At 32.5% G+C, this 61,706-nt stretch overlaps 5 protein-coding genes across 5 annotated transcripts; all 5 read left to right on the top strand.

Moving 5' to 3' along the window:
* Window positions 1-6,645: 6,645 nt before the first annotated feature.
* LOC127256616 (zinc finger protein JAGGED-like) lies at window positions 6,646-7,338 on the top strand. Its single transcript, XM_051282727.1, has one exon. The coding sequence runs from the start codon at window positions 6,646-6,648 to the stop codon at window positions 7,336-7,338; it is 693 nt and encodes a 230-aa protein (XP_051138684.1).
* A 3,270-nt stretch (window positions 7,339-10,608) lies between these two features.
* On the top strand, window positions 10,609-12,994 carry LOC127256615 (E3 ubiquitin-protein ligase WAV3-like). Its single transcript, XM_051282726.1, has 2 exons — window positions 10,609-10,824; window positions 11,402-12,994. The coding sequence occupies exons 1-2, from the start codon at window positions 10,609-10,611 to the stop codon at window positions 12,992-12,994; spliced, it is 1,809 nt and encodes a 602-aa protein (XP_051138683.1).
* A 6,032-nt stretch (window positions 12,995-19,026) lies between these two features.
* Window positions 19,027-19,962, top strand: LOC127256729 (uncharacterized). The gene is made up of 3 exons (XM_051282878.1): window positions 19,027-19,440; window positions 19,577-19,777; window positions 19,885-19,962. Exons 1-2 carry the CDS (start codon window positions 19,099-19,101, stop codon window positions 19,592-19,594), a joined length of 360 nt encoding a protein of 119 aa, XP_051138835.1. The 5' UTR covers window positions 19,027-19,098; the 3' UTR covers window positions 19,595-19,777; window positions 19,885-19,962.
* A 12,114-nt stretch (window positions 19,963-32,076) lies between these two features.
* LOC127256614 (zinc finger protein JAGGED-like) lies at window positions 32,077-32,746 on the top strand. The gene is made up of 2 exons (XM_051282725.1): window positions 32,077-32,303; window positions 32,404-32,746. Exons 1-2 carry the CDS (start codon window positions 32,077-32,079, stop codon window positions 32,744-32,746), a joined length of 570 nt encoding a protein of 189 aa, XP_051138682.1.
* Window positions 32,747-53,097: 20,351 nt separating this feature from the next.
* Window positions 53,098-53,730, top strand: LOC127256613 (zinc finger protein JAGGED-like). Its single transcript, XM_051282724.1, has one exon. It carries the CDS (start codon window positions 53,098-53,100, stop codon window positions 53,728-53,730), a length of 633 nt encoding a protein of 210 aa, XP_051138681.1.
* Window positions 53,731-61,706: the final 7,976 nt, after the last annotated feature.

Raw genomic sequence — 61,706 nt, 5'->3', positions numbered from 1 at the left:
TTAGATTCTTCTTCGGCTGCTGAAAATCGGGGTTTTGTAAACCCTTAGGATTTCAGAAGTGGATCGGGCGATAGTAGTGCTTTGCAGGGTGGTGGGTTTGCTGCGGTAGCACCCAGGAATGATGCCGAGGATCCCTCTATATTGACGACTCTGGCCTTGACTTATCTGTTAAGTTGTGAATTGATGCCTAATAGTTTGTGGGGTCATAATTACTAATAATTTTGATGATGTGATTGATCCAATGATATGTTTGAAACATCCAATTATTTTATTTGTATTTTAATTGAATAAGTTTTTAATTAGAAAATGAAATGAAAACTCAAAAGGAGAAATTGAAAATGTTTCTTCCAATACAATATGTATTAATTAGTTTGTAAATACATTTTCTTCATCCCATTATCGAATTGTTTTTGTTCTTTGTCTAAGTTTCTTAGTGAAATGGACAATTTAGTTGATAGAGTATGCATGGATATTACTCTTTATTTCATGTATTTTTGAAGTATGATTATAATAGAAAGTTTAGTTTCAGAAGTTCAAATACAAAGCAATTTGAAATTTTAAAACTCATGTTGGCACATAGGGTGTTAAGTGTTGATAATTCTAGTCCGTTAGAGCGAAATTTGCACAGTTTGAATAAAATCTGCACAGTTTATTCAAAGCACGATAAAAAAACCAAACTATCATTGCAAAGAAATGACTACTAACATTTTTCTACTTGTCATTAATTTTTTAACAACTTTGGTACTTAAATTATCATATTGAGATGTTTTTTTTTTTTTTGAAATAAAACTTTGATATTTGATTCGTAGTTATACTGTTTCTTGACTATCTCAATTTGTGGATCGTCGTAAAATAATCTAATTTTATTTTTTTAAAAAAAATAAATCCAAAAATTTATGTAAATATTTTTAGTTTATTTACATAGAAAATGTTGGGGGTGCAAACCAAGTCCCACATTGGAAGCTGTGAAAAAAAATTTCACACCTTATAAGTCCCAACTGAACTCTACTAGAATGAGGGCTTTTGGAGAATATCCAAAAACAAGCCCAAAGCGGACAATATCATACTAATGTTGAGTTGACCCAATCCCAACAGTTGGTATCAGAGCCCAATTAGATGGTGAAGTCGACTGGGTGGCATTGGTTGTGGTGGTGTGTCGAAAGTCTCCTGACGGTGTTGGGTCGGTCTCGATTGAGGTGGTCAGGCAGCGGGTCGGGTGTGAAGAAAGATTTCACACCTTATAAGTCCCAAGTGAACTCCATTCTCCTTTTGGAGAATATTTGAGATTATAAAATTAAACAACTAGAAAAGAAAATAAACGTAGCAATTTATTTGAATATTTTCTAATCGAAAATTAGGAACAAACCACAAATCAAGTTTAATCTTTGCCCAGCAATGCAGCTTATCCCCGACATGGCCCAGCCATTCCTTGCACGGGTTACGCTGCCGCCTCCGCTATCACCACCGCTAGGAATCAATAAGCTCTTTACTGGGTCGGTCACTATTACTTCTTTTTTTTGAACCCTTATGCTTTCGGAAGTGAACCCTGCAGCGGCACCGGGGTTGCTCGTCAGGCTGTCGAGCTATCCGCAGCTGCACCAGGTAATGATGATGCTGCGGATCACTTGGAGAGTATCGATTCTGCATTGGACCCGACTCTCAAGTTATGAGAATAAATCGTCCAATTGTTGTTTGTGTCATTCGAATTGTCTCTATGATGTGTTTGTCTTTCACTTAGGTTGACTTATGGTTGATAATCGAGTAATATTATTTTTATTATCTAACTTGTTCGACTTTTAATTTGTTCTCCATCCATTTTGAGTTTAAATAGATTCATATAAATTGCTGGGCCTTTTCTTTTTAATCTTGTACTATTATTTTTTTTTTCCAAATTTATATAATCTAACAATTTTTTTTACCAAATTTATATAATCTAACAATTTTTTTTAATACATTGAAACTAAGCATTTCATATAATATTTTAAATATAAAACAAGATTCATATGCTATGTTTATAGATTTACAAAAAATATATATAGTTTTTAATCCCTGTTCTCAAACTAAGTATCAATTCTATTTATTTGAAAGAGAAATTCAGGTCAATAGTAAGAGATAATAATAGTAATATCCACTGTAAAGGCATTTCAATTCATTTTTCAACAATTTTTTAAAAATATTTAACAAAGATCGTGAGAATTGATCTTCAATTGCAATTAATTTTATATATTTTAAAATAATTTTATTTATTTAAAATCAATAATCTAATTAAACATGTATGGTATCACCTGTGTATATACTCAACCCAAGTGATAAAAACTCAAACATATAATCTCATAGGTACATAGATTATTATTATTATTATTATTAAGGCACCAACAATAATAACAATAACAACAAATAATATAGTTTAGTAGGATAATATAATTTTGAAAATATTTTATTGTTTTTTTTTATTATTATTATTATTAATTTGACATGCGACAGTGACATGTGAAATATGTAGCTTATTGATAGTATTTATTGATTTTTGAATTTAGCTATACAACTTATTATAAATATGATTCATTACAAACTTCTTTTCTACAAATAAAAAGTTTAGCATCTTCTAACACCTCCTTAAGAAAATTATCTTGAAAATTGTCTCTACCACTGTCCTATCCATAGAATACCCACCACCCAAAACCCTAATCACAATCCTAACCCTGTCCTGCCAGAGGAGGTCGACGGTGATGCGAAGGGTGCCAAATCCCAATATAGTTGCAGCTATTGAGATATAAAGCTTAGAAGCAAGCATGCATCGAAAGGGCACCCTAATGTGCACAAGCTGGAATGAGCTATCCAAAAGAATGCCCGCTACCTTTAGGAAGTTCATTTTGATTATTTTCCCGGGGTTGGCCTACATTACATTCCCGCAATGGGGCCTGCCTTGTCGTTCATTGGGGCTTACCAAAGATCCTTCCAGGGACCATAGATACATTTGCAGCATCCTGAAATTCATTTTGGGTTCAATCCTCGCCACGTAAGGCAGCCGTTCCCCTTGATGGTCGTACTATTTCCCCCTCCTGTGGGGTTGCTGCCTCCCCATGTCCACCCACAGGATTCAATAATCCGTTCTATGTAACAGTCAATGAATTAGTTCGTAATTATAAAATAAAATGAAAACACAAAAGAAGAAATTTCAAGTGTTTAATTTCTTCCAAAACAATATGTATTAATTAGTTTGTAATTACATTTTCTTCTCCTATCAACGAGTTGTTTTAGTTTTTTGTCTAAGCATGGTAATTACACTTTATTTCATGTTCTTTCAAAGTCTGATTATAATAGGAAGTTTGGTTTCATAATTTCAAATCCAAAATTCGAGATTCTAAAAGTTATGTTGGCACTTAGGTGCTAAGTGCTGATGATTCTAGTCCGTCAAATCGAAATTTGTAAGGTTTGAAGAAAACTGGCACGGTTAATTCCAAGCACCATAAAAACCCAACACATCATTGCAAAGAAATGACATCAGGCATTTTTTTACTCATGTATTTTTTAAAGCCTTAAGTACTTATATTATCATTATTGTGCTAACTTGTTTAAATAAAAACTTTGAAATTCGTTTGGTAATTATACATTTCTTTACTATCATCGTAATAAAAAAGATAGAAAATTTGATTAAAAAAAAAAAAAACCCCAGGCGTATGGCTCAAGGGCCAAAACACATACTCCCTCCGACCCGTTGAAAGGTTACTATTTTTTATTTTCGTCCGTCCCAAAACAAGGTTACCATTTCCTAATTTAGTAATTGTACTACCTATTTCACATAATAAATACCCTTTTAACTTACAATATATTACACAAATGCCATTACTTTTATATTACACCGTACTAATAGGGGTATTTTTGCCTTTTTTACTACAATCCAATATAATACTAATATTCAAAAATCTACGTGCAAAAAGCAAACGCCACTCTTTTTGTAGGACGGAGGGAGTACATTTTTTCATATTTTTGGTCCATTCATTTGACAAAGGTTGCCCAATAGAAAATCATAATCTCCAAAGTTGTTCCTATACATTTGTAACACATTGTTAACAAATATAATGCTTAATTTCCTAAACACATACCTGAAGCAGTCACCAAGTTACTACTACGTGAGTTCCTTGAGTCTGCCATAATAAAAATCAAACAAATTAAACACATCTAAAGGAGACAAACATACACCAAGTGATTAAAGTGTATGAAAAACAATTTAAAAGAATAAAAATCAGAATTCATAACTAATTATAATCGATCATTTTGAATTTGATAACTTATATTTTTAGATAGAATATTTACTTTTAATTAGTTGGGTCATTTTAGAAGAGCTCTGCGAATTTCGCTTAGTATTGAGCCACGACACAAAATAAAGAAAAACTCAACAAATTGCCTCCCCCCGTCTCACCTCTACCCGATTATTTTCCAATTGAAATTAAATAAGCACAAATCAGAGTCTAAACCGATTCAAGCTTCTTTTCCGATTATTTTCTTTAAGATGATTATGTACTTCTCCAAAAATTATGTCCCTTTTCACTCGCGATCAACCATGGTTGTTTCTTTATCCTTAGGTTCCTTTTTTAGGGTCTATCTATTCTTTCACCCACTATAAACATGTTTTGTGGGTTCGGGAGGATAGAGCACGGTGAGATGTGTAAAAGCTGTGTGTATCTGAAGGGGCAGACTTCTGCTTCTCTTCACCGGATAAGAAGAGCCACACTATTTGTTGCTACATGGCTGTTGATTTTTTGTTCTACTTTATGTAGCCTTTGTGTGAATCATTCAAGGGTTTTTTTGGGTTATTAAGTGCTAGAAATCTCAACAATTGATACTTCATGGGTCGCCTTATAAGACCATTTGGAGTATTTTAGTGTAGGGGTGGCTGTGAAATGAGCCTAACAAAATGATCGATAAAATTACTACTCCCTTCGTCTTGAAACTTAATGTTCATTTGCTTTTTGCACGTAGTTTTAAAAATATTAGTATGATATTGGGATATAGTAGGAATAAAGTAGAAATGACTAAAATAACCTTATTAGTATGTGTGATATAAAGGTAATGACATTTGTGTAATATATTGTAAGTTGTAAGGGTATTTATAATGTTAGGTAGATAGTACCGTTATTAAAAAAGGAAATGAATACTTTGTTATGAGACGGACTAAAATGAAAAAATGAATACTTTGTTATGGGACGGAGGAAGTACTTTATTTTCTTTTTTTCTTTAATTTGTTGATTTTGATTCTTTTTATATTTTTATCTGCTAATATATTCTTGTGAAGAATTTGTGATTGTAGACAACTAATCAATCCAATCGATCAAAATCGAACAATACCTTGAGTAAATACATATTGTATGCTTAATAATTACATTGGTAAACATCCGATAAAAAAAATTACATTGGTAAACAATTAAAACACAGGGTAACAATTAATATATAGATGCATGTTTGCAAATTGTATTTACTAGGCAACGACAAAAAAAATGTGTTGAAACTAAATAACGACAAGAAACATATGTTGAACGTCTTGTCATTATTCTTGAGTAATAATTGAATGAAATCAAAAGTCAATTATCCCAATTACTTTATTTACGATCACGGCTATTGATCGACTTAACACTACAAGAAAATATCATTTTTGTAACGAGATTTTTTCGTCATTAAATTCACTTTTTCCGTTACTAATGATATTAGAGACGGAATTAATGATGGAATTACGTTAGCTACGTGATCTTTAGTGACGGAATTCCGTTATAAATATACTATTTCTTTTTTGTAGTGTAATAGGGCTGACTTTATTGAGTATTGTATATCTTGAGTGTTCAACACCTAATCCAACACACTAGCTCTCTATGTATGCCAATAAGTTTTTAAAATGTTATGCATTCTACTTGCGGTTCGAGATGATACCAATTTAAAATTATTATGACAAAGACATTCTAAAATTCTCGAAGAAATTCAAATTATTATCTAATATGTTTTAGATTGATTCTCTTAAACTGAAACTAGCCATTTGATATTTTAATTGGCAAATAAGTTTTATATGAGTTATTTATATTTATAATTGATAATATTTAAATATTACAAAAATGAGTATAAAATCTCAAATAAACTAATATTAAAAATAAAAATCAAATAATCTTTCTTTCCATAATGATGCACTAAAGGTCTTCCTAAGATGTGTTGAAAGAGTAAGTGGTTTAATCACATTTTTAATTTCATTATACAAGAAAAGAATTAAGAAACTATTTGAATTTTTATTATTTATTTTTAAACTTTCAAAAGAAAAATTCAGGAATTAGTAAAAGATAACGAACAATTTTTATAGTAAAGGTACAAAATTTATTACTCAACCAATTATTTATTATAATTAAAAAAGATTAGTTGGTCAGTATATTTAATTTTCAGGTAATTTTTTAATAATAATAATAGTAACAATTTAGTGTAATTAGATAATATTATTTTAGAAATATAATTTTAAAAAAAAATTCTTTCTTTAGTTTAAAATTTTAAAATGGACAGGTGATATACATAATATCCAAAAACCCTTTATTCTATAAATATAACAGTTTAGTAACATTACCTAAAAAATCCTAACAAGCTATCCTTGCTGCTACACTACGTCTGCCTATGGAACACCTACCAGCACCAGCACCCCTCCAAAACCCTAACCCTTTCGAGCAGGGAAGGGGCAACAACGAGGCTGAGGCCGAGGGTGGTGAACGTCAATATTCTTGTAATTATTGTGAAAAGAAATTTAAGAGCAAACAAGCGTTGGGAGGGCACCAAAATGCCCACAAACTTGAACGGGCTATAGAGAAGAATGCTCGAAACTTTCAGCAAGCTCCATTTGGGTACTTTTCTTGGTCCGGGCTGCCATACAACGCCGGAATGAGGCCAGTCATGCCAGTTCTTGGAGTTTACAATAGGTCCCACCAGGAACAACAAATACTTTCACAATATCCTGGAAGCCATTTCAGGTTTAATTCCCTCCCGGCAATACAGCTGATCTCTAGCATGGCCCCACCATTCCTTCCCTGCGTGACGCTGCCGCCTCCGCCATCACCATCACTGGGATGCAATAATCCCTTTCCTGAGTCACCCACTGTAGGTAGAAGTATTGTCCCTTTTTTGGGACTGGGCTCTTCTTCTGCTAGTCGAAATCAGGTGTTTATGAACCTTCAGGGTTTTGGCAGTGGACTCAGTAGCAACACAGGTGTGGCTCGTCAAGGCAGTGAGTTTTCCCTTGTTGCACCAGGCAATGATGGTGCAAATTGCTCTGAGAGGAATGATTCTGGCCTAGATTTAACTCTAAAGTTATGAAATAAATGGTCTAACTATTGCTTGTGTCATTCTAGTTGTCTCCATGATGTGATGGTCCTGGCTTAGATTAACTTATATTTGACAATAGACTTATATTTTATGTATTATCTATCTTGTTCGACTTTTGATTTGCTATGTGGAGTTTGAAAGGGTTTATCATATAAATTGTTGGTTCTTTTTTATTTCTTTATTTTTTCATTAATTTTTTTCAGTTTAATACAACATAACAAATTGTTAATAAAAATTGCATTTAATGCACACAAACATATATATAATTTGTAAAAATCAGTTTAAAACTATTCACACAAATTGTTATTCTCTTTGTTCTTTAGTTTTATTATTTTTCTGGTTCTTTAATTTTGTGATAGCTCAACTTTAGTCTATTAACATTACACTGTACGTGTTAATGAAAACTTGTGTTTACTTAGGACTTAATACACGGAAACTAACCATTTCATATAATATTGAACATAAAATATTCTGATCGAAAAAAACATAAAATATGGTTCATATGACATGTATATACGTTAATATATATGTAGTTTTTTAAAACCTAAATTAAGTATAGAAATTCTATAAATTAATGCTCCATCCGTCTCAATACAATAGTCTTATTTATCATTTTTGTCCGTCCCAAAACAATAGTCTTATTTCCATAAATAACCATATCACCGTTAAACTACTTCTACTTTTTCATTTTTATTACTCAATTGCTACTATTTTTTTACCCTAATACATTCACAAGAGCAAAAAAGTCTTTTATCTATACTTTTTACCAACTACCAATATAATATCAATATTCCTTAAATCTCGTGCTCAACCAATTAAGAATATAATTCTGGGACGGAGGGAATATTAAATAAGTAATTTAGATAATGATGTATTAAGAATGGCTAAAAATATATTTAATATATTGGGTTACTGTAATCCTATTCTCAATTTTATTAAACAAAAATGTAATTACCCCACAATTCAAAAAAAATATTTATTTTCAATAATTTAAAGTGAAATTTGTGGTTGAAATATTGGTGAAAAGTTCCTAATTCTAAACCCCTTCTCATCTTACAATTACAATAGTTAATTGTCACATATATGGGAGATCCGCTACCTCACTTTTTTATTTATTTTATTTTTTTTTAAAAAAATCGAAATGGTCTAAGCAAATAGAGAAGAAACTTACCATAAAAAAATCGGCATTAAAAATTAGCAGTTGCTCTTCACTTGCTCATCATTGGTGAAATTGAATGAACAAAGATAGAGTTTGGATTGGCACAGAGTTTCACATTTTTTCTCATCGTTGGTGTCGAGATTGTTATAATATAAAACTGAAATTCTTTATTTCAATCCTAAGAATACACACATATTTATAGTAATATACAAATCGTCAAAATAAGACCAGAATCTTATTAACTATCATAAATATAATAATATTGCTTCTAAATATAAACTTGAGTTTATGACAGAAAAAGATATAGCCGAGATCTTCTACGTACGAATTTGAATTCGTCAAGATTGACCGAAAGTGATCTAGGTAGAACTCTCAACAAAGGTCATCAACTCGATTAGGGCTCTTCAAGTTTGTTGTGGTTCTCGGGTGAGTAAGCGCATTCAGAGGAGTGTGAAATAGTATTTTTGTGTATAAATGATGTGTTTTTGTAATTTGGTGCAATTGGACCAAATTGCAATGATTCTATTTGCAATTTAGACCAATGGTCCTAAATTGGAAAACAAAAGAATTATTTATATTTATTTATTTAGTTATACTGCACATCATCATCGGAAAAAATCGCCATATGGCCTGCACATCAAGTCGGGGTGTGCCCCCATCAGCTCCGGTGTGGTCGGTGATCGCACCTGTCCCTCATGTGATATTTTTCGGCACCGAAGAATAGAAATAATGTTAACATTTTAGTTATTCTCCTTAAATCAAATACTCATACAGTGATGTCAAAAAATGATAATTGAACTCTCAGTTAGGGATAAAAATTACTTATTTTCCAATGTTAAAATATACGCTATCTGTCCCACATAATTTATTCCTATTTTTCATTTTTGTCCGTCTCATCTAACTTTTTTTTTCTATTTTTGGAAATATAATTATATACTTTAATCGCATTTTAAATTTTAAATTTTATAATTTTTTTTTAATTTTAATTAAATTATTTACTTATTTTAATCTTAATCTAGAATTATTTTTACTAATACATTTCTTAATTACTTATTAATTATACTTTACCTTCCGTGTCTACAGTAATACACCAATATTACATGGGACGGAGGGAGTAAAAATTAAGGAACACAACACTTTGTTCTCCCGAACAGATGTGATTCCCAATAAATAATAATAAATAATACTCCCTCCGTCCCGCAGTAAGGTTGCCATTTGATTTTTGCGTCATTATAGTTGACATTAACAATATCCTTATATTTGAATAATTTACTTTAAAAATATTTGTATTGGTATTATAAGAGACTAATAAATATATTCTTGTCTTTTTTTTTTTTTTCCTCGATTTGTACTACGTCTTAATATAATAATTAATATTCAAAGATCAAAATGTAAGAAGCCAATGGCAACCTGGGACAAAGAGAGTACAAAAATCTTTTTAAAAAAAATTAAAAAATTAAAAATTAAAAATTTCAAATACTCAATTGCACAAAGTCAAAAAATTTTAAATATTCAACTGAAAATAATATATTATCGTACCATACAAAAAAATCAATCCATGTGAAAAAAGGCTGCGTGAACTGAGCCTTGACATGATTTAAAAGAATATAATTAATTAATGCAAAATATTATATTTTCGAAACACCAAATTCCTCTAATTCAATTCTATATTGTGCTTTTTTTTTTTTGGTCTATATTTAAAAACTTGAGTTTTGTTTATATTTATTTTCAAATCAGTTTTGTATTATTTGTTAACCGTGTTTAAAAAAAATAATAATAATAATCCATCGAATTAAATAATAATTAAAGTTTGTGAATATTTCAGATAATCAACATTTTAGGGTGTGTTTGTTTGGGGATTGGATTGGATTTATATTATTTATTTAATTTTTTTCCGCAAAAACATCAAATCAAACACCTATTTTTAATTTTTTATATTATACTAAAAATCAATTTTACATTCAAAACATCACGTCAACACTTATTTATATCACATCATACAACTATTCAAATTCAAAATTTTTACTATTCAAATTCCAACTTAAAATCCAAACCCCCAAACAAACACACCCTTATATTAATCCAAAATCGTCAGGAATGAGATGTTTGCTTATAGCAAGTCTGGTGATGATCACTGGGGTTGTTATTCCAAAGAATCTTCCAAACAAACTGAAAGTTCTCTACAAGAAGACAGACACACAAGCAGACAGACTGACTACGCACATCATCGAGATCCATTAATGGCTTCTTCATCAAGCAGACAGACTGACTACGCACATCATGGAGATCCATTAATGGCTTCTTCATCTTATCGTGCCGTAAGTTATCTTCACTTTCGTTACTTCCCACTCTTATCTCCATATCTGTTTCTTTCGATCTTGATAATTTTCAATACATTCTATCCTTCTTCCAACCTGTTCGATCGTTTTCTTAGGTTTTTTGGGGGGTTTGATCTTCAAGTGCTTCTTGATGTGATGTAGTTGCTGAAACTGTAGTTTTCCATGAATATTTTTTCGACATTCTTGATTTGGTTTGCACATTCAGTCTGACTTATCTAGTCTCAATGCAATTCGTTTTCAGTTCCTTTTTTCGATCGGAATTCGTTGTCAGTTTCTTGAGAATATGGTGGAAAGATTGTATGTTGCAATTTTCTTGAAAGCCTGCCAATATGATTACAACAATCTGTTTTTAAGTTCTGTCGAAAATCTTGATTGCATTCGACACAACTCGGCCTGACTATTCTTATTAAAACACAATTTATTTTTTGATTGCCTAAGAATATTGTAGCTTGTTGCAGTTTTCTCACATTTGATTGCATCAAGCATGGCTTTCGTTCGAATGCAGGTTAATTTTAGCCGTATGTATATGCTGATTTCATGTTGCTAAATGTTGTAGCGGAGAAAATATGATACTGAGCCTCCATACATTAAGGACGACGAATTGCTGCCCTCGGCTATTTCCATTCCGTCGTCTTGCTTACCGAAGATCGATGTCTTGGCCATTCCCCAGTACCCGAGTGTCATTGCATCAGATCCTCCAGAAAGGATTTCGATTCTTTTTAGGATAAAGGCGCCTTCAATGTCAGATTATCCAGATTATCATCCCCTGAAGCGTGCTGCTATCGATCTTGTCCTAGTACTGGATTTTAATGGATACATCAACAGGAAATCATTCGACCATGTCAGAAAAGCTGTTGGTTTTGTTATTGATCAGTTGAGTTCATCAGACCGCCTTTCGATAGTGTCGTCTTACCCTAAAAATAAGAAGGTTTTACCCCTCTGTTTAATGACCGATCAAAGAAAGGAAAACGCCAAACAAACTGTTAGTAAACTTGTCTTTACGAAAGGTCCAATTGACGCTGTGAAAGTTCTAAGGATGGCAGCTCGGGTGCTCGAGAAAAGGAGATATAAGAATACAGTCGCATTTGTTATGCTCTTGTCTGATAGGAGAGATCATTGCATCACATGGAATCATGAATCGAGTAACCGAGAAAAGGCTATAGAGTACTTGGATAAGTTACCATATTCGATCTATCCTCTATTCTCAAAAGAGATGAACTCTAATTTCTTCAAATATGACATCTTTCCGGTTTATGCCTTCGGTATTGGTCCATACCACGAGCCAGTTGGGCTGCACGCACTATGTTCGGCAACCGGAGGGACTTACTCATCGTTGGAAACCCCTGAGCTTCTCCCAGACGCAATCGCCTGTTGCCTCGGAGGCCTTCTCAGCGTTGTAACCATAGAATTTAGTCTGACGTTTAAACAAGGAATGGTTGATGTTAAGATTCTGGAACTCGAATCCGGGGACTTCTACAGTATCATTCGCGATACGGAAGGGACTTCAGCCGATATCAAAGTGGGGAACCTATTCGCCGACGAGGTGAAAGAGTTTCTAATCGAAGTATCACTCCCTACACGTGAAATTGATGTCCTTCAAAACGAATCGATCCTAACCTTTCTCTGGGCGTACAAAGATGCAGTGACATACAGCGGTACAGAAGTCCAATATTGTCATATTGTAAACATAGACCGAAAACTACGTTTGCCGTGGCCTATGTCTCACTACGAAAGCAACGAAGTTAAGCGACAGAGTTTATGCCTATTGGCTGCAGAAAGGATTAACGAGGCCTTAAATATTGCCCAAGCTAGTGAAGTGAAAACTGCGAGGGAGTTTCTATCGATTGTAGGATCAGACATAACCGAGATAGGTTCTGTGGACAGCAGCCGTAATTTGTGTCTTTGGATTTTGGATGGAATGCGCGAAGTAGTTCGAAGAATGAAGGGAGGTGAGGTAGCATTTAAAAGAGGCGGGCACGCATATGTTCTATCGATCCTGAGTTCTTACGACACACAAAGGACCACGATTACTGGCAGCCCAGTCCCCGGCACAGTCGATCTCCAGAATCATCCATTCCAGACACCCAATACACTTGAAATGGTGAGGAAGTCGAGATTCGCGCAACAAGTTCACGGCATTCGTAGGTAATGTTAGTTCTTTGTGATAATCGTAGAGTCCTTTTATTCTTTTTTCGAACTCCTTTCTTTAGCATTTCAGTTGATGCTTTTTTGTTAGACACAAAATGAGATGTCTCAGCTAGTTAAGGCATTGAAATAGCATCCAAGTCATGACTTAGATCGTTTCATCTTGTACCTTGTTTCTTGTCTTTGATATATCTCCAAGATCCTTGTGCTTAATTTTTGTTAAAATATATATTATATTTACGGTAGTTATTTTATTTAAGAAATTCATAGGATTCTTATCTTATTCAGACGATTTGTATAAATATATTAGTATTCTTACGATTGAAATACATAATTTTAGTTTTATATTCTAACGATTTTCACTACAAAAATGGATATTGCAATGGATGGGTTCTAGGGCCTATAATCTTTCTTGCGGGACAAGTTCATCTGTGTCAAATCATCCCTACCTTCATAAATATCATTAAAAGGCTCCAAAGTTTTTCAAATCTTTTTATATGTATACATATATAATATTTTATTTCAAGAGCTTTGCAAATATTTTATTCTACTTGTAATTATACGTATAATATAAATTAAAGTCTTAAATTTCCAATGTTTTTGAATATATTTATTTTATTTTCATTTCCAGACCATCTTTCCTCTTTGTCGGCAGGATCTCCTCCTCCTTCAATTCCTTCCACTTTTTCTTCTTGTTCACCGCTTCCACCTTCTTCTTCTTCAGACTGTAAAGCAGAGAATGGCTTAACTAATTGGTGACTAAACCTAATTAATCAATTTTTAAGACGAGAAAACAGCAACAGCCGAGTGAAAATATATAGAGCAGCTGCCCCGCAGTTCTAGCAACCAATGCCGCACATCCAATGGAAACAATCTGTTTTGTGTCATCTAGAGAGACCGTTGCAATAATTTTATTGGACTGATTGTCGCGAATAATGGAGAATACATTGTCAAACACAATATATTACCCACTTGAGATCAATTGTCCGAGACTTAGCAGATTATGGGCTAAGGTTGTGGAGATGTCTAACATCACCTTGTATTGTATTGATGCAAATTGTTCCTTTTCCTTCCAAGTGCATTTCTTTTCCTTCTCCAAGTCGAACCACTCCCTTTTTGCATTTCATCACGTTCTTTGAATAGAGATTTGACACCCGACAAGTGGTTCGAGCAGGAATCAACCATAAATAAGTTGCTCGGATCCTTAGCTTCTGTTAGAATTTTGAGGAAAAATATGAAAATTGTATTATGACAACAATAAGAGCTTACAAGACTACATATATATAGTGGACTCGTGCCTAAACTAAGATAAATAATATCAAGAAATATCTAAATCTAACAGCTTCTTTAGTAAAATTTGCTTGTTTTTGTTCATCCCTCGTTTCAATCCAACAATCAATATTTTTGTGCCTCATCTTGTTGCAGTCTGTGCACTGAATGTTGTTTCTAAATTGGTGTGGTTCAAATTACTTACCTCTACCTCCGCTATGTCTTCGTCCTCGAAACCCAAATATCTTTGTTCCCAGCATCACAAATTACTTCTGATAGGTATTCTTGCAAAGATTGCTTGTCTTTCATTGCCAAAGCTTCGAAATCACGACGAAGGGTCTGCAGTTTGATAGTGATTATATATCAACACTTGATTAACACATGAAACATAATTTGATTAAATAATGTCAAAGTAGGAAATTCAAATAAACTAATATTAAAATAAGTAAAATAAACTTGTCAACACTTGATTAACACATGGAACATAATTTGACATACTAATTGTTTATATGAGACATAACACTTTGGTAACTAATTATAGTCTGCATAGTAACAATAATTACCCAAAAAATAACTAAAAACTCGGACTAAGAATTTATTTATTGCATTGGTCATTGTAATCCAATTCTCAATTTCTTTATACCAAAAAATAATTACCCAACAATTTGAAGTAATTATTTATTTCCAATAATTCAAAGAGAATTTATACCAAGTAGAATGATGCTTTGTTGCAAAACATGATACACTTGTCATGAACAAAATCAAGTTCATGGGTGGAAGAGTAAAAACTAACCAACAATTTATTCGAATCTTTTTAAAATGAATATATAAATGTGTTTGGTATTGTTTGGATGAAAATTCGGCGAATGAAAATTTAAACTTAAATAATAATAATAATAATAATAATAATAATAAAAAAGTGAACAAAGCCAACAAGTTTATTAGTAATTTCTAACTGAATTATACCGGATTTCCATAGATCATGATGTTTACGGAGAAGAATTGTGAGATTACAAAGTGATGCAATCTTGCAAGTTTTTTTTCCTTTATTTTATTTTATTTATTTTTTATGTCTATTTGTGATTGTACTGGCAATAGAACAAAATTTGCACAGTTTGAACATAATCTGCATCTTTCATTCAAAGAACCATAAAAACCTTCTTTAAGAAATTTGTCTTGAAAATTGTCCCTACCCTAACCTTCTCGAGGTTGACGGTGATGCAGAGGGTTTCAAATCCCAAAATATTTGCAACTATTGTAATAAAAACTTCAGAAGCAAGTAAATATTGGGAAGACACTAAAATGGGCACAAGCTGGAGAGCTATCTAAAAGAATGTCAGCTAACTTTAGGAAGCCCATTTTGGCTATTTTCTCAGGGCTGGCCTACCATACACTCCCGCAATGGGGTTTGCCTTGCCCTTCGCTGGTGCTTACCACAGATACCTTGGATGGCCGTACCATTTCCCCCTTCGGTTGTGCTGCCGCCTCCGCCACGTCCACACCCAAGATTCAATAATCACTTCCCGGGACATCCTTTGTGGGGGAGGGATGCTGTCCCTTTTTCAGGGATTGGATTCTTCTTCGGGGTGGATCCAGTGGCAGTAGGGCTCGGCAGGAGGGTGGGTCTGCCGCGGAAGCACCCAAGAATTATGCCAAATATCACCTGGATATTGACGATTCTGGCCTTGACTTATCTCTTAAGTTGTTAGTTGATGTCTGATAGTTTGTGGCATCGTAACATCTAATAGAATTCATAGCCTCTAATGTAATTGTAAATCAAGCGCACTTGGATAAGAAAATGTTTTGGAAGATTTGAATGTGAAGCAAGACAAAGGCATCAACATCTTTGTAGATAATCAAGGTACAATTGTAATTTCTCATAATCCTATCTTTTATGGAAAAACCAACCATTTCCAGATCAAATTTTATTTCTTAGAGAAGGATTGGTTGGCTAAAAGTATTGCAAAACTAATCCGCAACTAGCTGACATACTAACAAAGCCTTTATCGAGAAGCAAGTTTGAGTTTCATAGAGAGAGACTTGGAGTTTAAAGGATTCAAAGCAAAGAGGAGTGTTGAGTTTGTGTTTAGTCTGCTGCTGCAACCTTTATTTTTTTTATTTATGTTTCAGTTTTTAAAATTGTAGACTACTTTGAATAACTTAGTTAGGGTTGTTCCTAACTTGGATGTTAGTTATTTAGATTCTTTTAAAATCTCTTAAATAAAGGAAAATCAGAATTCAGATTCTCAATTTTGTTTCTGCTTCCAGTTCGTAAAATAAACCAACAATATGAGCCATTTATTAAACTAGAGGCCTGAGCAAGATCTCTTGTTCCTTCCAAAAGCCGCCGCTATTTATATATTGTTGCTGTTGAATGTATACGGATTTATTAATATATATTTTTGTTGTTGAATGTGTGGTGCATGTGTCACAATATATTTTCCCTTTCTTAGAAGATTGTGTTCTTTTATGTCTATCTTTGGCGGACAATAAATTACTATTCTTGAACAACTTGAACTTAACAAATTAATGAGAAACAAATAAGCTCATTTCATAAATTTTTTTGAGAAATTTATAGTTCCTAATTATTTGTTTTTGACAAAAGTTGGATTTCGAATTATTGTACTGAGGTTCCTCCACATATGAGGCAATCATATCCCCATAATTTTGAAGTGTTCACTATGTTCCACACGAAAAGGTATTACAAGGGCGTTCCTGAGTGTGCATGGCTCTACGGAGAAAATAAGTAATGGACTTCTTATTTAATAATTTTTATATATAAATAATATAAAAATAATACATTTAAATAATTTTTATTTAGTTATTTATTTTATTCGAAAAATACTATTTTAAATACTTTATTCTTTTTATTTGTATAAAATTTGCAGAATTAGATGTGCATATACAATCAAAATCAAATTTGGATGAATACGATAATTTGTGCATAATTTAATTTAACATAAGAGAGTTTCATGCAATAAATAAAATACATTAATTTGTGCATAATTTAATTTAATTTAATTAATTAATTAATCATATTTGAATTTTGATTATTTTTGAATTATCTTATATAATTAAACTAACCTAAAATTGTGGCCCACTTTTCTCCCATTAAGTCTATCACATTCAAAATATACGTGAGAAGTGGCAGAAAAATCGTGATGGACGGTTTTTCTTTTGATTATAAATACTCTCACATACGGGTTACTAAACCTACTCTCAGAAAATTAGAATACACCATCGCTATTTGAGAGCCAGGGTTTGGCAACATCATCCTAGGGTTCCACGATCTGGCACTATCTTCGGAGGTTTCCAAAGTTTGGCAACATCCTCCCAAGGGTTCCAAAGTCTGACAACACCGTCTTCCCACGGCTCCAATTCACGTTTTGCTTGGAGAAGAGAATATCGAGAATAAATCTAATTTTTAGCAATGGCAGGAGGTTTGTTTAAATTTCGCTTCCGCTAACATATTTGATTATATGTTTATTTTCTTACATTTGGTATCAGAGCTTTTTTGTCTCTGCCTTGCTTAGAATTCTCTTCTCATCAAATTCTTGATCAAGATTCGCTTTAAATTCTTATTTGAAAATATTTTGGTTTTCTATTTTCAACAATTGTTTTGCGATATTTTCTAGATCAAAATCCGATCCTGCGATTTGAGAAAATTTCATTCCTTGAGGAAAATTTTAAATTTTATTTTGAAATTAATTTATGCAAAATATTAAATTTTTGAATTTTCCTTGCGTTTCGATGGAGTGTTCAGATTCTTCTGTAATATTTTATGTGCACTTCATATCTGTGTCGACTTGTATGCGCAATTAATTATTCGAGGAAGCTTTTCGGTGTTGAATATATGAGATGATATTTATCTGCAATCGAAATCAGATTTGTATGGTTTTGTTATCGATTGTGGTGTTTTTATACAACCGAGTTGCGGCGCACACATGTTAATTAATTTAGTAAAATCCGACATGTTCCTATGCGCATTAATGTATCTGCATTCAGTCCGAATTTCTAATGATGTCATCCAGAATCATATATATATGTTATTTGCAAATATGGATTAATGGCAAGTGAAATCATTCTAAATCCATTCATGAAAATCAATTCTGCAAACCTGCATATTATATTTGTTATGTTTTATTTATTTATTTGTATATATAGCAGCTAATTGTATTTTGAATAAGGATGAATCATGCTGCGTTGCTGAATTATTATTATTATTATTATTGTTATTATTTTGCATATATCTGCACTATTTTTTTTTTAATTGGAGCATGCTGATGGTATAAATATGATTTATTTATGTGAACTTCAGTCTATATATTCATGATGTTTGTGATTTATTTTAAATTTTATTTAATTGCGGAATAGCCACAGCATCCTCGATTAATTAAAATTTTGTTCATGATTTATTTGAAATCACATTAATGGACATCAATTGTAATTATCATGTACGATGTGATGAGATCTACCCACAGGAGTCTCGTTATATTTGTACGAGTAATTAGGATAAAATATCGAGTTGTATTTCTTAATCTACCCACAGGAATTGAGAAAAGGAACACAATTTGATAGTTTTATTGTAAAGTTTTTGATGAAATCTAATTGAGTAAAACTTTAGCCCACAGGCAAGTTTTATGTCTCTAGATTCATGTTTTAACGTGTTTACATTGGTAGAACATGTAACTTATTTGTCTCGATTATTGATGAGCATGTATGTTTAATTTTGCAGCATTTAATCCTATGAATTTCTCTGACATTAAATGTGATATTCCTGAATTGACTGGTGATAATTATAAGATCTGGAAGGAGAGGATTCTCCTTCATTTAGGCTGGATGGACATTGATTATGCTATACGGAAAGACGAGCCGCCGGTTATTACTGAAACCAGCGAGCCAGATGATGTGGATCTTTATGAGCGATGGGAGAGATCTAATCGTCTTTCCATGATGCTCATAAAGACTAAGATCTCTGCTGGTATCCGTGCGTCTGTCGATCAGCATGATAATGTTAGAGAGCTTTTGAGGGCTATCGATGAACAATTCGTCAAGTCTGATAAGGCTCTTGCCAGCACATTGATCATTCAGTTCTCCACCATGAGGTTCACGGGTGCGAGGGGTGTGCGCGAGCACATAATGCGCATGCGGGACATTGCGGCGCAGCTGAAAAGCTTAGAGGTGACCATGTCTGAGACCTTTCTTGTCCATTACATATTGTGCACTTTACCTCATCAGTACGGTCCATTTAAGATATCCTACAACACACATAAAGATAAATGGTCCATTAATGAATTGATGACCATGTGTGTTCAAGAGGAGGAGAGACTACTGATGGAGGAAGGTGAGAAAGTAAACCTAACGGTCCATGGCAAAAAGAGAAAGCATGACACAAAGGGGAAGGGACCTGTGCCAGCTGAGCGGGTTATAAAGAAGGAGTCTACGTGTTTTTTCTGTAAAAAGAAAGGACACATGAAGAAGGACTGCATTAAGTTCAAAACCTGGCTCGAAAAGAAAGGTATCCCTTCTGCATTTGTCTGTTATGAATCCAATATGGTTAATATTAATTATAACACATGGTGGATTGATTCTGGTTCTACAATCCATGTTTCCAATACCTTGCAGGGTATGGAAAGCCTAAGGAAACCAATGGGAAGTGAACAGTTCATCTATTCCGGTAGTCGGATGCGTTCGCCTGTGGAAACCATTGGGACGTGCAGTTTAGTGCTGAGTAGTGGTTTTGTTTTGAAGTTGGAAAAGACTTTTTATGTTCCTAGTTTTTCCAAAAATTTAATTTCTGTATCGAGACTATCATGCTTGGGTTTTTCGTTTCACTTTATGGATTCTAGTTTTGTTTTGGATTTTGAATCTAGAACCGTTGGTTGTGGTGAAATTAATGATGGTCTTTATTCGATCAAATTGAAAAACGACACTACTTTTGATTCACTGCATGTCACAGCTGGTTTAAAGCGATGTGTTATGAATGAGAACTCATATATGTTGTGGCATCGTCGATTGGGACATATCTCAATTGACAGAATTAAGAGATTAGTGAATGAAGGGATACTTGGTACCCTGGATTACACTGATTTTGAGACTTGTGTTAGTTGCATTAAAGGCAAGCAAACTAACAAGTCCATAAAGGGTGCACAAAGGAGTTCGAATCTTTTGGAAATTATTCATACAGACATTTGTTGTCCAGACATGAATGCAAGTAATCCGAGATACTTCATCACCTTTATTGACGATTGTTCACGGTATATGTATCTTTACTTACTTCATTCTAAGGATGAAGCTTTAGAAGCCTTTAAAGTTTTCAAGGCTGAAGTAGAGAAACAATGTGGAAAACAGATCAAAATCGTCAGATCTGATAGAGGTGGTGAGTACTATGGCAGATACACAGAAAATGGACAAGCTGCCGGTCCATTTGCTAGATTTCTTCAAGAGAATGGGATTGTTGCCCAATACACTATGCCTGGTTCTCCGGACCAAAATGGTGTTTCAGAACGAAGAAATCGAACATTAATGGACATGGTGAGGAGTATGAGGAGTAATGTGAAACTTCCTCACTTCTTGTGGACAGAAGCGCTAAAGACGGCTGCGTATGTATTGAATCGGGTACCAACCAAGGCTGTCTCAAAGACACCTTTTGAATTATTCAAGGGTTGGAAGCCGAGTTTGCGACATATACGTGTTTGGGGATGCCCGTCTGAGGTGAGAATTTATAATCCACAAGAAAAGAAGCTAGATCCGAGGACTATTAGTGGGTATTTCATTGGATATGCCGAAAAGTCTAAAGGATATAGATTCTATTGTCCGTCTCATAGCACTAGAATTGTGGAATCGAGAAATGCGAAATTTCTCGAGAATGACTTGGTTAGTGGGAGTGATCATATTCCAGATACTCATTCTGAAACAGATCACTATAAAGATCAACCTACTAAGCTGAGTGATAGATTGATTGTCTTTCACGCTCCTCAAGTTCAAACGCGTGTTAGACGATTAAGTAATGAAGTTCCACAAACTGATGAAAATGATCACGTAGATCAAGTTGTTAATGAAGAACATCAAGAAAATGTTGAACAACATGCTGTTGAATCAGTTGGTCAGCAAGTTCTTCGTGATAATGATGAAACAACATTAAGAAGATCTACACGAGTCAGAAAGTCAGCTATTTCTAGTGACTTCATGGTGTATCTTCAAGAATCAGATTACGATATAAAAGCCGCAAATGATCCTGAAACGTTTTCACAAGCCATGAATTCTAAAGAATCCGATTTATGGCATAGTGCTATGAAAGACGAGATGGACTCTATGGCATCAAACAAGGTATGGGATCTTGTCGAGTTGCCTGATGGTGTAAAAGCCATTGGATGCAAATGGGTCTTCAAAACCAAAATAGACTCTGATGGCAACATCGAACGACATAAAGCAAGACTTGTTGCTAAGGGATTCACTCAAAGGGAAGGAATCGATTACACCGAGACATTTTCTCCGGTATCTAAGAAAGATTCCCTCCGTGTGATCATGGCATTAGTAGCTCAGTTTGATTTTGAGTTACATCAGATGGATGTGAAAACAGCATTCCTGAATGGTGACCTAGAGGAAAAGGTTTATATGAAACAACCTGAAGGATTTACCTCTAGTGGTGGAGAAAATTTAGTTTGTAAGCTTAATAAATCCATATATGGATTGAAGCAAGCCTCCCGTCAGTGGTATTTGAAATTTCATGATGTTATCTCTTCATTCGGCTTTGAAGAAAACGTCATGGATCACTGTATATACCAGAAGGTTAGTGGGAGTCATATTTGCTTCCTTGTGTTGTACGTGGATGACATTTTGCTTGCAACTAATGATAAATGGATGTTACATGAGGTGAAACAATTTCTCTCAAGGAACTTTGATATGAAAGATATGGGAGAGGCATCTTATGTCATTGGCATTAAGATCCATAGAGATAGAAATCGAGGCATTTTGGGTTTGTCTCAAGAAGCCTATATCAAGAAAGTTCTAGAAAGATTTAATATGAAAGATTGTTCACCAAGTGTAGCTCCCATTGTGAAGGGTGACAGGCTCGATTTGAGTCAATGTCCGAAAAATGACTTTGAAAGGGAACACATGAGCAATATCCCTTATGCTTCAGCAGTAGGAAGTCTTATGTATGCTCAAGTTTGCACCAGGCCTGACATAGCATATGCTGTTGGAGTATTAGGGAGATATCAGAGTAATCCAGGTGTTGACCACTGGAAAGCTGCAAAGAAAGTGATGAGGTACCTTCAAGGTACGAAGGATTTTATGCTCACATATAGACAAACTGATGTGCTGGAAGTGATTGGCTACTCCGATTCGGACTACGCTGGCTGCATTGACACTCGGAAATCCACATCGGGTTATGTGTTCATGTTGGCTGGTGGGGCCATCTCTTGGAGAAGTGCGAAGCAGTCTATCACTGCTACTTCCACTATGGAGGCTGAGTTTGTTTCATGTTTCGAGGCTAGCTCGCATGGTGTATGGTTGAAGAGTTTCATATCCGAGCTTAGAGTCGTTGACTCTATTTCCAAACCGATTAAGTTGTACTGTGACAACTCTGCTGCGGTATTTATGGCTAAAAACAATAAGAGTGGGAGTCGAAGTAAACACATCGACATCAAATATTTAGCCTTAAGAGAACGTGTCAAGGAAAATAAAGTGGTCATTGAACACGTTAGTACAGAGTTGATGCTTGCTGATCCCCTAACTAAGGGCATGCCACTAAAGAGTTTCAGGGATCACGTAGCAAGTATGGGACTTGATTCTACAATGTAGTTCATTTGCACACATTGTTATTTGAGACTCTTATTCAGTTTGATGTTTTCTCGCTTTATTGTGCACATATTTGTTTATTATTGAGAAAACTCGCTTATGTTTAACCCGGAATAAATATAAGATTTATTCATTAAGTTGTGAATTTAGTTTGAGATGCTTGACATATCGTGATACATGGAAGGTAACATTCGTTTATAGAAGACCTACCGCCATGATTCGTATGTAAGGTTTTTCGTTATGTTGTGATAGTTTGAGTGGGCCAAGTGGGAGAATGTTAGTTTAATTAATTAATTAATCATATTTGAATTTTGATTATTTTTGAATTATCTTATATAATTAAACTAACCTAAAATTGTGGCCCACTTTTCTCCCATTAAGTCTATCACATTCAAAATATACGTGAGAAGTGGCAGAAAAATCGTGATGGACGGTTTTTCTTTTGATTATAAATACTCTCACATACGGGTTACTAAACCTACTCTCAGAAAATTAGAATACACCATCGCTATTTGAGAGCCAGGGTTTGGCAACATCATCCTAGGGTTCCACGATCTGGCACTATCTTCGGAGGTTTCCAAAGTTTGGCAACATCCTCCCAAGGGTTCCAAAGTCTGACAACACCGTCTTCCCACGGCTCCAATTCACGTTTTGCTTGGAGAAGAGAATATCGAGAATAAATCTAATTTTTAGCAATGGCAGGAGGTTTGTTTAAATTTCGCTTCCGCTAACATATTTGATTATATGTTTATTTTCTTACAAGGCAATCATATCCCCATAATTTTGAAGTGTTCACTATGTTCCACACGAAAAGGTATTACAAGGGCGTTCCTGAGTGTGCATGGCTCTACGGAGAAAATAAGTAATGGACTTCTTATTTAATAATTTTTATATATAAATAATATAAAAATAATACATTTAAATAATTTTTATTTAGTTATTTATTTTATTCGAAAAATACTATTTTAAATACTTTATTCTTTTTATTTGTATAAAATTTGCAGAATTAGATGTGCATATACAATCAAAATCAAATTTGGATGAATACGATAATTTGTGCATAATTTAATTTAACATAAGAGAGTTTCATGCAATAAATAAAATACGGTGTATTTCTTATATTTTTACTAAAACATAAGGAGGTATTTTATAACTCACCGTTAGTTATTTAGCTATATAATTGACGTGATTCTTTAGCCAATGTGCTTATTGTAACTCTTTTGTTGTATCTAAGAATTTCACATCAATCCTTGTTGAATTAGAAAAAGGGATTTTGTTGCACAAGTTTATTTTTTCATATTTTGAAGGATTTTTATTTAAAAATGATTGATCTAAATATTATTTATGAGGTATAAGGGTCTTCCGACATATAAAAAGATCTAGAAGCCATTGAGGTCTTTAGGGTAATTAGCTTTTGAATGAGTGATGACTGGCCATGATGCATAAAAAATATAATAGTAAAACTTGTGTTTATGACTTATAATTGGCGAAAAATATAAAATAAGATGAATTCAAAGTCTTATTAACCCTGGTTGCATCAAATATAGATTTTACTATTTCTAATAATGAGACTTCAAGTAGCTTTCAGAATTTTAAGTTGTCAGATAATTCAAGGTAATACTTACAATGAGTCTATGTTGTTGAATGTGTGAAGTAAAGCATAATTGAATTAGCAAGATTTAACTATAATTATAACAAAGTAATGTAAAATGATGTCTAATTAGTAAATGCATGCAATGGTATTAAGGTCGCGAATAGATGTGCATGAGGCGTATAGTGAACTAGGTGGCTCAGTAAGTGATGAACTTTGTTCTTTTACCATGAATTAGCAACAAGTTTTTCCAAAAAAAAAAAAGAAAATTGATATACTACACACACATATTATTTTTATATTACTTGTACAATTCTTTATATATCACATAAAAAATATTCTTTCAAACCAAAACACAAAACAAACATACCCTACATTGGTACCCTCCAAGGCTTCCTAAAGGTTGTGGACATTCTTCTCCTTAGCCCTTTCATGTTTGTGGGCATTTTGTTACCCTTCAAGGTTTCCTGAAGGTCTCAGACATTCTTTTCCATAGCTCTTTCATTCTTGTGGGTATTTTGGTACCCTCCAAGACTTCCTGAAAGTTTTGGACATTTTTCTCAATAGCCCTTTTCATACTTGTGGGCACTTTGGTACCCTTCAAGGCTTCCTGAAGGTTCTGGGTATTCTTCTCCATAGCCCTTTCATGCTTGTGGGCATTTTGATACCCTTCAAGACTTTCTGAAGGACTTGGGCATTCTTCTCCATAGCCCTTTCGTGTTTGTGGGCATTTTGGTACCCACCAATGCTTCTTAAAGGTCCCAAAATTTTTTCTCCATAGTCCTTTTGTACTTGTGGGCATTTTGGTACTCTTCAAGGCTTCGTGAAGGTCTTGGACATTCTTCTCAATAGCCCTTTCGTGTTTGTGGGTATTTTCGTACCCTCCAATGTTTCCTGAAGGTCTTGGACATTTTTCTCCATAGCCTTTCGTGCTTGTGGGCATTTTGTTATCCTCCAAGGCTTTCTGAAGGTCCTGGATATTCTTCTCAATTGCCCTTTCATGTTTGTGGGTATTTTCGTACCCTCCAAGGTTTTCTGAAGGTCTTGGACATTTTTCTCCATAGCCTTTTGTGCTTGTGGGCATTTTGTTACCCTCCAAGGCTTTCTGAAGGTCCTGAACATTCTTCTCCATAGCCCTTTCGTACTTGTGGGCATTTTGGTACCCTCCAAGCCTTCCTAAAGGTCTTGGACATTCTTTTCCATAGCCCTTTCTTGCTTGTGAGTATTTTGGTACCCTCCAAGGCTTTCTGATCGTCCTAGACATTCTTCTCCATAGTCCTTTAATACTTGTGGGCATTTTGATGACCTCGAAGGCTTCCTGAAGGTCCCGGACATTCTTTTCCATAGCCTTTTTCATGCTTGTGGATATTTTAGTATCCTCCAAAGGTCTGTGGTTTGATGATCATCTTCTAGTAGTATCTGCAGCCATAATTGTGTTCAACACGATCTCCCTTGCTGTCGAACTTGTTAGGTTTAGAGTTAGTGTTTACGGGTGTTGGTGATGGTGGTGGTTGGTCGTGGTGGATGGTCCATAGGTAGGAGTAGGGATAGTTTCTCCGGATAGAGTTTATAAGTGGTATTAGCAGAAGATGAAATCCTTGTATATATAGGAAAACGGCTAATGGGGAGCCATTAGCCCCTCTGGTTACGAAATTATTAATTAAGGTTTTATCACTTTGAATTAAATTCAACGCGGACAGCTCACTCGATGTAATTAAGATTATTGATTTTAAAGCAACAAAATTATTTTAAAATATTGAATAATAGTAAGCAATTAAAGTCTAACGTCCACCTACCCTTTCCTAAAAGGTAATAAAAAATGTGGTTGAGGAATTAATTATAGTGCCTTTATTGAAGATGTTGTTATTATCTCTTATTAATTAACCTCAAATTAGTAAGTTTCCGTTAGTCTTTTATTGCTAAATGATTTTCAAATTTTGAAACTAATTTTATTGGTTTTTAAAATAATAATCTTAATTACAACGACTCAATTTTCACCGTCAAAATTAATTCAAATCCCGGATCACTTTTTTAACAACTATTAAAAAAGAGTAAGTCGTTGTTAGTCTGTAATTTCCAATTAATTTTGATATTTAAAAATAATTTGTTTTTTTTTTTAAATTAATAATCTTAATTACAAAAATTCGACTAACTCACATGCACCTTAAAGAGACTTTTGAATAGACACCCATCATAAAATTACCCCGACCACGCTTAACTTTACAATTCTTTCAAATGAACTTCCGAAAAGGATGTAAGCATTGTTTGCTATTTGTAATCTAATCAATCTATTTAACATTTACTCAACTCCACGTGCCGTGGAGGATGATTGCCTCCCCATAAGCCATTTTAGAGTTTTATCTTCCTCTAACACCAATTAGAAATCATATCCAAAAAATTATTCATATCACTATCTATGAAACACCCACCATGGTACTAACACCACCAAACTCTAACTCTAATCCTAACAGGGTCATGGTGAGGCTTAGTATGAGGCCGGGACTATTGGGTAATCCGTCAAAAGTTAATTATTCAATTCATAGAAAACTTAAATTTATATTCGGTAAAATAAAATGCAGGTAGGTTGAATAGTTGTTTTAATAATGTGGTTTAGGATTGTAATGCAAGTAAGCTACAAGTGCTCAAAGGTCTTAGAGGTGGTCATGGGCTTAGGTTTGGGCTGGGTGAATGATTGACTTGAAGAGGTCTATTATGCTCCAGAGTGTAATACCTGACTCAGTAATGGAATCATCTCATTAGATATTTAATGAGTTTAAATGTTTTAACCATTGTCGATATGTTCAATTTGATCGGATACAGATTTTTGAGTTGTTATTTTTTGTGAGTGAATTTGATCTAAATAGATAGTCCTTCGAATTATCGTTTCAATGCCATTGACAGAGAGTCAATTGAATATTGGACAAAAGAGATATCTTCAATTTAGTAAAATGTTATATGGTAAGAGTTTATACCACAACTGTTAACTTAAAAAATTCACCGTAAATTGTGTATTGATTTAATTGATTTTAAATTTTACAGATAGATAGTAATTTTAGTTATCTATCAGTTGTCTCAAACACGAGGTCAATCAAAAGTTGGACAAGTGAGTTACAACCCAAAAAATATCTTAATGTCTAGGTCGTACGGTCACCTTACGGTCGAAAGATTTTAAAAAATGTGTTTTGCATATTTTGATGAATTAAAAACCCTTCCAACCCTAATTTCTCCCATATTTAGTCCTCTAACAGTGAATAAGGTTCATAGGAGGTTAGAAAATCACTCTATTCCATTCCAAGTCGATTTTTACGGTAAACCTTTCAACTAATTTATATTTTTGGATCTCGTTTCCATTCCAAAGTATTATTCAAGGCTTGATCCTCTTTTAATGGCGTAATTTCAGTTTGAGAATGGATTTTTTGGGTTCATGTTAAATTTTTCTTGGTTTTGGTTGGTAAATGATGTATTTGAACCTCATTTTCCATTTACCGATTAAATTTGATGTCAATTTTAAGAAATTGAGTTTAAGTGCGATTTTTCCCAAATTAATTTCTAACTTAGGGTTTTAAACTTAATTTGGAATGTAGGAGAGTTAATTGATGGGAATTTTCACATATTATTGCAATTGGACCTTAATTATACAATTTGAGATTTTGAAATTGTAGAATCGACGTCGTTTGACCCATGCTCTGATTTTTCAGCCTTGTTTAAATGATTTTTTACTTGAAAATGATTTATAAAGGTACTCTAAAACGTTGTGAATGATTTTGGTAGTTGTTGGATTGGGTTGGGATCATTTGGGAGCCCTGTGTGTGATTTTTTGTCTAAGTTATTGAGTTTTGTGCATTATTGTTGTTTTATGTTCGTGTCTTTATTGTGGTTTAACCTTGTTGTTTAAGATTATCCGGAGGTCCCGAATGGCTTGGGGTTGTTTCATGTTTCCATTAGGCGAGAAAAGTCTAAGGTTAAGGCAAAGGGTTAAATAATGTACGTTTGAAATGAATGGACCGTTACGATTATGTCTTAGTTTTTTGTCTAAGCTTCTTAGTGAAATGGACGATTTGATTGATAGGGAATGCATGGTAATTACACTTTATTATATTTCATGTTGTTTTGAACTCTGATTATAACAGGATGTTTGGTTTAAGAAATTCAACTCCAAATTTATTTGAGATTCAAAAAGTAATGTTGGCACTTAGGGTGCTAAGTGCTGATAATTCTACTCTGTCAAAGTAAAATTTGCAAGGTTTGAACAAAACCTGCACGTTTCATTCTAAGCACCATAAAAACCCACGCTACAAAAAGTATCTAATTACCTACAATATTATTAACTACGAAATATTTTTGAAGTTAAAAGGTGTTATTCAGCAATAAACTTTAATTTTACAGCTAAAAGTAAATTATATACTACAAAATTAATTGTCTCTAAAATCTTTTTGCTAGATTTCTATCTTTATGGTAAAAGGGTTTAGATAGAAAATTATTTTTCATAGCTAAATCCAGTTGGCTAAAAAAATCATGCATATTTTGTTGTTAAAACTCTTTTATTATGAAATCATATTTTTGTAGCTATATATCTTTTCTTAATTTTCATTGTAAAAAACTTATATTTCGATACGAAAATCATATTTACCGCCAAAAACCTTTACTGACGCTGTATACGCGATTAAATGAGTTTCATCACAAAATTCTTTTTGCTGTGAATTCATTATCTTTTGGTATAAAATTTTTTGTAGCTAAACTTCAAGTTTTTAACTATGCCAACACATCATTGCAAAGTAATGACATCAGACATTTTTCTACTTAACATGTATTTTTTAAAACTTTAAGTACTTAAGTTATCATTATTGTGAACACTACAAGAAAATATCATTTTTGTAACGAGATTTTTCCGTCTTTAAATTCACTTTTTCCGTTACTAATGATATTAGAGACGGAATTAATGATGGAATTACGTTAGCTACGTGATCTTTAGTGACGGAATTCCGTTACAAATATACTATTTTTTTTGTAGTGTGATAAGTTTTTTCAGAAAAGCTTTGAAATTTGTTTGGTAATTATACCTGTTTTTACTATCGTAATTCGTAATAGAAACTTTGAAAAAAGAAAAACCCATGCCTATGGCTCAAGGGCTAAAACACTAACATTTTTCCATATTTTTGGTCCATTCATTTCCACAAAGGTTGTCCCATAAAAAATCGTAATCTCCAAAGTTGTGCCATACATTTGCAGCACATTGTTAAAAAATAATGCTTAATTTTCTAAACACATACCTGAAGCAGTGACCAAGTTACAGCAACGTGAGTTCCTTGAGTTTGCCATAATAAAATCAAAAAAATTTAACATATCTATAGGACACAAACATGCATTAAGTGATTAAAGTGTTTGAATAACAATTTAAAAGGATAAAAATCATAATTTATAATTGATTATAAATATCTTCTTGAATTTGTTAACTTATAGTTTTAGATAGAATAGTTCTTTTTTATTAGTTGGGTCATTTCGGAAGAGTTGTGTGAATTATGCTTAATATTGAACAATGACACAAAATAAAGAAAAAGTCAACAAATTGTTTCCCCCAACCTGTCTCACCTCGACCCAACCAGATTGAAATTAAATAAGACACAAATCGAGTCTAAACAGATCCAATCTTCTTTTCTGATTATTTTCTTCGAGATGATAATGTGCTTCTCCAAAAATTATGTCCCTTTTCTCTCGCGATCAATCATGGTTGTTTCCTTGTCCTTAAGTTCTGATCTAGTTTGCTGAGATTCATTAAGGTATATTAGTTTCCTCCTTTTTCGGGTCTATCCATTCTTTCACCCACTATAAATATGTGTTGTGGGTTTGGGAGGATAGAGAACTGCGACATGTGTACTTATATGTGTGTGTGAAGCAGCAGACTTCTGCTTGTCTTCACCCGATAATAAGAGCCACAATATTTCTTGTTACGTGCCTGTTGATTTTTGGTTCTACATAATGTATTCTTTGCGTGAATCATTTAAAGGTTTCTTGGTTATTGTGTGCTAGAAATCTCAACAATCGACACTTCGTGTGTCACCTCAAAGGACAACTTGGAGTATTTTGGTGTAGGGATGGCTGTGATATGAGCCTAACAAATCGTTCGATAAAATTATTGCTTTATATTCTATTTTTCGTTAATTTCTTGAATTTGATTCTTTTTATATTTTTTTCAGCTAATATATTCTTGTCTAGAATTTGTGATTCCAGATAACCCACAAATCCAATTGATCAAAATCGAATGATACCTTGAATAAACAAATATTGTATGTTTAATAATTACATTTGTAAACAATTAAAAAAATAGGGGAAAATTAATACGTAGATGGATGTTTGCAAATTGTATTTACCTAGGCAATGCATTTTGTTCACATGTTGAACAATTGTATATAAATGCTGAACGAAAAGAAACATATGTTGAACATCTTGTCATTATTCTTGAGTGTTAATTGAATAAAATCAAAAGTCAATTACCTCAATTGTTTTATTTACGATCGTGGGTATCGATCGACTTAATAGAGATGTCTTTATTGAGCATTGTATATCTTGAGCGTTCAACACTTAATCCAACATACTTGTTCTTCTCTATGTATGCCAATAAGTTTTTAAAATGTTATGAATTCTACTTACTATTACAGATGATACCAATTAAAATTTTTATGACAAAGACATTCTAAAATTCTAGATAATTGTACTAACATTCTTGAAGAAAACTTCTTTCAAATTATTGTTTAATATGTTTTAAATTCATTCTCTTAAAGTTGAACTAGACATTTGATATAAATTTTGATTAGAAAATAGGTTTTATACAGAGTTCTTTATATTTATGATTGATAATATTTAAATATTACAAAAATAATTATAAAAACTCAAATAAACTAATATTAAATATAAATATCAAATAATTTCTTTTCTATAATGATGTACTAAAGCTCTTCCTAAAACGTACTGAATGCATTAAGTGGTTTAATCACATTTCTAATTTCATTATACAAGAGAAGAATTAAGACCATATTATAATTTATTATTTATTTTTAAACATTTAAAGAAAAATTCAGTAATTAGTAAAAGATAACAACAATCTTTTTGTAAAGACACATAATTTATTACTCAACCAATTATTTATTACAATTAAAAAAATTAGTTGGCCAGTATATTTAATTTTCAGGTATTTTTTTTAAAAAATAATAATAGTAATAATAATTCAATGTAATTAGATAATATTATTTTTGACATATAATTCTTTTTTTAAAAAAAATATTTTATTAATTAAAAAATTTAGAATGGACAGATGAGATAAGTATTCATCCAGAAGCCTTTTTTTTTTTATAAATATAAGAGTGTAGTCTTCAAACATTACTTAAAAATCCTGAAAAACTATCCTTGTTGCCACCCTACGTCTACCTATGGAACACCTACCGGCTCCGCCGCCACCCTCCCAGAACCCTAATCTTTCCGAACAGGGAAGGGGCAACAACGAAGTTGAGGCCGAGGGTGATGAACGTGAATATTCTTGTAATTATTGTGAAAAGAAATTTAGGAGCAAGCAGGCTTTGGGAGGGCACCAAAATGCCCACAAACTCGAACGGGCTATTGAGAGGAATGCTCGAAACTTTCAGCAAGCCCCATTTGGGTACTTTTCATGGGCAACCAGTCATGCCACTTTCTGGGGCTTACAATAAGCCCCACCAGGAACAACAAATGCGTTTTCAATATCCTGGAATCCATTTCAGGGTTAATCCCGGCCCGACAATGCAGCCGATTCCTAACATGGCCCAACCATTTATTCCCCGGGTGACACTGCCGCCTCCGCCGCTACCACCACCGGGATACAATATTCTCTTTTCTGGGTCACACACTGTGAGCAGAAGTATTAACCCTTTTTTGGGACTGGGTTCTTCTTCTCGAGTGGACCCTCAGTTGTTTATAAGCCCTCACGCTTTTACCAGTGGACCCAGCAGCAGCACAATTGTGGCTCGTCAGGGTGGCGAGTTTTCCCCTGCTGTACCAGGTAATGATGGTGCAGATTACTCCGAGACAAACCATTCTGGCTTAGATTTGACTCTAAAGTTATGAAATAAATGGTCCGAATGTTTTTTGTGGCATTCTAATTGTCTCCATGACATGATGGTCCTGGCTTAGATTGACTTATGTTTGACAATTGAGTTATATTGTATGTATTATCTATTTTGTTCAGCTTTTTATTTGCCATGTGGAGTTTGAAAGGATTCATCACATAAATTGTTGGTCTTTTTTTTAATTAATTTTTCCAGTTTTATAGTATAATGTAACAACTTGTTAATAAACATTACATTTAACACACATATATATATTGTAAAAATCAATTTAAAGCTATTCACACAAATTGTTGTTCTCTTTGTTCTTTAGTTTTATTATCTTCCCAGTTCTTTAACTTTGTGACCGCTCAATTTTAGTCCATCAACATTACATTGTAAGTGTTAACGAAAATTTATGTTTACTTATGACTTAATACACTGAAACTAACCATTTATATAATTTTGAACATAAAATATGGTTCGTATTGTTGGAATTGGAATAATTCAAACAACAATTGCAAAGGAAAAATAGAATCAAAAGGTTTTTCTTATTATACCGTACAATATACTAATACCCAAAGAAAATACAAATACTAAAGAACAGAGAAGAAACTGACATCTTTACAAACCGACGCAATTTAGAAACTACTGAATAACATAATAATAATAATAATAATAATAATAATAATAATAATAATAATAATAATAATAATAAACACTTTGAATCAGGATTAATAATTTTTAACACTCCCCCTTGATTCAAAGTTGGTAACATAAAGGCGTGCGCGAAGTTCTTCGAATCTTGCAACAGGCAATGGTTTTGTGAATAGATCGGCAAGTTGGGCTGATGTGTTGCACAATATAAGATGCACACTTCCTGCAGTTACCAAATCACGAATGAAGTGATGCTTTATTTCTATATGCTTTGTCCGGCCATGCATTATTGGATTTTTGGCAATTGCCACAGCTGATGGAACTATCACAATATAACACAGTTGGTTCTTTCTGCATTTGATTTAGATCTTCAAGGATTCTTCTTAACCAGATTGTTTGGCATGCAGCAGTTGCAGCGGCTACATACTTGGCCTCTGCAGATGACAAGGCAACAATTGATTGTTTTTTAGAAAGCCATGACACTGGACCTGCTCCGAAATTGAAACAATTTCCGGAGGTACTTTTCCTGTCATCGGGAAATCCTGCCCAATCACTATCGGTGAATCCTTCAAGAATGAAATCCTTACTTTGAGTATACCATATCCCATAGTCTCGTGTACCAGCAAGCTAACGTAAGATCCGTTTTGCTGCACCATAGTGTTGTTTGCTTGGACGATGCATAAATCTGGAAACTAATCCAACTGGAAATGCAATGTCAGGTCGCGTGTGGGTTAAATAAATTAACCTTCCTACCAAGCTCCTGAATTTGCTTGCATCTGCCAAACCAGTTTCATCATTGCTACTCAATTTTTCATTTGGATTCATCGGAGTAAAAGCAGCGATACATTGGTCCATGTCAAGTAGCTTGAGCACATCAGACAAATATTTTCTTTGAGAAACAAACACACCTTCTGGAACTTGCTTGATTTCCAGCCCAAGAAAAAAAATGTAATTTTCCCAAATCAGTCATCTCAAAATGATTCATCATAATTCTTTTGAATTCATCAACTTATGTTGTAGGTGCACCTGTATATATAATGTCATCAACATAAATGCTGATGATGACAATTTTCCCGAGACTTGCTTTCTTTATATACAACGTCGGTTCACTCAAACTTCTTTCAAATCCATTTGATTGGAGAAATTCATCTATCTTGCTGTACCAAGCTCTCGGCGCTTGCTTGAGTCAATAAAGAGCTTTGTTCAAGCGATATACTTTATCTTTCTCCCTTGCACAATAAATCCTTCGGGTTGTTGTACATAAACTTCTTCTTTTAGATCTCCATAGAGAAAGGCAGATTTTACATCAAATTGATATATCACCCACTGATAGTGAGCAGCCAAGGAAAGAAGAACCCGTATTGTATCAAATCTCGTGACAGGAGCAAATGTTTCATAGAAATCAATGCCCTGCTCTTGAGCAAATCCTCTCGCCACTAGTCTTGCCTTGTGCTTCTGCACACTATCATCAGAATGATATTTAGTCTTAAATAGCCATTTCAAGCTTATTGGTTTTTTTTCTTTTTTTTAATTGGAAAATCTACCAATTCCCATGTCTGGTTTCTCTCAATGGCCATTATTTCTTCTTCCATTGCCTTTTTCCAAACTTCATTATGCAAGGCTTCCTCTACGGTAGTAGGTTCTCCAACAAAGAGTGCAAACGTGGATGCATATATATCATTAAGAGACCTTTGTTTGTTTTTCAGGAAAAAAGGTGATGGGGAATCGGATGATGAAGAAGGAGTAGAAGAGGGGTACACTGCTGGACCTGTCGTTGCTGCTACAACTGTTGTCGGTGCTGCTGGCGCTGTTGTTGTATCTGCTGCTGCTGCTGAGATTACATGGTTTTCTTGAACTATAAATTCCTCATTTTCCTTATTGTTGTTGGATAGCTCTATCTCAGCCTCTGAACGTAAACTTGGCTTCGATTTTTTCTACCATTAAATCCCAAGTTTGTTTTTCATCGAAATGAACATCTCTACTAACAATTAATTTCTTGTCCTCGGGATCAAATAAACGATAAGCCTTTGAGTGTGTCAATATCCGACAAAGATACATTTTTTTGCTTTCTGTTCGAGCTTATGCCTCCCAGCAGCCACCAAAACATAACAAACACAACCGAAGACCCTTAGATGATTCACAGAAGGCTTGTATCCGTACCATGCCTCGAAAGGTGTTTGATTCCATACGGCTTTAGTTGGAGATATGTTGGCCAAATAGACTGCTGTTGCAACTCCTTCAGCCCAAAAATAATCCGAGAAACCTTTCAATTTAATCATAGACTGTGCCATTTCAACAATATTGCGATTTTTCCTTTCAGCGACGCCGTTTTGCTGTGGCGTGTATGGAGCTGTTAATTCATGTCTGATTCCATGCTTGTCACAAAATGCAGTGAATTCTTTAGAAAGAAATTCTCCTCTTTGATCAGAACTTAATATTTTCAATTTAAAATCACTCTGTCTTTCAGCTAAGGCTTTGAATTTCTTAAAGCAATCAAATACTTCGGACTTTAGCTTCAGAAAATAAACCCAACTCATGCGCGAAAAGTCATCTGTGAATACAAAAAATACTTACTTCTAGAATGAAATTCTGTTTTCATTGGCCCACAGACATCTGCATGAACAAGCTCAAGTCGATTTGCTGCCCTTCTAGCCTTTCCGACAGGAAATGATTGTCTGCTTTGCTTGCCGAGAGCGCAGCCCTCGCAAACGTTGTTTGAATCATGAATACGCGGGAGTCCTTCCACCATATACTTCTGTTCTAAGAGTTGAAGTCCTTTAATGTGAAGATGACCATATCTTTCATGCCATAATGTAGAGTTATCAACTTCACCATTCACTCGAGCTTGGACGCTAGATAATTCAATAGGAAACATCCTATTATTTGACATATTGATTGAGAAAATTTCTGATGTTCCTTTTTTTATACAGCATGATCCATTCTGAAACACAACTAAATATCCATTGTCTACAAGTTGTCCAATGCTTATCAAGTTGTGCGCAAGTCCAGGCACATAATGTACATCTTTAATTAATTTTTCCTTACCACCAACCTGCGACTTCACAACTCATTTTCCTTCAACATGTAGAATTTTTTCATCACCAAGCCTAACTTGAGATCGAAATGATTCATCCAAATCCTTGAATTTTCCTTTCTCTCATGTTAAATGATTCAAGCACGCACTATCCAAATACCACACTTCCTTAGACAATTTGTCCCCACTCACATAGGTCATAAATAAAAATTCATCTTGATAATTCTCTTCTTCAGCATACGTAGCCTGGCTTGCTTTGCTCCAACAATCATCCTCCTTATGTCCAATCTTTTTATGGAATGTACATTGTACAAAACTTCGTTGATTCCTACCGCGTCCATGACCTCGAAAGAAGCCTCTTCCTCTTGCACAATTTGGGAATGAACCATTGTGTGTTTCTTGAACTTGAAATGCATTATCTTCATCATCACCATTGCTACGGTTGATTCTCAGTTCATGTGCTTGCAGTGAACCCATCAACTCATCGACCATGAAAGATTTAAGATCTTTCGACTCTTCTATGGTTGCTACTACATGATCGAAGTTAGGGGTAAGGCTTCTCAGAATTTTTGCAACAATTACTTCCTCTTTAATCTCCTCCCCATAGGAACGCATTTGACTCGTAATTGAGGAAACTCGAGTCATGTACTCTTGCACAATTTCACTTCTCTTCATACTTGCGGTTTCAAACTCTCTTCTGAGTGATTGTAGTTTGACCGTAATGACCTTGGTAGAGCCTTGAAACTCTAATTTCAATATATCCCACGCCTGTTTCGCCGAGGTTGCTGCTGCAATCATTGGAAAAATCGATTCATCGATTGCGTGTTGAATAAAGAAAAGGGCTTTTGCAATTTTTTTTTTTTTTTTTGTTTTCCTTTGCTTCTCCCTCATTTGAACCTGATGCTGGTATGCCATGCTCGACAAAATCCCATAGATCTTGCACCTTGAACAATTTTTTCATTTTGATGCTCCAATATTCACACGCTTCACCTTTAAATATTGGAATTTGAGGCTGCGAAGCACTGCTGGATCTGCTAGATGCGCCATCACAAACTTGGCTCTGATACCACAATGTTGGAATTGAAATAATTCAATGCAAAGGAAAAGTAGAATCAAAAGGTTTTTCTTATTATACTGTACAATATACTACCACCCAAAGAAAATACAAATACCAAAAAACAGAGAAGAAACTGACACCTTTACAAACGGACGCAATTTAGAAACTATTGAATAACATCGTAGAAATAATAATAATAATAATAATAATAATAATAATAATAATAATAATAATAATAATAATAATAATAAACACTTTGAATGAGGATTAATAAGTTTTAACACGTTTGACATGCATGTATATAGATTAATATATACATATATATATATGTGTAGTTTTTTAAAACCTAAAATAAGTTTAGAAATTCAATAAAATAATATTACATAAATAATTTATATAATGATGTATTAAGAATAGCTAAAAATATATTTAATACATTAGGTTATTGTAATCCTATTCTTAGTTTTATTATTAAAAAAAATAAAAAATTGCCCCACTATTAAAAAAATGATTTATTCTCAATAATTCGAAGTGTAATTTAGGTAACTAGTTAGAGATAACAATAATATCTATGGTAAAGAAATTGTAATTAATTTCTCAATAATTTTAAAAAATTATTTAACAAAGAAGAGGTGATGATTAGTTTTCAATTGCAACAGACTTTAAATATTTTAAAACTATCGTGTAAACTCGTACTATAATTAATATATTTATAAAAATTAATAAAAATATAAATAATTTGTGTATAAAAAGAGGGAGAGAAGATGTTCTCCTTAGTTTGGTGTGTTAAATGAAGATTTGGAGAGCGCCTTTTATACGCCTTTTTTGTAAGCACCTCCACCATTGGGGTTTAAATGCCGAGCTAAAACCGTCAGCTCTTAATTTCGATAACATTCAGTCATAAACATCAAATTTAATTACGGTCATAAATATATTATTTGAATTTTTAATTTTCAAATAATTATTTATTATACACGCATGTAATTATAATTTTTGGGCTTCAACAAAATATTTTGTTGTTTTGATTTGGCTTTAGAGCATATTAGACTTTGTCAAGTCTAGCATTCACCAAATTCAAGCCCAAACCTCGACCACGACCAGGACCTTTGAGCGAGAGACAATTGATCATGCTCGTGTACTTGTGTCATTATCTGGTCCGAGCAAGTGGCACAAGCGCCCGTGGTTTACAGACATTCATATGCCTAACCACACTACCTATAACCATCATACAACCCACATGCATTTCAACTCACCAAATGATCGAGTCCGCAAATCATGAATTTAATTTAAAATTAAATTTCATTTAAATAATTAATCGATTTTCCAACCGCTAAAGCAACTATGTATGTTTAATTCTTGATGAATTTCATGTCAATGTACATATATTCTTCTTATATGATTTGATTCCTAGCCTTAACTTGGATATCAATATTGTTGAGTAAATGTGCTCGTAACATCCTATAATAAATTGAGAATTTATGTTAGGAGTTGAATTGTTATATCTAATATGGTTAAATGTTGGTAGATAATGAGTCACCCATGTTCTATTTTATATATATATGTAACTCTTACGCTATTAAAAGTGTGTTGAGGCTATAACACATATACGTATTCAGGCCGTCGCCCGGGCGAAAGGGGCGGCCGCCCAGGGCCCAATCTAAATTGGGGCTTATAATTTATTTATGTTATATATAAATTATTTATATATATAAAGTATTTGACATTTATGTATTAATAGAAGAGCATTGTTTGATGGTTAAGTTTCATTTATATTGAAAAAATTTAGACAAAGTTAAGATTGTTAATATTAATACAATTATTGATATTTTATCTAAAAATTCTAAAAAAATTATTTTATTTAATTATTTATATTTTTATTATAAATAAAAATTGTATTATTTATACATATTTATGGGCCCTTATTTTTTGTTTTAAGATTGTTAATATTAATAAAATTATTGATATTTTATCTAAAAATTCTAAAAATTATTTTATTTAATAATTTATATTCTATTATAGGTAAAAAAATTTTTGGAGTAGATCATTTATATATTTAGGGGTCTTTTATTTTTTTTAATTATTTTTTTGCACTAAAAAGATAATAAATATTAGACAAAATTATTATTATTATTATTAGGCAAAATTATCAATAATCATTTATGATTTCGAAACTTAGTGTATATCCTCTATATACTTTAAAAATGGCATCAACCCCCTTGTACTTTACAAAACGTTCCATGAAATTCATTTTTATATTTTTTTGGCAATGAGAAGATGACTTTTCATCTATATTTTTTGCATGGCGGGGGTTTCATATAATGTTAGTTAAAATATAAGGAAGTGTTACGCAATTTTTAAAGTGTATGAAAAATTTATGCTAAGTTTCGAAACTAAATTTATTCTAAATAAAATATTTTTTTATTTAAATTTTATTATAGGTAAAAAATATTATATATATATATTTAAGGCCCCTACTTTTATCCCAAGGCCCTTCGAAAGTCAGGAACGGCCTTGTACCGTATTTTTTCTCCTCAATTTTTCTGATTTCTTCCCGTAAAATCCAACAAGTGGTATCAGAGCCACTGCACTGCAATTTTTGTTATGGCGAATCACACCAGTGATAGTTCGATAATTCTGATATTTTCCGGCGACCATTATGATCACTGGTACCTAAAAATGAGAACTATTTTTAGGTATCATGACCTATGGGAATATGTCGAGAGAGGATACACAGGGTATGAAAATGAAGAAGATCTTACCGTTGAAATAGCACTAGAACCTACGTTGAAGCTTTGACCGGATGAGGACAATGTAACAATATCCTGCTTCCTCGAACTCAAAGAAATAGCACCGGAACCTAAGTTGAAGCTCTGACCGGAAACTCTCTTCCTATCGTCTATGCAAGCAGCCCAATCACTGTCAATAAAGCTCTGCAACTGAAATTCAGCATCTTTAGAATACTAAATTCCCCAATCAGAGGTTCCAGCTATGTATCGAAATACTCTTTTTGCTGCTCCCAGATGTTGCATGATAGGATTATGCATGTACCTAGATAGCAAACTCACGGAATACATGATATCAGGATGAGTATGTGTAAGATAATTTAGTCCACCTATTAGCCTTTGAAAATAGCTCGGATCAGCTGCTTTGGTTCCATCTTCCAGCTGCAACTTCTCATTAGTATTCATCGGTGTGGTTGCCGCTTTGCAATTGTGCATGCCAAACTTGAGTAATAGATCATTAGCATATTTATTCTATGAGAGAAATATGCCATCTTCAGCTTGCTTTACTTCATGTCCGAGAAAATAACTAAGCATCCCCAAGTCCGACATTTCAAACTCCCTCATCATACACATCTTGAAATCAACAACTAAAGATTCACATGATCCCAAATATATCATGTCATCGACATAAATGCAAACAAGTAGAAATTCACCTTTGTAATTTCTTTTTGCATACAAGGTTGGCTCACTTTCACTCCTCATAAATCCATTATTTAGAAGGTATGAGTCAATTCTTTTATACCACGCCTGTGGTGCTTGTTTAAGCCCGTATAACACCTTATTTAGCTTAAAAACTTTGTGTTCTTTGCCCTGAACCACAAAGCCCTCGTGTTGTGAGACATACACCTCTTCTTCTAAATCTCCATTTAAAAATGCAGATTTAACATCGAATTGATAAACCGGAAGCTGTAAATGTGTAGCAAGACAAAGAAGAGTTCTTACAGTCTCAACTTTTATTAACAACATTCTAGATGAATACATATTTTTATTTATGATCTAATGTTTTTTTTTATTATTATTTTAGCATTATAAACCCACCAAAGCGCTATTAATCAGAATTGATTGAGACAAGGATATCCTGAAAGTCTTGGACTATTCTATTCACGATGTATTATTCATTTGTCATACTTTCACTTAGTCGAATTTGCTTTCAAAGTTTCATAGAGATTTTAATTGCAGGATAACTTGAATCCATGAAACAAATAAGTTGAATAGCCAAATCTGGTTAGGAGGTTTCGAAAGAATTCAACACAACTAGGTGGAACCAGGACCTATCGTGAAAGTGACTCGTTTAGCTCAATTCAGCTTATTATATGTGGTAAAAGGTAGGTGGTAAATTGATATCTCAATTAATTAGTCGCGAGTGTTAAGGAGAACAGCTCGCTGGACACACAATAATGAATTTCGAAATGGATCATTATCCCAATAATTGAATATTATTTTTATTTTTTTGTGATTGCCTTTAGGGTAGCAAAGCAATTTGGGATAGCATGTTAATTGATCTAGATTGAACATTGAATGTCATTTGCATAAAAAATTCATTGCATTTCATATATCATATATTTGCATATTGCTTAGCCGCTTTACTTTCATATTTTTCGTGCATAATATTGGTAAAGAGTGATAGTCCTTTCCAAGATTATTTGCACTAGCAGGCATCATTCCACTCATTACTTGCTTTTCGCATTATATTTCAAGTTTAGCTAGTTATATGTTTTGCTCAACAATCAATCTTTTTTTTTTTTCTTTTAAGACTTGACGAAGTTTATGAAGTTATTACACTCGCACATAACACTTATTTCTCATGTTATATCTATATCATTTAGCCAAAACCTTCAGACAGGAAATGTAATTATCATTTGTTTACTAAACCAAATGAAGGTATAATGAAATTGACCCAATATATATATATATATATATATTATGTGCTTTAGGAATATCTTACTTCCAAAATAAAATTTTAGATACTTATGTTATATTAAAGATTATAGTATGATTTTTAAATGATCGAAATATTAACTTTACTTTTTAAAATTATAATATTCTTACTCCATTGGTTTATAAATAATTTAAGTAAAATGATGCTTACAACTATTATGTTCTTGTGTAAAAGAAATTGATTGAATAAAAAAGATAAAATAAAACTTCATGAAAAATATATGTTGACATCATGTCTTAATTTTTGGGATCAATTTTCCTGATTGTTTTCCTTATGAGATTAGCTATTGGTCCAATTAATTGCGATGGCTTACTGAGTATGGTAGATCTTGAGAGATCAACACCTAATCCGACATATATATTCCCTTTTCTCTCTCACACTCTCTCCGTCCGTACCAATAAATTCTTAGGCATAATAAATTCCACAAAAACCCTGAGATAATATCGATCAAAATTTATTACGACAAAAATATTCGAAAAATCTGAACATCTATTAGCAATCTCAATATAACTCGTTTTTATCTATGATTTAATGATTTTCTCTTTTAGTGTTACGAACAGCCCTATATGATAGAGATCAGAATTTATTTAGACAAATGACTTTTGTATACATAATATTAAACAAAACTTGTGTTTACTTATGACTTAAAATTATTATAAGTTTTTTCAATGTTCATACATATTAGATGTTTATAGATTAAATATATATCTAGTTTCTAAAAACCTAAGAAAAGATATTTGGAAATTCAATAAACTAATATTAAAAATATAAATAAATATTTTAGATAATGATGTATTACGACTAGATAAACATATATTTAATACATTAGCTCATTGTAATCCCATTATTAATTTCATTATACAAAGGAATAATTACCTCACTATCCAAACTACCTATGTATTTCTCAATAATTCAAAGAGAAATATTAAGAGATAACAATAAAATCCACAGTAGTAAAGGCAATGCAAATCATTTTTCACCAATTTTTATTTACATTTAAGAAAGTTTAGGTGACGATTAGTCTTCAAATGGAATTGATTTTAAATTTTTTAAAATAAATTTATTTATTTTAAAATGAGTAATCTAATTAAACCACTTTATTCAATTCGAAGTGATAATTCTCAACTTTTAATCTCATACGTATATAGATTGCAAAAAAATAGCATAGCAACTACGAAAAGAATACAATTTTAATTGTAACTTTACTTAGAATAATAATAATAATAATAATAATAATAATAATAATCATAATAATAATAATATGATAATAACAACAACAACAAAAAAAAATTTAGTTTAGTTAGGTAATATAATTATGAACATTTAATTTAGTATTTTTTTTTCATTAATTTGACAGATAGAAGTTGACAGTTGAGAAATTAACGTTATTGATATTATTTATTGACTTTCCATTTTTGGCTATATAACCTAATATAAATATGACAATCCCAAACAATTTTTCCTACAAACACAAAAGTTTAAGCTTTTCCTATCACCTCTTTAAAGAAAAATTTGTTTTAAAAACAGTTCCTATCACTATCCTAACTATGGAATATCCACCGCCACCACCCCCAAATGTTAATCAAAACCAAAGTCCTCCGAATCAAGAAAGGGTCGATGGTGTTGCAGAGGGTGCTGAACTCGAATATAGTTGCCGTTATTGTGACAATAAATACAGAAGCAAGCAGGCAATGGCAGGGCACCAAAATGCCCACAAGATGGAGAGAGCTATCGAAAAAAATGCCCACAACCTTCAGTCCCCTTTTGGCTATTTTTCCGGGGCTGGCCTGCCCTACACTCCCACAATGGGGTCAGCCTTGCCAATCGTTGGGTCTTACCACAGATCCTTCCAGGCACCACAGATGCCTTTGCAACACCCTGGAATCCAAATCGGATTCAATCCTCGGCAGACAATGCAATCGATCCCCCCAATGGCCTTACCAATTCCCCCTACAGTGGTGTTGCCGCCTCTAGGGCGTCCACAATCAGGATTCAATATTCCCTTTCGTGGGACAGCCCCTGTGCCGAGGAATGCTGTCCCTTTCATGGGATTTGAACCTTATTTGGACGCTGGAAATCAGGGTTTCATAAACCCTCAGGCTTCTGGCAGTGGATCCGGTGGTAGCAAGGCTCCTCAAGCCGGTGGGTTTTCCGCGGCAGCACCTAAAAATGATGCTGACGATCACCCAGATATTGATGACTCTGGCCTTGACTTATCTTTGAAATTGTGATTTGAGTGTGATAGTTTTTGTTGTTGTAATAGCTAATAGTTTTCATACTGTGATTGTTCAAGTGATGTATTTGAAATATCAAAATATATTATTTGTATTTTAATGAAAAATGATTCCTATAAATTGTTGGATTTAGTATTTTTTTTTTATTACTATTTTTTCTGGTTCTTTGACTTTATGTTGTTCTATATATTATTTATTTGTTTTGTATTTTCATAATTCTACACAATTAACATAACATTCAACACATTATTTCCATACAAACCATTTAAAAACCATTCACATAAATTTTAGAGTTTTGTACTTTTTACTGTTTCTTTCAAATTTTGTTTTGTATTGCTTTTCTGTGGATTTTTTTTCCCTTTAAATTTATTTGTTTTCCTTTATAAGCATCACATCTACCTATATTTTGGTTACAAATTTATTAGAAAGGATTTGCATATACTATTGCCTTTCTTCAGTTTCATTTTTTTTTCTGTGTATATATATTTTACTTTGTAATAGGACTGGTTTAGTACATAAACATCACATTCAACATATATTTTTCATAAAAAGAACATCACACCAAAAATTTATTTCAAGTAATATATAACAAACTTAAAAAAAAAGATACATAAAAAATAAGACACCCTTTATGAATTTATAGAAGCAATATGACTAATGGAAATAATCACACCGAAGCAAATACACAGAGGGTTTGTTTGTCAACATTTTTTTTTGACACGATTTTTATTACATATTTTATCCTCTCATAAAATCAATATTTAATGATTTTTGTTTTTATATTACCAATACAATTTTCTATACCTCAGGTAAAAAAAATTAAATCAAAACACTAAATAAATTAAACGAACCAAGAATTTTGTGATCGGAAAATCTAAATAAAAAATTAAAATGGTGTTTTGCATATAAGTTATTCTCAATTAACAAAAATAAAAATAAATTAATAAAAAAAATTAATGTCTCTTTGATCTCATGAAAAATTTCTTTAACAGAGGTTCAGAAAATAACTTGAATTGCCATTCTCCCACAAAATAAAAGATGCATATATTAGTCTTAAGAAACAAATAAGTAAATAATACTTAGAAATATTAAAAAATATTTATAGGAAATCTCCTAGGAGATATAATTAGCTTTGTGGTAACAATGAATTTAAGGTGATAATAAATGGAAGGCACATTAAACTACGAAATAGCTTCGGAAACTATTCCAATACTATGATAATATATTTTAAAAAATATTAACTCAAATAAATTTGAAAGTACTGAGTCCATTCCGTGGCAAGTGTTTAGGACTACGAAATTCTGAAAGTTTATTATATGTAATATTTTTTAATATTTAAAAAGTAAATAAATTACATGTCCATTTCGAAGCTGGTGCAATGACAATTGGAAATTCCAATACTCTCTTAAATATAATATTTTTAATATTCGAATGAGTCTCGAAAATTCTAAATCCATTATAAGTCAATATTCTGAGTTTCGGAAATTCGGAAGCTAGATTATATAAAAGTATATTTTAATTATTATTAGTATCGGAAGTTTCCGAGTCCATAAGCCCCTCACCCTTCTCCTTCGGCCCCTTACTTTTTCTCATGCTTCTTCTTTGCCTTCGGTCTTCTTCTTGTTATTTTTTTCTTTGTTTCCCTCCTTCCTTCATTTCTTCTTCTTCTTGTTCATCTTTCATTCCATCAGCAGCAACCACCACAAGGAGACGTCACTGTGGAGTTCTAGAGTTGGGAAGGGACTGGTTGGAGGAAGCCATTGTCGATGCCATTCGGTAGTTGCCCCAAAGAGCTGACTGGAGAAAACTACTGCCGATGCTGTTGTCAATTTGTTTGGTGGTTTCTGGAGAAAGCTGCTCGGAGTCGTCGCCGTGAACTCCCGAAGGAAACCTGTTTCTGCCCATTTTTTAGCACCTAATGGAGAAACACCAGAAAAATTATAACATGCAATAAAGCCATAGTTGCCGGAAAATTTCTTCAACAACCTATTTCTGGATTACTTTACTTATAAATATTTTGAAAATTAGTTTTGAAAATCCAAAACAAAGAAAATTGGTCTTTTCGAAATTCCAATATAATTTCGGTCCTATATCCATGCGCTTTCCCTTTGGACTTATTCGGACATAAACTTGGAAATTCCGAGTCTTCTTTTATTTGCTTCGGAAGATCCGAGACTCTTTAAAATTGTCTTGGAAATTCTAAACGGAGTTGAATGCCAATGAGGTTTTCTCTTCAGGTACCTTTCCGAAGCTAATTCTGAGGTTTTTTAATTTTTTGTCTTAGAATTAGTTCAAGATCCAAACCAATATTTCAATGGCGAATTTTTATCTTCACACTTTATTTAGATGTTTGCTCATTATTTTATTATTATTGTTATTATTATTATTTTTAATCATTTTTGGATATAATCTTTTGTGTATTTATTTTTATATTTTAAAAACTTGATGAGATCAAAATAATTCTTTCATGTAATGTTTTATATTTAAATTCGGAGTTTAATATAATGATTGTTAAGAAAAATAAAAGATTGAATATAAAAAAATGAAATGAAAATAGTAGAAAATTCAACTGTTTCTTCAAAAGTCATTTGTATTAATTAGTTTGCAATTAAATTTGCTTCATCCAAACAATGAATTTGTTTTTCAGTTCTTTGTCTAAGCTCCTTAGTGAAATTGACAATTTAATTAATTGATTAAGTATGCTGGTAATTATGCTCTATTTCATGTTAGTTTGATGTCTCATTACCATACGAAGTTAGGCTTAAGAATTTCAGATTCAAAGCAATTTGTAATATATTTTAGATCAATCTAATCTTATTGTTACATGAAGGGTTAAAGATATCATTTTATTAAATGAATTTAAAACCATAATTCGACCAAAAAATAGCACATTATAGATGAGGTTTGAACCCATGATTTCACGGTGACAAGTCCAACCCCTACACCACCATGCCATCTCTTACGGGTGCTAATGGAATGAAATCAAAAGTTAAATTATCCCCAAAGCTTTCTTTACAATTATATCTATCAATTGAATTAATATAGTGATAATTTTAATGACTAATGTAGATCATTGGCGTTCAGTTATCGTCCTAGATAATACCAATCAAAAGTTATTGCCACTAAGATATTCGAACAATTTCGACTTCTGTAAAAATATTCAACAAAAAGACTTCTTTTTACTTAGGATTTAATGTGTTTTAAATTAATGTTCTTAAAGTGAACTTGCCATTTGATGTAATATTTTAAACCAAAAAGAATTTTTATATACGATGTTTATATATATATATATATATATAGTCCATAATTTTCAAATATTGAAATAAATAAGTTCAAAAATTCAAATAAACTAATATTAAAAATGAAAATAAATAATATGTACAAAAAAACCCTTGGTAAGAATGCATTGAATGCAATAAGTCATTGTAATACCGTATCTAATTTCATTATACAAGAAATTACTTGCCTTATCACTACAATTAATTATTTTTTCTCAAACATTCAAAGAAAATTTCTGGTGACAATATTTATTTTAAAGGCATTGGCCATAATTAATTATTGAACCACTCATTTAAAAAATTAAGAAATATTAGGTAGACAACATTCCTTAAATTTCAACTATTTTTTTAAAATTTAAAAATTATTTTTATTTTTTGCCGTGGAAGTGAGAGAAAATTATGCGATGTAGTAATGTTCAATAAAATTATTTTGATTGCTCAAACAATTTATAAGACAATTATCAGTAAATTATTTTTATTTTCCTATGATTGATTTTAGGCTAGCAAACCAATTTGAGATAGCAGCTTAGTTGATCGATATTGAACATTGAGTGTCATTTACGCAACTACTTCATTGCATTTCGCATATCATATATATGCATATTGCATAGCCATAGCATCAATCCACTCATTACTTCCTTTTCACATCATATTTCTACTTTAGCCAGTTTTATTTCTCCTCTCATTCATAGCAACCAATTGTACTATTTTCTAATTAAAGCATTGTGTATTCGTTATTCCCTGAGTTTGACCTCGACACTCACAAGTCAAAAAGGTTTTTTAAGATTTGACAAAAGTTTATGAAGTTACTACATGCCCACTCACATAGCCAAAATCTTCAGGCAAATTTTATGTTTATTTTTACTTCATAAAATTTGAATAATAATTTATTAGACACAGACACTTGTTTACATGGTCGCAGTGATATCCACTGACAATGGCTTTGCTTTCCAATAATGTTCTTACTTCTAAAATTTAGAATCCGTTTTAATCTCCAAGGTCAAGTACAAATAGAACCAACATATTTCTCTTAACCAAACCACATATGATAACTTTTGCTCTTATATGCACCTCATAGTTATAAGTATAATTATGCTAACACCTATCATCATACCATTCACGTCACACTACTTTTACCATCATTGACTAGTAAGGAGTTTGTTAACATGCCACTTCTATGACCCCTTACATCTGAATATATTCCCTCATTCTTTCTATCACTTCTACCCATGGAGTCGTTCACTTTCTACCTTGTTATACATATAATCTTGCTGACTAGACACATTCACCACACTCAATAATTCAAACAATTTCTATTACATTCATCACATGCATCGCTCTTTAATAACGTTAATTCGATACAATACCCACCCGTTAGACTCTGCCTTGCTTTCGTTTTAATAGATTAAACTTTATTAAATCTGCACCTTGACCTAAATTAAATTTTACTTCAATTTTTGCATACTCAACATCTAAGTTCTTTTATTTATCTCTCGACTTAAAAATCCTTAGATTTACCTAGGAACTCACAAGTTAAATAGTATAAATTGTATTTTTTGTTGGTTCAGTTTGAGAGAGAATAAGGTAGCATTTGTGAGAGCAGCAAAAGATGGTTCTCTTATTGACTACTAAAAGATTTAAAGTACATTAGATTAAAATAAAAGATAAAAAAGAAATTCAACTTAGCTAAAAAGCAGGAAACTAACAAAAATTAAACTAAATAAATAATTCAAAAATTATTGATAAGGTTCCTGTTGATGCACACTTATGCTGCTGAACATAAATTTGTTCTTCCAAAAGTCCATTAAGGAAAGTTTACTTTACATCAAGATGATAGATTTTCTATTTCTTTTGTGTAGCAATAACTAGAAGCAGTCTAATGGTATCCAATCTTGCCACAGGAGCATATGTATCAAAGAAGTCTACTCCAGGGATTTGAGCTTACTCTTTCACAACTAACCTTACTTTATATTTGTTCACAGAACCGTCAGCACTAATCTTCCTTCTAAATACCCATTTCACTCCAATTACCTTTGATGTGGAGGTCTTTCAACTATCACGTATGTTTTATTTTTCTCAATCATATAAAACTCATCCTCCATTGCAGCCATCCAATTTGGGTCTTTCTTAGCTTCCAATATCCAGAGGGTTCAAGAACAACAATGTTGCATCTTTGGTAGATATCAACAAATGATCGGGTGCCACGTACACCAATTAACTCATCTGGATTCAGCTCATTAAGCTGCTGATTTTCTGCATTGTTGAAATTGCATTTATCATTTTCCATGAAAGTTACATCCCGGCTTACAAGAATTTTTCCCGAGTCAGGCTGAAAAATTCTATAAGCTTTAAATGTCAAACAATAACCAATTAATACTCCTGGCTTAGCTCTTTTGTCCAATTTGTCTCGCTGAATCTGTGGAACATGAGTAAAGCACAAACAACCAAATACTTTCGGATGTTTCAGTTGTGGCATATAACCATACCATACCTCAAAAGGAGTATTTCCATTTACAGCTTTTGTTGGTTCAGTTTGAGAGAGAATAACGTAGAATTTGTGAGAGCAGTAAAAAATGTTTCTCTTATTGACTCTAAAAGATTTAAAATACATTACATTGAAATAAAAAATAGAAAAGAAATTCAACTTAGCTTAAAATCAGGAGACTCTAACAAACTCCAAAAACTTGGTAAAAGAGATAAAATTAAACCAAATAAATAATAAAAAATTATTGATAAAACTCCTGTTGTTGCACATTTAGTCAACATTTTTGATACACCAGAGGAAGGCTACAACTTCGACTTTATTTTTTCTATATCTTTTAATATCAGAATCACACGAATTATTCTTATCTTCGTAACCTACCTCCAGTCTTTTATGAAGAGATGTGATTTCATAAAAATCTATGGGTTTGTTACTTTATTACATCATTTGACTGCTAACTCAATTATAGACTTAATCAAGAGAACATAAGTATGCCCTTGAGAGGTTGGTTTGACTTGATATATTTTATTTTATTTTTTTACTTTGGAATGATTTCATTGTATTTGGACTTTCCATGCGATTCTAATTGCTTTATGCATTGTTTAGACTTATTTTGGATCCATGCTTGAGGACAAGCAAGGCTCTGGTGTAAGGAAAATTGATATTTTACAAAATTATACCAAATTTTGCGTTAAACAAATTAATTTGGTAAAACAGTTCTCTCATCCAGATTATAAATTGTCTGAGGTATTTTTGTGTTTGGTATAACCCATATTAATAAAATTGCCCCATGAATATATATATATATATATTTAATTTACTACTTTGTGCTTTGGAAAGACTTGCTTTCACAAATAAAATTTGAGATACTTATGTTATATTCAAGATTGCAGTATGATTGTGGGATGATCAAAATATTAACTTTACTATCTAAGATTGTAATATGCTTATTCCATTGGTTTAAAAATAATTTAAATAATCTTGTATAAAAGAAATTGTTTGAATAGAAAGTATATAAATAAAACTTGCTGCTATATATTGTAAATGTAACAATATATATTTGATTATTCTCTATGTAACAATAATTATTCGATGGCAAAAAAAAATAAGTTGACATCATCTCGTTATTTTGGATCAATCATCCCGATTGATTTGCTTATGATAATAGCTATTGATCGAATAGTGATGACTTATTGAGTATAGTAGATCTTGACGGATCAACACCATATTCGACATAACTATTCTCTCACTCTGTCCGTACCAATAAAGTAGTAAAACATAATAAACGCTAGAAAACCACCAAAATAATATCGATCAAAATTTATTACGATAAAGATATTCTACATATCTCGAAGAATAACTTGTTTTTATCTATGATTTAATGTTTTTTCTTTACTTCAGTGTTACAAACACCCCTATATGATATCCGTAAGAATTTATTGAGACAAAGATGGCTGAAAATCTCTAGTTTTGTTTAGTTACAACTTAAAATTAATTTTTTTTAATTTTTTTATGTTCATACACTGTAATTAACCATTACATATAATATTTTAACGAAAAATAAGGTTCATATAAGGCGTTTATAGATTAAAAAATATAAATAGTTTTTAAAAACCTAAAAAATAGTTTACAACTTCAATAAACTAATATTAAATAAATAAATAAATAACTTATATAATGAAGTAATATGACTAGATAAAAATATATTCAATATGGGAAAATTAAAAAAAATATCCTGTAAGTATACTCAATTATCATTTTTATTTTTTCATTGTCACCGTAGCAAAATATATCATCCACGTGGCAAAATTATACTATTTCAGTATATTGACCATGCATGAATTTTTATCCTAGCCGCAGTTTCCACTCTTACTTGCGCATTTCATGGACTCTCTAGTAAATATATTATGGACATGTCACACTTTAGCAAAATATATCATCTAGCAAAATATATCATTAACAGGTATCAAATTTTGCTAAAAATATCATACATATTTTACATTATTCAATATTGTGTCATATATCATTCAAAGGCAACCCGTGGATTTGGCAAGTTGTGAAACTCATCATCTGTCAATATACTGGAATAGAAAAATTGTGATGCATCCATTATGTATTTTGTTATAGTGATAATTAAAATATATAAGTAATATGCATATAGGTGATATATTTTGCAATTTTTCCTATTTAATACTATATGTCATTCTAATCTTATCCTTAATTTCATTATACCATAAAAGAATTACCACACTATTGAAACTAATTATCTATTTTCAATGATTTAAAGAGAAATCCAAATAAATATTAAGAGATAACAATAAAATCTTCTGTAAAGGCATTACAATTAATTTCTCACAATTGTTTTTTAAAAAAATATTTAAGAAAGTTTAGGTGAGAATTAGTCTTCAATTGCAGCTGATTTCAAGTATTTAAAAATAATTTTATTTATTTTAAAAAGATTAATCTAATTAAACCAAATATGATGACACTTCCATACTCATTTCCAAGTGAAAATCCTCAACTTATAATCTAATACATACATAGATTTCAATAAAAATGCATAGCAACAATGAACATATAGAATTTCAATTGCTATTAACTTGCTTATAATAATAATAATAATAATAATAATAATAATAATAATGATAATTTAGTTTAGTGAGGTAATATAATTCTGAACATATAATTACACTATTATCTTTTTTCATTAATTTGACAGGTAGAAGGGGATAGGTGAGAAATGTTACTTTATTGATAGTATTTACTGAGTTTCTAATTTTTATTATACAACATATTATAAATATGACTCTTCAAAATCTATTATTCTTACAAATACAAAAGTTTAAGTTTTTTCTAACATCTCCTTTAGGAAGACTTTTTAAAAAACTGTCTCTACCACCCTTTTACCCATGGAGCATCCACCACCACCACCCCCAAATCCTCTGGCGCAAATGGGGGTCGCTGAACCCCAATACAATTGTCGTTATTGTGATAAAACATTCAGAAGCAAACAAGCATTGGGAGGGCACCAAAATGCCCATAAGCTGGAGAGAGCTATTGAAAGAAACCTTCAAGAAGCCAGTTTTGCTGGGGCTGGCCAACCATACCCTCCCGCATTGGCGCCTGCCTTGCCGATTTTTGGAGCTTATCACATACCCTTCCAGGGGCCACAGATCCATTTTCAACACCCTGGAATCCATTTTGGGTTCAATCCTCGCCAGGCATTGCAGCCGATTCCCCGAATGGCCGTACCATTTCCCCCTACAGTGATGCTTCCGCCTCAGCCACGTCCACTGCTAGGATTTAATAATTCCTTTCCCGGGACAGCCCCTGCGCGTGGGAATGCTATCCCTTTTATGGGATCGGATTCGTCTTTGGCTGCTGGAAATCAGGGTTTTGTGAACTCGCAGGCGTTTGGTAGCGGATCCGGTGGCAGCAGGGCTCAGCAGGGTGGTGGGTTTGCCGCAGCCGCACCCAGGAATGATGCCGAGGATCACCCGGATGTTGACGAATCTGGCCTTGATTTATCACTGAAGTTGTGAATTGAGTTTTATAGTTTTTATTGTTGTTAAGAGCTAATACTTTGGATGTTCCAAAGATGTACCAATTATTTGTATTTTCAATGAAAAATGATTCATACAAATTGTTGGATCTATTCTTTTCTTCTTCCTTTTTTATTATTTTATAATTTTACTCCCAGTTATTTAATTTGTTTTATAGTCAATATTTTAATTTTGTTTTTTAGCCTGTTCTTTTTTAATTTTTTTCTTACAAATTTTGTTTATTTTTTTTTCTTTTGTTTTTTGTTTGTTTGTTTTTTGATTTTTTAAAATCTCACTCTTCTCTTCCATTGATTTTTTGTTCTATTTCATGTAGTCCTTGTGTGAATCATTCAAGGTTTTTTGGGTTACTATGTGCTAGAAATCTCAACAATTGACACTTCAATATGGCTCGCCTCGTAGGACCACTTGGAGTTTTTTGGTGTAGGGGTGGCTATGATATGAGCCTAACAAATCGTTCTATGAAATTACTGCTTTATTTTTTATTTTTCTTTAATTTCATGATTTTGATTCTTTTTCTATTTTTATTCTCCATTATATTCTTGTGAAGATTTTGTGATTGCAGATAACCCGTCTATCCAATTCGATCAAAATCAAACAATACCTTGAATAAATACATATTGTATTTACCTAGCCAACATGTTTTGCACACATGTTCAACAGTTGTATATAAATTCTGAATAACAAGAAACATAGGTTGAACATCTTGTCATTATTTTAAGTGCTAATTGAATAAAATCAAAATTCAATTATTCCAATTGCTTCATTTACAATTATGGCTATTGATGGACTTTACGAAGTATTGTATATCTTGAGCGTTCAACACCTAATCCAGCATACTCACCCTGTATGCCAATAAGTTTTTAAAATGTTATGAATTATACCTAGCCTTCAAGATGATACCTACTAAAAATTATTACGACGAAGATATCCTACAATTTTAGATAATTGTATTAACAATCTCGAAGAGAAACTTCTTCTGAATTATTATTTAATATGTTTTAAATTATTTCTCTTCAAGTGAAACTAGCCATTTAATATAATATTTTAATTAGCAAATAAGTTTTATATGAGTTATTTATATTTATAATTGATAATATTTAAATATTGCAAAAATGAGTATAAAAAATCAAATAAACTAATATTAAAAATAAAAACAAAATAAACTTTTTCAATAATGATGTACTCTAAAGCACTTTGTAAAATGTATTGAAAACAGTAAATGTTTAATCACATTTCTAATTTCATTATACAAGAAAAGAATTAAGACACTGTTACAATTTATTACTTATTTTTAAACACTAAAAAAAAATTCAGTAATTAGTAAAAGATAACAACAATCTTTATAGTAAAGCCACAAAATTTATTACTCAACCAATTACTTATTACAATTAAAAAAGAGTAGTTCCTTAGTATATTTAATTTTCAAGTAATTTTTTCAATAATAATAATAATTCTGTGTAATTAGATAATATTATTTTGGAAATATAATTTTAAATTAAAAATTATTTCATTAATTCAAACATTTAGAATGGACCGGTGAGATAAGTATTCCATCCAAAAGCCTTTTGTTTTTTTTTTTTATATATATATATAAATATCAGAGTTTAGTTTTCAAACATTACCTAAAAATCCCGAAAAGCTATCCTTGTTGCTACCTGTTGTGTAACTTCCCATATCTTATATCGGAAGTGCGATAAAAAGGTAGGGCATTGGCTCCTATAAATTGACTCCCTTGGGTCCTATTTTAAAATATGACAACAAACCTTTTTTTCTTAGTGAAAGATTTTGTGAGTTATTGTGAAGAGGGTTTTACAATTTTATCCGTGCAAAAATTGTAATAAATATTTTAGTGGATTATTCCATTTTCGTATCGTGAATGTAGGTCTCTTGTGAAACTGAACCACGTTAAATTCTCGTGTCTTGTTATTTATTTTTCTCTCTCTTCCCTTGTGTGTAGCAAAGCAAGGTCATTTTGAGCGAGGTCTTGGTGAAGGGAGGAGATAAGGAGCAAGAGGTGTTTCGAGAAAAGTTGATTGCACGCCAGCAATCCAGGTTGCAGTTCCGCAGCGGGTTCCGGCAACACACCATATTTCTGCCAGAAAGGTCAGTTCTGCCTGATCTGGTTTTATTTTTGAGCCTCATTTTATTTGGTTGTTGGAAGTGCTTGTTTATTTGAGAGTTATTAAGCACTATGTCCATTACTTTGAAATATGAGGTTCCGCTCTTTGATAGAAATAGTGATTTTACTATGTGGCAAAGCACAATTCAAGACTATTACGTGCAACAAGGTCTTGATGTTGCATTGGAAGATGTAAAGCCAAAAGGTATGAAAGAAGGTAATTGGAGTATGATCTGGAAAATGGTTGTTAACATGATTCGATTGGCACTCACCCCGCAGATAAAGGTTACCGTGTTGACAGAAACATCGACAAAGAGATTATGTGATACTTTAGAGAGTAAATTTGCCATGAAGACGTTGACTAACCGCCTGATTACGAAGATGGATCTATACTCTTTGAAGATGGAGGAAGAAGGTAATATAATTGACCATACTAACAAGTGTAATGAGCTAGTATGTCGACTGTTGAATGCATGAGAGAAAATTAAAGAGGAAGAGAAAGCGTTGCTCTTGTTAGCATCATTGCCCAAATCCTACAAGCCGTTGGTGCAATCAATGTTAGTTGGAAAAACTACATTGAACTCGAATGAGACGATAATGGTTTTGAAGGAGAATGACAAGATAATGGGAAATGAAGACGCTTCAAATGAGAGTCAATTACTAGTTGTGGGGAGTTCTGAAAGAGGAAGGAAAATGAAGAGTGACCGTGGTGAAAGATTGAAATCTCAGCCGAGAGATTACAGCTCTGTTAAGTGTCATTATTGTGGAGAGTTTGGTCACATTCAAAATCATTGTCGCCTTTTTAAAGAAGACTTGAGAAGTCTGAGAAAATTAAAGAGTAAGTCGAGTAAATTATATTTATTTATAATTTTTTTTTATTTGGTAAGTTATATAATTAAATTTATTAATTTTTTTAGATATTTAATATTAAACTTTTTAACTTAAAAAATTTCAGTAACAAAAACAGTAATTTATTTTTAATTGTTGTGACATTGGTATAATTATGAACAATGGAAGAATAGTGAGTTCAAAAAAAAAAACAATGGTAAGTTAAAATATATAATACAATTGAAAATTATGAAAAAAAAAATTAAAAAATATAAAATAAAGATGATAATTTTATAAAATTACAAATTTAATCATTATAAATAATTGTAGAAATATATAATATTAAATTTTATAATTATTAATTTAAACTGATTCAGAAAGGGTCCGGGTCTGGAGAGGGCCGTTTTTTTTTTTTATCAAACCCATAATTTGTCCTGAACTTGGCCAGGTTTAAATTTTCAAAATCGATAACACTACAAAAAAGTTGAAATTTCGCTAAAAAAAAAAAATCGTAGCAATATATAACGAATTCATAGCAAAAACATATTTTGCAATGAAAGTTTAAAAAATAGATACTGCTATAAAAGTATGATTTTATAGTTAAAGCTTTTTTACTATAAAATTAAAATTCATAGCAAAAGAGTTTTAACAACTATTATTATTTTAGCCAAAAGAATTTTGCAATGAAAAATAATATTGTAGCTAAAACGTTTCTTCTATGATAATATAATTTTCTAGCAAAAAATAATTAGCGATAAAATTAATTTTGTAGTACATAATTTATTTTTAATACAAAAATATTTGATAGTCTAATTAAATACGTTTTTGTAGTGTAATTTGCCCGTACTATAAAATTTTAAACTCGATCCCGCAAATTAACAACGAAGCAAGGGGAGACCTACCCCCAATTTGCCACCTTTGTAATAAACAAAATCAATTAAATTTATATTTATTTATATCTATAAAGGATCAAATCTCTGCTACTAATTTTTACTCATATTTTAAAAATGGGGAAGTTGCTATAAAATTTATAATTCAACTTTCATCTTTTAACATCAGTCTTTATTATATTTAAAAGATAAGTTCAGTCCATTTTTCTTGAGAAATGAAGGGAGGCATGGACCTCACAAAAGTCACCAAATTCGGTGGGAATGGATACCTATTTATATTATATCATACGATTATTACGACTTAAAATTTTTACTATTTAAATTTCAACTCTGAATCCAAAGCCCAAACAAACACACCCTAGATGGGACATATGTCAAATTCGATTGCAATATCCATTTTTGTAGTGAAAATTAAGCACAAAGATCTTGGAGATATATCAAAGAGAAGAAACAAGGCACAAGATGAAACGATGTAAGTCATGACTTCAATGCTCTTTCAATGCCTTCACTAGCTGAGACATCTCATTTTGTGTCTAACAAAAAAGCATTACTAAAGAAAGGAATTCGAAAAGAGAATGAAAAGACTCTACCATTATCACAAAGAACAACTAACATTACCTACTAATGCCTTGAACTTGTTGCGCGAATCTCGCCTTCCTCACCATTTCAAGTGTATTGGGTGTCTGGAACGGATGATTCTGAAGATCGACTGTGCCGGGGACTGGGCTTCCAGTGATCGTGGTCCTTTGTGTGTCGAAAGAACTCAGAATCGATAGAGCATATGCGTGCCCGCCTCTTTTAAATGCCGCCTCACCTCCCTCCATTCGTCGTACCACTTCACGCATTGCATCAAAAATCCAATGACACGTACTACGGCTGCTGTCCACAAAACTCAGAATCTTTAATAGAAACTCCCTCGCAGTTTTCACTCCACTAGCTTCGACTATCTTTAAGGCCCTCTTAAGCCTTTCTGCAAAAAGTAGGCTTCTAATCTGTCGGTTAACGTCGTTGTGAGACGGAGGCCACGGCACAAATATCCTACGATCTATGTCGACAATATGACAATATTGAACATCTGTACCGCTATACGTCACTGCATCTTTGTACGCCCAGAGAAACGTTAGGATCGATTGGTTCTTAGGGGTGAAAATTTCATGCATAGGAAGTGATACTTTGATTAGAAACTCTTTCACCTCATTGGCGAATAGGTTCCCCACTTTGATATCGGCTGAAGTCCCTTCCGTATCGCGAATGATACTGTAGAAGTCCCCGGAATTGAGTTCCAGAATCTTAACATCAACCATTGCTTGTTTAAATGTCAGACTAAACTTGATCGTTACAACGCTGAGAAGGCCTCCGAGGCAACAGGCAGATTGCGTCTAGGAGAACCTCAGAGGTTTCCAATGACGAGTAAGTCCCTCCAGTTGCTGAACATAATGCGTGCAGCCCAACTGGTTCGTGGTATGGAACAATACCAAAGGCATAAACCGGAAAGATGTCGTATTTGAAGAAATTACTGTTCATCTCTTTTGAGAACAGCGGATAGATCGAATATGGTAATTTATCCAAGTAGTCTATAGCCTTTTCTTCCCTACTCGATTCTTGATTCTGTGTGATGCAATGATCTCTCCTATCAGACAAGAGCATAACAAATGCGACTGTATTCTTATATCTCCTTTTCTCGAGCACCCGAGCTGCCATCCTTAGAACTTTCTCAGAATCAGTTGGAACTTTTATAAAGACAAGTTTACTAACAGTTTGCTTGGCGTTTTCCTTACCTTGCTCGGTCATTAAATGGAGGGGTAAAACCTTCTTATTTTTATGGTAAGACGAAACTATCGAAAGCCGGTCTGAGGAACTCAACTGATGAATAACAAAACCAACAGCTTTTCTGACATGGTCCAATGATTTCCTGTTGATGTATCCATTAAAATCCAGTACTAGGACAAGATCAATAGCAGCACGCTTCAGGGGATGATAACTTGGATATTCTGACATTGATGGCACTTTTATCCTAAAAAGAACCGAAAACGTTTCTGGCCGTTCAAATGCAATGATATTCGGGTACTGGGGAATGGCCAAGACGTCGATCTTTGGTAAGCAAGACGACGGAATGGAAATAGCTGAGGGCAGCACTTCGTCGTCTTTAATGTATGGAGGCTCAGTATCATGTGTTCTCTGCTAAAACATTTAGCGACATGAAATCAGCATATACATATGGCTAAAATTAACCTGTATTCGAACGAAAACCATGCTTGATGCACTCATACGTAAGATAACTGCAACAAGCTACAATGTTCTATGGCAATCAAAAAAATAAAATCGTGTTTTAATAAGAAAATCAGGCCGTGTCGTGCGAATCCAATCAAGATTTTGACAGAACTTAAAACCAGATTGTTGTAATCATATTGGCAGGCTTTCACGAAAATTGCAACATACAATCTTTCCACCATATTCTCAAGAAACTGACAACGAATTCCGATCAAAAAAAGAAACTGAAAACGAATTGCATTGAGACTAGATAAGTCAGACTGAATGTGCAAATCAAATCAAGAATGTCGACAAAATAGTCATGGAAAACTACATTTTCATCAACTACATCACATCAAGAAGAACTTGAAGATCAAACCCCAAAAAAACCTAAGAAACCGATCGAACAGGTTGGAAGAAGGATACAATGTATTGAATGTTATCAAGAACAAAAGAAACAGATATGGAGATAAGAGTGGGAAGTAAGGAAAGTGAAGAGAACTTACGGCAAGACAAGATGAAGAACGTTTAGATGAAGAAGCCATGAATGGGTCTCGATGATGTGCGTAGTCAGTCAGTAAGTCTGTCTGTCTTCTTGTAGAGAATTTTCAGTTTGTTTGGAAGATTCTTTGGAATAACGACCCCAGTGATCATAACCAACTTGCTATAAGCAATCATCTCATTCCTGACGATTTTGGATTAATAAACTTTTTAAATCTTGATTATCTGACATATTCACAAACTTTAATTATTATTTAATTTGATGGATTATTATTATTATTTTTAAACACTGTTAACAAATATACAAAACTGATTTGAAAAATAAATATAAACATAACTCAAGTTTTGAAAGAATAAGATTAGAAGTATCCTTAATATAGACAAAAAAAAAAAAAAAAAAACCAATATAGAATTGAATTAGAGGAATTGAGTCTTTTATAGTTTCGAAAATATAACTTTTTGCATTAATTAATTATTCTTTTAAATCATTCCAAGGCTTCGTTCACGCAGCCTTTTGTTAAGAAGGATTAATGTGTTTGTGTAGTACCGTAAATTATGTCAAAATTATAAAATATATTATTTTAAATTGAATATTTGAATTCTTTTTTACTTTGTATAACGAGTATTTGAAATTTTTTTACTTTTGTAATTTTTGCAAAAAATATTTTTTGTATTGTTTATTATTAATATTTTGGCTAAATTGTACAAAATTTATATGTAGTTTCATCGCAATTGCGTCAAATTTTTTGTATTTCTAAAACTTAGTCAAACTTTTCGAAAATCCTTATTTAACGGTATTTGACATAAATGCGCATAATTTGTGAATTAATTTTAGAATCTCAATTTCTAAACAAATATATTATTTTTTTATATTTAGTCTAAAACAAATAGTAAATATACTAAAAAAATAGTTATTTTTTCTCAGATTTTAAGGGATTAGATGAAGAGTTTATGAAACCACGAGAGAGAGAGTTTGACGCAATTTTAGAAGTACGAATATTTCATGCAATTTCGTGAAATGCAGGTGAATTTTGTGAAATTTAGTCGGTTTTACAATCACAAATGTTGGGAGAACAAAGGGTTTTGTTCCTTAATTTTATATTTTAATATTGAAAAATATGTAATTTTTATCCTCTAATTGAATCCAATTATCATTTTCTGACATCATGTTTGAGTATTTGATTTAAGGGGAGTAACTAAAATGTCAACACTATTTCTATTCTTCGGTGCTGAAAAATATCACCGGATGGACACGTGCGATCACATGACCATGCCGGAGCTGATGGGGGCACAGCCGGACTTGATGTGCAGGCCATATGGCAATTTTTACCGATTATGATGTGCAGTATAATTAAAAATAAATAAAA

Source organism: Andrographis paniculata, unplaced genomic scaffold (genome assembly GCF_009805555.1).
Source record: "Andrographis paniculata isolate CXL003 unplaced genomic scaffold, ASM980555v1 Contig56END, whole genome shotgun sequence".
Classification (NCBI taxonomy): domain Eukaryota; kingdom Viridiplantae; phylum Streptophyta; class Magnoliopsida; order Lamiales; family Acanthaceae; genus Andrographis; species Andrographis paniculata.
This window is presented reverse-complemented; position numbering and strand designations above follow the sequence as displayed.

Coding starts and splice junctions, on each gene's coding strand:
- LOC127256616 (XM_051282727.1), top strand. CDS start 6,646: ATGGAACACCTACCAGCACCAGCACCCCTCCAAAACCCTAACCCTTTC.
- LOC127256615 (XM_051282726.1), top strand. CDS start 10,609: ATGTTTGCTTATAGCAAGTCTGGTGATGATCACTGGGGTTGTTATTCC. Junction 10,825..11,401: donor CTTCTTCATCTTATCGTGCC/GTAAGTTATCTT, acceptor TAAATGTTGTAG/CGGAGAAAATATGATACTGA.
- LOC127256729 (XM_051282878.1), top strand. CDS start 19,099: ATGGACATTGATTATGCTATACGGAAAGACGAGCCGCCGGTTATTACT.
- LOC127256614 (XM_051282725.1), top strand. CDS start 32,077: ATGGAACACCTACCGGCTCCGCCGCCACCCTCCCAGAACCCTAATCTT. Junction 32,304..32,403: donor TTTCAGCAAGCCCCATTTGG/GTACTTTTCATG, acceptor AATCCATTTCAG/GGTTAATCCCGGCCCGACAA.
- LOC127256613 (XM_051282724.1), top strand. CDS start 53,098: ATGGAGCATCCACCACCACCACCCCCAAATCCTCTGGCGCAAATGGGG.